A 54,208-nucleotide genomic window follows, 5' to 3' on the forward strand; every position below is an offset into this window, starting at 1 on the left:
TTCCAGACCATCGCAAAGTTGATTGCATGCGTTGATCTTCGTGAATACCAGTTCGTCACATGGAATGCTGCAACTACAGAGTGAACCGTAATAGAATATCGATCGTAAAGTGGGTGGAATGCGTTGATACTTCAGAAGAAACAATCATGAATGCATATCTTGGGAGTAACAAAGAGATAAGATGATGCTGACACTTCACCTACCGCGTCAGAAATGATAGTGACTCAGAGTAGGACTACCAATGTTGTTGGCGTTCGACCTCTATAAATAGAGCCTTGGAGCCTAAATTCAAGCATCTAAGTCTCTATTTTAGGAAGATTCTTGTGAACTCAGATGAGAGTGTGAGCAAGATATTTTTTTAGAGTTCTTCATTCCCATCCCTTTTCGAGTGACGACCGGAGCTTCGCTGGAGATAGAGCTCGAGAGAAACTACTCCACCACCCATCCATGACACCACAGGCAACCTTGACATACATCTGATGGAAGCAAAAGATTGCTTACATCAAGCCCTCCACCTCTCTTCTTATCTCTGTATTGTATTACATTTTGGCTTAAGACATTAATACATTTTGTAATTAATGCATCTCTTTAGTTCCTTCAACACCATCTTCATCATCTTCTTCTTCTTATTCATCTTTTACTTTCATTGAAATTAGTTAAGCGTTGATTACAAGAGTTATCGCGTACTCAATCATGCGGTATAGAGATATGACACATGTAGTAACCCACCGAGAAGTGTGCGTTGCACAAGTATAGTGAACCAATCCTCTTTGCTTAGTGTGAGGCCATCGCAATGCTTGTCTATGAGCTGGGTGGCTATAACCAACTGCCCAAGAGGGTAAGTAGTGGAACTCACTAAACAAAGTAACCAGTGTTCCTAGAGATAGGAATAATCTTATGCTCAACACAACCATGCGTTATGGAGATATAAGCATGTGGCTGACCACTGAGAGGTGTGCGATGCATTAGCGTGGTGAGCTAGGATTACCCTTGCAGTTAAGCTTAATGACGCGGTGAATTTATCCTCTCCATAATTCTATTTCTCCATGCATCTTAATATGCGTTAATAGTTACCGCATTTCTACCAATTCTCATAGCCAAACTTCCATTACTCAGTTTGTTTAGCTAGGAGTAGGAGTAGCACATAGTTAATTAACTTCTTTCTTTTTATTCTTATTCCCCGCCGCAAACGCATTACTTTACAAACATCATTTAGTTTTCAAGTCCCTGTTTTTTACCTTGGATCATCTCGAGAAACGTGCATTTTCGTTATACTTGTCGAAAGAGCAAGAAAACTTGTGACAGGAACATATGGTCATCACATACACAATTAATGCATATTGAGTGTTCTTCAGTTTAACGTATGACCACCAATGCATAAGAAATCAACGCACATCAATAGATTACACTTTCCTATCACCAAGTTTTTGGCGTCGTTGTTGGGGACTTGGCAGCTAATAAGTTTGTTTAAGTTTTGTATTTTCGCAGGCACCCCTTTTGATCTTAGGCATATTGTGGCTTGTGCGACCAAGTTACAAACGATATTTGAGTGAAAATGCTGCACCCGAATTCAATATTGACCCTGAGATCGAAAGGCTATCTGTCGCATGAGCTGGAAGCAATCTTAGATGCGTGGTAACCGCCATGCAGTAAATGAATGTTGGAAGCTCTGATGGTCGGGACAGCGAGTTCCCTGACCCAAGCAGGCAAATTCGAAGAGTCCTTGCGGTGACTTCACTCCAATTTTTTCAGGGACATCTTCTACTCTATCTTTACTTTGCTTTCCTAGTTAACTTTTTAGTTTATTTATTTGATTATTTCATTTTTGATTTGCGACTGCTTTTCTTGGATGTTGTGTTTTGTTCGCTCCTTTTTGGTGTGATAATAATTACCTCTCGGTGTGTTATTTCGAAAGAAGACTCCTCCCCATCATTCAACACATGACTATTTCCTCTGCATGAACTCTAAGTTATTAACGAAATCGATATTCTTCTCGCATCCTTCTTTTCTTGTTATCTTTCATGTGTTATCCTTTTGAAATTCTCTTTTGCCTACCTGCTTGCTTTTACGTTAATAAATTAACATCCATGATGATACTTATGTAAATTCACTACATCCATTAACTAAATGTCGCATGGCTCACCTCGCTTTAGTAGCTTCTTCAAAGTTTGACAGTCTTAAATTTTATTATGTGCAAACCTCTGCTCAAACCTCTTTTACTGCATTTCTGAAGAATTTGTCTTTAGCTTTTTGGCAAAGACCCTGCCACTCTCTAAATTAGGGGGTGGGAGTGGTCCGTATTGGGATTGGTGTCCTAATTCTCCCAGAGTCTCGTAGTTTGTAAATATTGTATACATTGTTATGAATGAAATAAAAGTTATTTTATTTGCATTTACTCATATCTAATAAACAGAGATCCATAGTTATCATATGTAAATTTAAGCATGTATATGAGATATACAAGTGGATCATGCCTTAAGTGATAACCTAAAAGGTCTGTAGTATAAAGATATAGGAGAGATACCTTATCCTGGTCACATTACGGATATGACCCACTTTGTAGAGGTTTACAAGTGTTATGAACTACTACAGATGGTCTGATCCTGATCATTCATGTGGAGACATGCAAACGGGGGTGTCTTATACAAAGAGTTTGTATAAGACCGGACCACGATATTATTTGTCTCTTTATATAACGTCATTGATACTTGAGACTCACATCTCACTTAAACGATCATAGTTGACATGACTTTAATTCTGAGTGTTTTGGGAACTTCTACCTTTGAGGGTAGTCCTTTAATTAGTATGGGTGAGAGTGGCCAGATTGCCAACTCAACAAGCCTACCTTTTTGGGGATTTGTCTGATTAGGGAGCTGAGAACTCAGTTACACAAGATGGAATTCACTCCTTTCCCGAAGTAGGGGTAAGTAGATAGATTGCTCTCTGAAGGGCTGATTCTGGGTCTTGAACATAGTGGCCACATCCTCTCTTTGGAAGAGAGGACTCAATCATAGTAGAACTATGACTTATGTTCATTAGAGAAATCAGTGGTACTTAAGGAGTTAGATGTAACTATAGGGGCAAAATGGTAAATTGGCTCAGTTATACTTATGAGCGATCTGTGAAGGCTTATTGCACAGTTGATTGGTTTATATGGACACAGAAATATATCTATAGTGAGGAGAGTGCAGCTATCGGTCTTTAGTGGAGTGGCCAGTAGTTAACGGATGGTGGATCTCATGACTAAAAAGTTTAGTCAATTATTCACGTACCGTTGAAGCTTCAAGCTACAGGTTCATAAGATCCCCTTGGTAACTCAATGGATTCAAGTTGAGAATCGGTTCCTCGAGTTAGTTTGAAGTGTTCAAATTAACAAGAGGAAATTCAATTATATATGATATAATTGGTGTGATATATGAGATACATCAAGTGGAGGATTAATGTAAATATGATTTACATTAAGTACCATAAAATAGAAAAAGAACTATGGTTTGTATGTTTCATGAGATGAAATATTAAAACTATAGGTTATAAATATAATATGATTAGTTGGTTATCATATTTATTTATAATAATATTATTTATTTGATAATTATCTTTTTTTCTCTATTAACCAATTGAGCTAGGAGGTTATTGGTGGTTTTATGGTAACCGTGAGATAAAAGGAAACATGTTTTCCTAATATTAGTAGTTACTTCTTTCGGAAAGTTTATCACGGGCAAGGTTATCAAGTGAAAATGTTTCACTAAGCGATAACTCACAGAGACTAAATGATTGTGGAGTTTGACCATACGATAGTTCATTCAGCTGATCATACCTAAACGATCGTGTGGCATTGTCTATATGAAAGGCTTCTATTTACTATACGATCGAGTATTCGTCTATACGATAGAAAGCTTCCTATTTTCCACTTGCTCGATCGTCTACACGATTGTTGTCCTCTAATCTCTTCCTCTAACCAAGTCCATACAGAGCTCAAAACTCCCAGATTCTCACACCAAAAATACCAAGGTAACCATTGTGGTGGTGTTCTCACTCAACTCAATTGGTTTCGAGGAGCTGAATGTCGTTTGTTAGGTTTATGATCATCGTGTTCATGCTAGTGATCATGTTGCACCGGTCATTGAGTTCAAGGGTTGTGTTACTGTGGACGCTTGTAGATTGATCGAGGGAGTTTGAAGAATGTTTTTTCAAAGGTATGCCTACTTTATCCCTTGACATTCTTGAAAACATGTTGTAATTTCATTTTGTGCATGACCTGTTAGTTTCCGTTTTGTGGCTGTAATTGTTAGTGTTCAATTTCGAATGGAATTTGGAACGATCCTTCCACTGCTCATAGAAATCCTTATGTCTGACTTCCTTCAGTTTGGGCAAATGCGTCCATTTTTAAACATTGCAATGATTATTGAAAGAAATCATAATACAAACTCCACTGTCAGCGCAAAGGGAAGACCCAAGCTGATATGAGTTAAAGTTGTGAAAGGTACCTACCCATAGTTGGATACTTCGAATGACACCCGTGCAGGTAAGCCAAAACAAAAGTAGGTGACCAGAATCAACTATGATAACAACTCCTCTATCTGACGCAAACTAAAATTAGCTAAGACAGGAGTTGAATTGAATATGGCATGCAACCAAAGTTGAACATCCGCATGACACCCGTGGGAGTAAGCCAAAATGAAGAGCGTGACCAGGTTGAACACTTCAATCTAATAATGAGTCGCAAAGCATGGAATCTTTTTGAATGGTTGCATTATAAAAAGCTAAAAGCAAAGTTGTCTGCGATGAGTAAAAATTTTTGAGCGAAGGCTTGCCAGAATTAAACTTAGAAAATATCTCTTAGAAGTAGCTAAGTTTGAGTAGAGTGTTGTTACCAAGGTTAGAGGTGCAAATGAATTATATTCTGAGAAGCTGGTCAACGTAAAGAAAAAGTTCGAGGGCAAGCATGATTCTAAATTTGGGGGTGTGAGAGCTTGTAGAAATACAATCTATTGTAGTCTTTTACTTAGAATTATGAGAGTTGATGAGTAGAATATGCGTTGATAATACTAAGGATTCATGTGGAAAAAAGAGCTTGCGTCAATTAACATTGAAACTCCATGCTAACCCTATATTGTTGGAACATACCGTCACGCAGCAGAAGGGACCAGGATCCATAAGCACTCTGATTCATTAATTTTGGCAGAAATGAAAGCATGTTATAGCAGAAATAAATGAGTTTCATAGCATACCTTTGTAGAACTTCTTCTAAGCTTGAATTCCAGCTGCAAATCTCCTCTGAATCTTGTTATAGATCACCCCAAGATCTTTCCTACTATCCTCTTGATGCTCTAGATTGAGTAGTGGGACTCAAAATAAGCTTGGATTAAGGGAAGTTGAAGAATGCTCATAGCAGCAACCCAAAAATGAAGAACACCCTTCTTCTCTCGAATTTTTCAGAAAAATTCTTTCGGTTGCATTGCCTCAATATCACTCCAATCTCTTCAATATATTGCAGACGATCATGCAAAAAGATTAGCTGCATGAGATGCAGCTCATGCTTGGAGTTAATGAAGCTTGAGAAATGGGTTGTTAGTGAGCTACTTGATGAAGACAATGGAAAATGCTTATTTTCCATTTTGTGTTTTTTCTTTCTTTTCCAATTTATCAAAATTGATTTCATAAATCAATTTTATAAAACTGAAAATAATATTAATTTTACAAAATTAATTTTCTTAATAAATTAATAAATAACTATTTAAACAATTTAAATAATTCTAATTAATTTAATATCAAATATTACATTAATTTTTACACAATTTCATCTTCAAATATTTAAATCATATTTAAATATTATTTCTCCAATTTCGTTTAATTCTAATTTAAACATTTCAAATTAGCTTATCACGTTACTCTAGAGCTAATCTATTCACGAACTAGTAGGGGGACCTGCGAACTTACAAATCATGGGCTCCAACGATCCGAGATTAATCGGCTAAACTCATTAGACCGAATTAACCCCCATTTGTTAACTAATGGGTGATTCCACTAAAGCCCATAGCTGAACTCCCCTCACTGTAGATATATTATGTCCACTCGATATAACCATGATTAGTAAGTTAACCCTTCACAGGTTGTTCGTAATAACGGCTGGGTTGAATCTCTATTTTACCCCCAAAATTACCTATTGTTTCTCAAGTCCCATTGATTCCCTAATGAACAATTGATTTGTGATCCAATCAACAAATCAAATAACTCTCTAGCCAATGAGAGGGTGAAGCCTCTTGTTCAAGACCCAGAATCAACACTTAAGGGGAATAACCTCTCTACTAACCCTAACTGGGTAGGAGTGAATTCTGTCTTGCACCCTATGTCCCCAACTATTCATCCGATCTTATCCCAAAATGGGAGGCTTGTTGAGTAGAGATGTTGGTCTACTCTCACCGTTTGCAGATCAAAGGATAATTCCGAATAAATAAGGGTTCATACTTAACTTAGGATTAAGGTCAAGTTACCTAGGTCATCACTTTAAAATAGTCAATCTTAAATAGTAAACAGCGTTATAAAGTAAAAGTGACTAAATTCGTGGTCCGTTCTTGTACAAAACTCATTTGTACAGGACGCCTCCACTCCTCATGTCATAACATGCACGAATCAGAATCACTTCGTATGTAGAACTTTACAACTCTTTGTAACAACTACAGAGTAGGCCGCATCCAATAGTGTTACCAGAATAAGGCACCCAACCTTATTCATATACTATAAATCATTTTGACTATTTACTCGAACCCGATTCACTTGTATGTCTCCACATAAAGTTCAAGTACTCATATAATAGTCAAGGGACTTAGATTGTTGAAAAAACAATATATTCAATAATAACTTATTGAATTTTCAGAATAAGTTCTATTGTTTATAAACCTCGAGTTTTAGGACATAAAGCCCAACATATATCATACATTATTTTGCGTCAAAATGTCTAATTTTGTAGCTATTGTAGGAATCGATCTGATGCGTTGATCCTAGACCATCGCAAAGTTGATCGCATGTGTTGATCTTCATGAAGACCAGTACGTCACATGGAATGTTGCAACTACAGAGTGATAACCGTGATAGAAGGTCGATCGCAAAGTAATTGGAATGCATTGATACTTCAGAAGAAACAATTATGAATGCACACCTTGGGAGTATCAAAGAGATAAGATGATGCTGACATTTCACCTACCGTGTCAGAAATGAAAGTGATTCAGAGCAGAACTACCAATGTTCTCAGTGTTCGAGCTCTATAAATAGAGCCTTGGAGCCTAAATTCAAGCATCCGAGTCTCTTCCTTAGGCAGATTCTTGTGATCACAGATGAGAATGGGAACAAGATATTCTTTGAGAGTTCTTCATTCCCTCAACCCTTTCCGAGTGACGACCAGAGCTTCGTCGGAGATAGAGCTCGAGAGAGACTACTCCATCACCCATTCATGGCACCACCGACAACGTTGACGTACATTTGATGGAAGCAAGAGATTACCTACATCTATCCCTCCACCTCTCTTCTTATCTTTGTATTGTATTACATTTTGACTTAAGACAATAATACATTTTGTAATCAATGCATCTCTTTAGTTCCTTCAACACCATCTTCATCATCTTCTTCTTATTCATCTTTTAATTTCATTGCAATTAGTTAACCGTTAATTGCTAGAGTTATCGTGTACTCAATCATGCGGTATAGAGATATGACGCATGTAGCAACCCACCGAGAGATGTGTGTTACGCAAGTATAGTAAACCAATCCTCTTTGCTTAGTGTGAGGCCATTGCAATGCTTGTCTATGAGCTGAGTGGCTATAAGTAACTGCCCAAGAAGGTAAGAGTGGGATTCACAAGCCAAAGTAACCAGTGTTTCTAGAGATAGGAATAATCTTATGCTCAACACAACCATGTGTTATAGAGATATAAGCATGTGGCTGGCCACCGAGAGGTGTGCGATACGTTAGTATGGCGAACTAGGATTACCCTTGCGACCAAGCTTAATGACGTGGTGAATTTATCCCCTCCACAATTCTATTTCTTCATGCGTCTTATTATGTGTTAACAGTTGCCGCATCTCTAACAATTCTCATAATCAAACTTCCATTGCTCAGTCTGTTTAGCTAGGAGTAGGAGTAGCACATAGTTAATTAACTTCTTTCTTTTTATTCTTATTCCTCGCCGCAAATGCATTACTTTACGAATATCATTTAGTTACAAGTCCCTGTGTTCGACCTCGAATCATCCCCAAAAACTTGCATTCTTGATATACTTGTCGAGAGAGCAAGAAAACTTGTGACAGAAACGTATGGTCATTGCATACACGATTAACGCATATTGAATATTCTTCAGTTTAACGTATGACCATCAATGCATATCAAGAGATTACATTTTTCTCTCACCAGTTTTCAAATTTTGGCTCATTTTTAACCATTGGTAAAAAGTAGGTAACAAAGAAAAAAATTTGGAGGTGGAAGCTTAATTTTCAAAAACAAAAACTCAAAAGTGGTAAGATATGTTTCAAAAAAAAAGAAAAAAAAGTAATGAAACTTCTTCCTAAATTTATCATTGAGGGGAAATGGTAAGAAAGCAAAAGATGTGAGAGAAGTTAGAGCCTATTTTTGAGCATTTATTGATGGTAATAAGGAGAAGAAGGGTCTAGGCTGGATTTATATCCTAATTATCACAAAATTATCAGTTAACACAATGCTAAATTCATCATTATATAGTTAATTCTAATACCATTTTTATTTGGAGGGATTGGCTGTATAAGAGACTTCTCACTTCACCCACATATATTTATACATATATTCACAAGAAAATAATCAATTTCTTACAAACATACAAATTTACTAGAGAATTTGCACCCATGGCATTCCAAATGCAATTGTTTAGGCTTTCAATCATATTCTCCATTTCAGGTACATTCTCTCTTTTTATGATAAAGTAGCTAGGAAAGTTTTGATTTGAATTAATTTTTAAATGCTTAGAAATAAATTGTAGAAAGTCAATTTTTTAAACAAACCTCTTAAATCTTATGTTATTATATTCTATCCGAACACTAATAAATATGATAGAGTTTTTTTCCATGTTAAGAGTGCGAACGAAGTCCCACATTGATTAAGGAAGAGAATGATCATGGGTATATAAACGTGGACAATTATCTTCATTGATATATGAGGTCTTGTGAGTTGTATCAAAAATAAAACTATTAAAATTTTATGTTCAATAGTGTAATTTAAGTCTCATTTGCTAATTATTTTAATTCGTCACATGATAAATTCTTCTTACTTCTTTTTTTATATATATTTTAATTCATTTTTTATTTATGTGATAAGAGTGAGATGTATAACGATGAATGCACATTTTGAAATGCATCCAAGCATTGCTCTCGTCATCTTTTGCAATTCATCCAAATACTTAATCTCAAGTTGTCTCGTCAAAATATGTCACGTGCCGTAATTTTTATTGGTGTGCAAGAAAAAAACTGTTTGATTTTATCATTTTCATTTAATCTTCACATTATATTTGTATTTCCAGGGGTTCACTCCGTCAATTTCGTCATTAAGAACAATTGTAAGATCCCAATCTGGCCCGGAGCTTTAACTGTTGCCGGCAATCGAATATCTACCACTGGCTTCAAATTACTCCCTGGATCAACCGCAACCGCAACGGTCAACATATCGTCGATGCCATGGTCCGGGAGGTTCTGGGCTCGAACACTTTGCTCCAGTGATGCAAATGGAAAGTTCACTTGTCAAACTGCAGACTGCGGCTCCGGCCAAGTCTCCTGCAACGGTGCCGGCGCAATTCCGCCAGCAAGCTTAGTGGAGTTCACAATAGCGGCGAACCACGGCCAAGATTTCTTCGATATCAGCCTTGTTGATGGCTACAATTTGCCGGTTACAGTAAGCCCCGTAGGGGGATCAAGTGGTTGCAAATCAGTAGTTTGTACAAGAAATGTGAACGTCGTTTGTCCACCGGAATTGGCCGTTAAAAGCCAACGTGGCGTAGTGATAGCATGCAAAAGTGCGTGTATGGCTTTTAATAAGCCGGAATATTGTTGCAGTGGAGACCATAATCAGTCGGAAACTTGCCTGCCGACGAATTATTCGAAGATATTCAAGAGCCAATGTCCTCAAGCTTCTAGTTATGTATATGATGATAAGACAAGTACATTTACTTGCTCAAGTGGAGCTAATTATGCTATCACATTTTGTCCTTGATGTTCATTCACTTAGTGGAAACTTTTACTTAATATGAATAAATTAAGTGGGTGTTTGGCCCCAAGTTGGGTTGGGTTGGGTGGGTAAAAAAAAACTCACCTACCATTTGGTTCATCAATTATTAAATAGGTTTATTACCTCGTTATTAGCGTTAACTCACATTTCTTATCTCGTTATTCGCATCAACTCTCTTTACTCTCTTCCTATAATAATTACCAACTCAATTCAACTCTGCGCACCAAACACCCCCTAAATGATTTATATGCATAGTTTACACAAACTTTTTTTTTATTATTTACTACTGCAAAACTTTTATTTTCTAATATTCTCGAGAGGTTTTAATGTCAATTGTAATGGGTTTTCATTCATGTGCCAATTATAATAAACCTCAATCGCAAAAAAGGTTGGATTTGGATTGCTTTGAATTTGTTTACGTACATAGCCAATTTACCATCGTAATTTGATTTCTATTGACGTTATTTACATTATTAATGGAATGGAACTGATGCAAGCATTATTACAATGCTCTCGAGATTTAGAAAAAAGTTACTAAATTGACCGAATGATCGTGTTTCAGTATTTTGAATCCCTTAATTAACCTTTTTTTTTTTTTTTGCATTATTTATTCTAGCATCTTTCCCTTATTATTCCTTGATTGAAGTTGTTCCTTTGTCAAGTGTTCAATATTTGGTAAGTCTAGCATTTCGATGTCTGAATATCTTTTCAATCGTTCATTCCTTTCCCTTCATTGTTATCTTCTTCTAGGTTGATTTAGTGATCATCACGTGAATGCTAATTTTGTTTAAGATAATGCTATTTTAATATTTATTGTAAAAAATAAGGTTGAGTTGAAAGAATTGACAAAAATAGGGTAGTGAAATTGTGGGTTGGGTCCACGAGTACTGAGTAAGCACATAAAACGTGTACCCGATTTACGATTTAAAGCTTAATCGTGGATGAAGTCCACAACTTCCCTTCACATCACATGACTAGCCGCTGACCTGATGCTGACTTGCCACCCGACGACGGCCACATGTATGACATGCTACGTTGACCAGAAAGTCGTAGACCCGCTCCACAACTTCCATACTAGTGTACTAGGTACAAGTTAGACTACTAGTTTGTCTATTATAATAGTTGTAAACATTTGATTAAATATGTCGTTGTGTCCCGGAGATTTAGTCATTCTAAACCTAGAAATGCTAAGGATAGTAATATTGATGTAGAACTTGATGAATAATATGTAAGGTAGTTAAGAACATGGAAATGAGTTGGTACCGTTAAATATGTTCACCCATATAGATTGGGATATTACTAACTCAATATGTATCAAACCAAACCGAATCGATTTTTCAAAAAAAAATTATATGTGAAACTGAACCACGCCGTTTCTACTGTTCGAACCGAACTAAAAAGAACTAGATATATACAATTCAATTCAATTTCAAAAGTGGTTTCAAGTTCCTTTTTTCCCCTCATTTTTAAACTCTTTTTGTTTTGTTTTGTTTTCTTTTTATTTCCTTCTTCGTTCCACTTCCTAAGATGATAGAATGAAAGGGAAGAAAAAAGGGGGAAATTGAAAAATCACATACAAATAAAAATAGAGAGAGAGAAAAAAACTATGGAAATATAGAGTGAGGTGGAGAAAAAACTGAGAGAAGAAGAGACAAAAAAAACTTACTTGCGGTAGTCAACAGCCACTAGGCGTCGGAGAAGGTGGAGCAGCAGGTGGAACTAGGAAGAGATGGAGGGAGAGAAGATCGAGAGAGATGGGGGGAGAAAAGATCGAGAAGAGATGGAAGGAGAGAATATCGATCGACATAGATGGAGAGATGGAAAAAGAGGAGATCGTGGATTCGTGTCTAAGATCGAGAGAGGAGGAGGTGGACTGAGATCTTCAAAGTTCAACTAAAGACCATAATATATATATATATATATATATATATATATATATATATATCTTGATGAAAAATAGAGTAAGGAAAGGAAAATAGCACACCAAGAATTTACGTGGAAAACCCTAATTAGGGAGAAAAACCACGGGATAAGGGAATTATAATTAGAAATGGATACAATGGAATACAGTAGACCAATAGCTTAAATAGATAACAGAGAAACCCTAGGGTGCAATGAAAAAGACAAAATTGCCTCTAGAGTGCAAAACCCTAATTTCAACACTCCCCCTCAAGTTGGGGCGTAGATGTCAATAAGTCTCAACTTGCTCACACAAGCGTCAAACAACTGTCTGGAAAGCCCCTTTGTTAAGACATCTGCAATTTGTTGATTGGAGGGAATATAAGGGACACAAATGTTGCCACTATCGAGTCTTTCCTTGATAAAGTGTCGGTCAATCTCCACATGCTTTGTTCTGTCATGTTGAACAGGGTTGTTTGCTATGCTTATGGTTGCTTTATTATCACAGTAAAGTTTCATTGGGCTGGTATGCTCTTGATCAAGGTCTTTCAAGACTTTTTTAAGCCAGATCTCTTCACAAATTCCCTGACTCATGGCCCTATATTCAGCCCCAGCTCTACTTCTGGCAACAACACCTTGTTTTTTGCTTCTCCATGTAACAAGATTACCCCACACAAAGATACAATATCCTGATGTTGATTTTCTGTCTACTACAAATCCTGCCCAATCAGCATCGGTGTAAGCTTCGATATATCGTTTTTCAGTTTTCCTTAACATTAAGCCTTTCCCTGAAGAAGTTTTCAGATATCTCAATGGTGGTTGGGGCTGGTGGTTGAGTCTTCGAGGGAGGCGGCTGGCTCGACGGAAACGGCCGGCGGTGGGTAGGGCGGCGGCGGCTGGTCTTCACGGAAGTGGGAAAGAAGGGTTTTGAAGTATTTATCAATGGCTTTTTGGATAACAGTGATTATATCTGGGTTATTGGTTTGGGATTCTCCTATTGGATTTTCCTCAATGGTGGCCAGGGTTTCGTCTCCATGCTCTGATACCATGATGAAAAATAGAGTAGGGAAAGGAAAATAGCACACCAAGAATTTACATGAAAAACCCTAATTAGGGAGAAAAACCACGGGATAAGGGAATTATTATTAGAAACTGATACAATGGAATCTAGTAGACCAACAACTTAAATAGAGAACAGGGAAACCCTAGGGTACAATGAAAAAGACAAATTGCCCCTAGAGCGCAAAACCCTAATTTTAACATATATTTATTTATTTATTTATTTATTAAAAATAGTTCGGTTCAGTTTCAGAAGCGGTTTTCGAAATTGAAATTGAGTTGAACCATATAATTCGGTTTTAGAATTACATCGAACCACATTCTTCAATTTTTTGAAATTCGGTTCGATTCACTTTGGTTTTGAAAATCAGTTTGTTTATGCACTATAGCTTCGCAGTGACAACCTTGATCGAATGTGTAGGTCCACTCCTAAATCTTTGAACAAGGGTCAACATTTGAAGAAAGAAGAAGATGTGTAGATAATTTTAGTTTAATACAAAAAGGAATGTTATTTGACACTAAAGAAGATCTACAACTGGCCTTAAAAAAGTACTGCATGACAGCACACTATCAAATTTCCGTAATAGAATCGAACCAAGATATTTGGTATATGAGAAATAGTAGAATGATGGTTGTGATTGGAGGTTACATGCTTGTCGGCGCAAAACTCATGGGATGTTTGAAATTAGTAAGCTTGAAGGGGAGCACTCATGTTTTAGGCGTTCGACCAAATAAATTGAAAGGCTCAAGATTGAGTATCCCGTGGTTAGTATCCCAAGTTACAGAGTTGTCCCTCGTTGTCAATGACATCAGCATACAAAGATATGCATGAGCATATATTATATAGCTTATTGGAGGATTTTTGTTCGCTGACAAGTTGAACACTTTGTGGTATACCTTATGTTTCTTCCACTGTTGGCCAATTTTGAGCATGCTGGTACGTACTCGTGCGGTGGTGCTTGTCTTGCATGACTTTATAGAGAACTATGCCAGGCTAGTAATGCATAGACTTTGGAAATAGTAGGGTCACTAATACTGCTACAATTATGGACTTATGATAGATTTAATATTGTAGCACCACAAGTTCAGTTACAGGCCCCAAATCATGATCCACTCAGGGCCAAGTATTATTTTAGTTATATATTGTTTCCATTATCATTTTATGTAATAAAATAAATAAATTATATATTTTTTTAATCACTACATCAAATTGATTTGAGAGGTAAGCACGACCAAGATTGGCACCAAATTTATGCAAAATATCTATTGTTCTGGCATACATGTCATGATCGTTGTGCACAAGAAGAAATAACAAATGGGTCAACTGTAGATGACTACTTTTCTTCGTACGGTTCAATCACGGGACGATTTATCAAACCTGTTCACTTACTATTACTGCATAGTAAGAGTTTTAATATCTTACATTTTTCAAATGTATGATATGAACATTATTTAGTATTATTTTTTTTCATCATAAATAATAATTTTGTCCAAAATGTACACCATTATTCAATACATCACAATTTACCAGTGACGGGGGTGATGACTTGGATTAAAAAAACATTGTGTATCGGGGTTAGTGCTGAGATGTTGCACCTTTTATAAGCCTCGTTACTCCTCACTCCTTCTAAAACATGGGTACCCCTTGAGGCCCAAACCCAAGGTCCAATATGGGAGTATGGGAAGGAGAGTTAATTCCTCAACTTAACCAACGTGGGATTCTCAAAAGATATTTTTCTTTTAAGAACTCAATTTTCACCAACAGTATTAATCAAGTGATAGGAATTTAGATTTTATTTTACTGTGGCATGTTGTTCATTGTACACTTAATTTCAAACGGTTTGGAATAAATATGGTTATTCAACGATGTATATTGTCAGCCATAAGTCAATACCAATTATCAATTTTGTTTCGATGTAGATATTTTTTTGTTCGTATTGTTACTTTGCTTAGATTTGATCTTCTCTTACTTCAACGAAATGCAAACAATACATGTTTACAGGTTTTGATATCTTTAATTGTTATCGATTCTTATATCGTTGATATGGATACCAAACATAGATATCGACATCGGGAACAATATGAAGTTTCATAAATTTGTCCCCCGATCGATTATTCAAAGATATTAGGTAAATGAGAATTTATAAGAACATCAAGATATGCAATGTCGGTAACTTATTATATGACAATTAGTTTTCCTTTTTTTTTTCCTTGTCAATCGTGATGTATCAATTAAATTTTCTCAAATAAGTAAATGAATTTAGACCATTTTGTTGCTGATTTTTAGCTATCTTTATTTAATTTTATTTAAAATCTTTTCAAAATCCCTAAAAAATACTGCTCCTCAAAATCTGACTTATGTAATTAGGAAGAAAAATAATTATGTAACTAGTTTTAACTAAGTAAAGAAAAATAGAGGGTGGCGAACTAATTGAAAATTACTACTATCTATTTGATTATGAGATTTATCTCTAATTTTATGAAATTAAAAGTTTATTATGAAAATTGATAAACTGAAAAATCTTTGATCTTATGAAAAAATGACATAAAAATTCTTAAATGCGTTCATATATATGGTCTACTTATTTTTTGTGCATGCATGTTCTACTCATAGATTCCACAAATGTGAAAGTAGGTTATAATTAAGTTTGTTGATCTTATGGAAAAAATAGTAGTTTGTCTACTTCAAAGTATATGGTTACATGCAAAAAAAAATATAAAATATATGTGAAGTTTTTAAGCTAACTATCTCAATCGAGTGTTAAAAATTTGAAAAATATGTATAATATTAAATGGTTAAAGAAAAAATTTAAAGCAAACAAAAACATGTAACAAAAAAGCTTCTTTATATTACAAAAAAACTGTATGAGATATATCTTATATAAATTAAATCAAATCAGAATCCCAAATACAAATTTCCTGACTTAACTCAATTCAACTAAACTCAACACTAAATACAAACTTTTTAACTCCATGAACAATTATCACTAACTCAACAATACGCGTCAAATGTTCCCTAAATCTTTCATTAGTTTTATTTTAAAATATAATTAAGTGTTATTTTTAAGATTATATAGAAGTGTAAATGTTTTAGAGAAGGGTTTATATGAAGCTAAAACTTATATTCTCATTTTGCAGGTTCATGGAGAGGCAATTACAATGAGAGTTTTTAGCAATTAGCATGTGAAGATGGGCATCTCACCTCTAATTAACCTTCAAGTTGAATGATAATATCATGTGTTTCATTTCCATTTTCCCTTTCTTACCCTAACTCATTAGTTTAGGTCAGGTAAATACGAAATATCTTATAAAAATTGTGAGATCTCTTAAATCCTAAACAAACTTCGTCAAATCGATTTGAAATTAGGAGCTGCTAGCTGTAGTATATTGGGTTTAATAACTACTGGTTTAGATGAACCAGAATCTTCACCTAATAATTCAAAATGAAGTGGCTAAATTTAGAAGGCAGTGCTTGATACCACAAAATGTGACCTTTCAATTAACCTCCAGCTGCCAGTTGGGTTTCAAAAGAACTAGTGTTACCGCCTGTCATCGGTCATTTCTGCTTCCTTTATAACCCAATTTCCCTCTCCTCCTTTTTCTCACCTTTGTCTTGCCTTGCCTTAAAGCGAATCTCTCTCTTCTCTGATCTTCTCCGTCGCCGTCTCCAGGTCAGTTTTTTAACTTGGGATCCTCAACATTATTAGCAATGTAACTATTCTCTAGGTTTACGTTTCATTTTTTATTAGGTTTAGAATTCGTTTTGGTTCTTGCATTTTTGTTGATTGAATCTTGTACGATATGGTCCACGTTTTTCAAATTATAGGAATAATTATTTCAAGTATGACTCAAATGGATAAATATTGAAAATGAACCTATAATCGATTCGAGTACTTCCGGGATTAAATTACAAAAAACACTCCTGATTTGAATCTATAAACCATGTTGTCTTATAAATTTTTTTTCCTAACCCTAATAAACCCCAAGTTTATTTCATGTATCTCTTTATATTTGTTTACAAATAAACACAATTTTTTTTGGAAAAGAATATAATAAATGGACAATAGACCTAAAATCCATCATTTTTTTCTTACATAGTAAAAAATAAAAAATAATTCAATTAAAAAATTGTCACAAATTTTTATGTTGACAAAATGGATGCAGCCAAGTTTTTTCTAATAAAATTTGGAGGGTTAACAGGAATCTTTTTAAAATTTAGGACTTATTTTTATAATTTAATCAGTACTTGTTTCCTATAATTTCTTTTTATGATCCCTTTTTTTCCAGTGTGAACTCGGAATGGAGCAGCCAATCAGTGACGCTAATGGTGGAGAAGGGATCAGAAGAAGATCCTGTGGTTGTGGGAAGGAAGATTTTCTTCCAGAGGAGTCGTTTCAAAGTTGGGAAAATTACACAAAAGCACTGAAGGCAACCCCGGTTCGTCTGCTCGACCGGCTCACAGCCCGGTCTGCCGACCACACCGAGCTCGTCGAGATGAAGGCTCGAAGCCAGCATCAGATGAAGAAGACCCTCACATGGTGGGACCTCATGTGGTTCGGTGTCGGCGCTGTCATTGGCGCCGGAATATTTGTCCTCACCGGTCTTGAGACTAAGAAACACGCCGGCCCCGCCGTCGTTTTGTCCTATGTTGTCTCTGGCATCTCCGCCATGCTTTCTGTCTTCTGCTACACTGAGTTTGCCGTTGAGATTCCGGCTGCCGGTACATGCTTTTCTTTATATATTAATAACTAAAATAATATCTTTTTTAAAAAAAAATTATGATGTGAGATTTTTTAATTATTTTAATAATGGTGAAAAATTAGTAAAAATTAATTAAATTATTCATTTGTGAGTATTTAGTAAAATAAATTAGGGTAAAGATATAAAATATTGAAACTAAACTCAATAGCTAGGGGCAAAAAAGATAATATCCCGTAAAACTAATGCTTGATTTTTTTTTCTACTTAGAGTAAGATTTTGGGATAAGAATTAAAGTGATTAATTTTTATTGCATTTACCCATCCGAGTATTGCTTATTAGTAGATAAAAGTACCAATTATCAACTTGATACTCAATGTTTACCTGAATTATAAGTTTTCTTCCTACTTTCTCATGATTTTGATTGGAAGAATAACTTTTCGGGGTTGTTTTTCAATGAAATCAATTATAAATGGTGGTCAAAATTGTAAAGTTTAGACTTTATTTGGTTTTTGAAAATGCCTCTTCTCACATTGTTTTTCACTTATAATAATGTTTTAACAACTACTATATCATTTTTTTCCTTTCAGGTGGATCATTTGCGTACCTAAGGGTAGAATTAGGAGACTTCGTGGCATTCATCGCTGCCGGCAACATCATTCTTGAATACATTATCGGTAGCGCAGCCGTAGCCCGTTCATGGACGTCATACTTTGCCACCCTCTGCAACCACCATCCAAATGATTTCCGTGTCCATGTACCGGCATTCCCTGACGACTACAACCAACTCGATCCCATCGCCATTGTCGTCATCCTCATCATCGGCACCTTTGCCATGGTGAGCACCAAAGGTTCCTCCCGCCTCAACTACGTTGCCTCGATTTTGCATGTTGTTGTCATCCTCTTCATCATCATTGCTGGGTTGACCAAAGCCAACTCGAAAAATTTTACTCCCTTTGCCCCCTACGGCCCTCGTGGCATCTTCGTAGCTTCTGCCGTCTTGTTCTTCGCATATGTTGGATTCGACGCAGTTTCGACATTGGCAGAAGAGACTAAGAATCCAGCTAAAGATATCCCGATTGGACTTGTTGGTTCCATGGTGCTAACCACATTTGCGTATTGCATTCTTGCTGTTACGCTATGCCTCATGCAGCCATACCAACAGATCGATGCAGATGCACCGTTTTCGATGGCTTTTGAGGCTGTTGGATGGGGTTGGGCTAAATATATTGTGGCTGCTGGTGCGATTAAAGGCATGACCACTGTGTTGTTGGTCAATTCGGTTGGCCAGGCTCGGTATCTCACACACATTGCTAGAACCCACATGGTCTCCCCATGGTTTGCCAAAGTCAATGAAAAAACTGGTATGATTATTGCTAACAATTTTATTTTAAAAAATATTTAGAGGACATCTGGGTTGCACTTTATCTGGCAAATAAATAATTGTCATGCGGCAATTTTTTAAATAAAATGATTTTTTTTTTTTAAATCAAAGGGGAGAACGAGATTAGGTACAAACTAGATTGCATCTAATCATTGCTCTCTTATTTATGTTTGGTTAAACTATATAGTTAAAATTGTTCAATACATGTTCATAAGTTAGTATTAAACCACTTATTGAAGTTTGCACATTTATTGAGTAACTTGATCTTCTTCTCTTTCTTCATTTTGCACATTTATTGAAAAATCCATCCAACTTTGCATACTAATTCCAACATATTAATTCTAGACTTCATAAATAAACTCAATGTTCCAAATACCCCTTATATATACGTCATGTTTGACAATGATGTTGAAATAGATAAAATCATTTTTATCATGTTTAAAATTACTTCCAAATATATCCTTAATCATTCAAAATTCTATTGATTTTTTAAGAAAATTTTGATTTACACTTCAACTAATGCTTGATTTTATACTTTAGAAATTTGACTTTCATAGAATTAAATTTACTTTTGGATGATTAAAAATATATTTTTCAATAATTTTAAACATGACAAAGAAAATTTAAAGTTTTCAAAATTACTCCCTAAATGTGCCTTCAGTGTTAGTTTGAATTTTAAAAAGTTTTCAACATATTTTTTAACTTTTCAAAATGATTTTCTAACACGTCGATTAGATACATTAGACACAATACTGAACGATACTGTGTTTAAATTCTCAAACAGGAACTCCAGTGAACGCAACAGCATCAATGCTAATTGCAACAGCAATAATTGCCTTCTTCACAACAATGGAGATCCTCTCAAACCTTCTCTCAATTGCCACCCTCTTCATCTTCATGCTAGTAGCCATAGGTCTCATCGTCCGACGCTACTACAACAGCAGCGAAACGACTACGTCAGACCGTAACAAGCTCATAATCTGCCTAGTTCTGATAATTGGATCTTCAATCGCAACCGCTGCATACTGGGGCACAAGCGACGGTTGGGTCGGCTTTGCGGTGACTATTCCCACATGGTTCCTCTCAACTCTAGCCCTATGGCTTGGCGTCCCACAGGCCAAGAAGCCACAAGTGTGGGGCGTGCCATTTGTCCCATGGCTGCCTTCCATATCCATTGCCATCAATTTTTTCCTTCTTGGGTCCATTGATAAAGCTTCATTTGAAAGGTTTGGGATATGGACTGGGATTCTCTTGATTTACTATTTCTTGTTTGGATTGCATGCATCTTATGACATTGCCATGGAGTCCAAGACCCAAGCAAGAGAAATTAATGGAAGTGTGTGAAATGGGAGAAGATTTGAATGGCTTATGGGAATTGGAATTGGGATAATACTGATCAAGAAGAAGAAATTGAAATTATTTCTACTTTGAAAAAAGGATCTCTTATTAATGGCTTAGTAGTGAGAAATTTTATATTCTTATTATTATTATGCAAAATGGTCAAGTTATGCATGTTAGTTTTTATTCTCTTTGTATATATTTTATTGTACTTGTGTAATGCAATCTGATTTTTATGTCTTCCAATTTTTTTCTTCTTATTTATTTATTTCTTTTACTTCGACACAACAATAAAAAGTGGAGCAACTTCAACTTTTGATATCTTGATTGAGAGGATATATACCTTAACTAGTTGAGTTATATTGACTTGGAGTCCTTCTTTAGTTATTTAAATTTTATAGCTCAAAACATATATTTGATCAAAATTTAAATCTCTCTTATCTTCCACATATGGGTTTTCCTAATATAATGTTATTTAGACATTTGTTAATTGTTAATCATTAATATATTGGTTCTTAAAAAAATAGAAACAAGAAAAGAGAGAGAACGAAAAATGAGCATATTATCAAACGAGCGCTAAGTAATCAATTTATATAAATAGAAGTTTAAGATGATAAGGGTATTTAAATTAATACAAAATAGTCCCTTGATTTCAACTAACCTTTCAACGTTGGATAAAAGTTATAATTGAAAATTGAAATCAAGATTTTCTATTTTTTTTTTTTTTAAAAAAAAAAAAAAAAAGTTAGGCAATATAAAATATCCCCTAGATTACATATTATATATCGCAATTTAGTAGAATAAAAGTTAGAATTGTATATCAAGAACATCTAATTTAAAAGGTTAGTATGAGTAATGAAAGCAAAAGGTATATAGCAGCTGCTTTGTGGTGTACTTGGCTGGAAAGAAATAGATGAACGTCTCGAGGCACTAACAAATCTCAATACCAACTATGGGATGATATAATTTTTTTTTAAAGGTATTGTAATTAAAGTGTGGGGTGGGAGAAACGAACCTTAGACTTCGAGGTCGATGGTACAAACGCTATATCAGTTGAGCTACGCTCTTGTTGGCATGGGATGATATAATTTCATTACTTGCACTTTGGAGCACACCAAATAGAACTTTTTTTGTTAATTGAATGGTTTTCCTTTATCTTTTCTTTCTCTTTTGGGTTGAGTTGATCTCTAACTCTCGATGTATATACTGGCCTTTTTCATTGTGAATGAATGCACTTTACCAGACTTGGAAAATGATGAAAGTGTTATAAATGTGTAAATCTAATTGAAATACACCTATTGATTCTTCTTGATTCTATATATTATTAAAAAAAATTGAAAGATATATAATATTGCAAACTCATATAACATAAAGGAGAGACAGTTTTAAAAACTCGATTAAAAATAATAAAACTCAGCAAACCCATGAAACCTTGCAACACAAGCTTCAACATTCCCCATAATCATGATTCCACACAACAATTGTGTTTTAGATTACATAAAGTTTGAAAGTTTTAATTTAGCGTTAATATTTCCAAGATTATATAGAGAAATTCAAAGCTTTTCATATTTGAAAAAAAGAATAGAAAACATTAGGATGAAGCTAATCCTTAAGGAGGGTTTAGCAATTAGCATGGGAAGATGGGGATCACCTCTAATTAACCCTCATGGTGAATGATAATATACACATATGTTTCGTATTTTTTTGGATAAAGAACAATTAAAGGGAGCCGAAAGATCAATATAGGTACACCAGGATATCTCAACTAGCTAAGTTGACACATCCATCAAACCCTCATGAAGTCTCAAACCAAATAGAAAAGATTCATTGCTACTAAAAAGAGTACACAAGAGAATCAATAATACAAACAAGTAGTAAAATGAGAGGCCAGGAGAAAGTCTTCCAATTTAAAACAATAGTAGATACATCATAATTACTGAAAAGAGCGGATAGATCATAAATACATCATGTGTTTCATTTCCATTTTCCCTTCCTTATTCCAAATTCATTTTTTCACCTTCATGTATAGTGTACAAGAAATGTTAATATCTTATAAAAATGGTGAAATTTCTTCATTTTTTTTTTCCGTTGGATGCTAAACAACCTTCATCAAACCGATTTAAAATTAGGAGCCAGCTGTGGTATATTGGGTTTAATAATTACTGCTTTTGAAGAATTAGAATCTTCACCTAATAATTCTGAATGAGTAGTTAAATTTAGAAAGCAGGGCTTAATACCATAGAATGTGACCTTTCAATTAACCTCCAGATGCCTGTTGGGTATCAGAAAAACAACTACTGTTACCGCCTGTTATCGGTCATTTCTTCTTCCTTTATAACCCAATTTCCCTCCTCTCTTTTTTTCTCTCGCCTTGCCTTTCTCTTCTCCACCTCGGTTCTTGCCGATTTTGGGTCAGTTTTTCAATGTGAGATCCTCAATATTATTAACAATATAACTATTCGGTCTAGCTTTACTTTTATTTTTCATTTTTTATTAAATTTAGATCTCGTTTCGGTTCCTATAACAATTTACATTTTAAATCATTTACCTTATCATTAGCATTATCCAAATGATTGAAATGAAACTTCAATAGATGGAAGTCGAAGTAAACCTAAAATTTAAATTAAATTATCAAAGATACTTTTTAGTTGATTTTAATTATATATCCAAATTATAAAATTAAAAAAAGAATGATTAAATGTAGTCTAAGCAGCATGACAATTACTTCGATGTAACTCATTTCCTTACCTGGTAGGAAAAACAATCGAATTTAAAATTATATAAATAAATAAATAGTATGTGGTTGATTTTGATTGGTATGTAGTCTAGTTCATACAAAAATGGATACAACTCACGTTATATCTAAGTTTTTAAATTTAAAATAGCATAACATTTTAGTCCTCCGAATTTGAAGTTTGTTTCAAAATTACTCTCCGAAAGCTTTCAAATTTATTTGATGTATCTATTTAGATTTGTTTTTATATGAACAGAAATCCTTTTTAAAGAATAATGAAATAAAATTTAGAGGGTTAAAAATGAAACTTTTTAAAATTTAATTAAGACTTATTTTTGTAATTAAACCAGGCTTGTTTGCTATAGTTTCTTCATTTGATGTCTTTTTTTTCAGTGTGAAGTCGGAATGGGGCAGCCGAGCAGTGATGTTAATGATGGTGGAGAAGGGATTAGAAGAAGATCCTGTGGCTGTGGGAAGGAAGATTTTCTTCAAGAGGAGTCCTTTCAGAGTTGGGGAAATTATACAAAAGCATTGAAGGCGACCCCGGTTCGTCTGCTCGACCGGCTCACGGCCCGGTCCGCCGACCACACCGAGCTCGTCGAGATGAAGGCTCGAAGCCAGCATCAGATGAAGAAGACCCTCACATGGTGAGACCTTATGCGGTTTGGCGTCGGTGCCGTCATTGGCGCCGAATATTCGTCCTCACCGGTCTTGAGACTAAGAAACACGCCGGCCCCGCCGTCGTTTTGTCTTATGTTGTCTCTGGCATCTCCGCCATGCTTTCCGTCTTCTGTACACTGAGTTTGCCGTTGAGATTCCGGCTGCCGGTCCGTGCTTTTCGTTATTATATTAATAACTAAAATAATATTTTTTTTAATTATGATGTTAGATTTTTTTAAATATTTTAATAATCGGCAAAAAAAAATTAGTGAAAATTAATTGGATTATTCATTGAAATTAATAAAGTGAGTATTTAGTAAAATAAGTTAGGGTAAAAATATAAATTATTTGAAAATAAACTCAATAGTTAGAGGCTAAAAGGTTACTATCCTGTAAAACTAATGCTTGATCTTGTTTTTCCTACTTGGATAAGATTTTAGGATAAGAATTAAAGTGAGAACTTTTATTGAATTCTCTCACCGCAGTATTGATTATTATTAGATAAAAATACTAATTATCATTTTAATGCTCAATGTTATCTGAATTATAATTTTTCTTCCTACTTTCTCATGATTTTGAGTGGAAGAATAACTTTTTTTTATTGTTTTTCAATGAAGTCAAATGAAATTAATTATAAATGGTGGTCAAAATTCTAAAGTTTAGACTTTATTTAGATTTTGAAAATGCCTCTTCTCACATCTTTTTCAATCTTTTCATTTTTATAGAAATATGTCAATTGGTCAAATTTCAAAATAAAATTTTTTTAGTTTTAATCTTTAGTTGTATTGCTTGAATTTTAGAAAAAAAATTTAAAGACGAAAAATTATTTAACAAAACGAAAGAAATGAGACATTGAGTCCTTCGGTTTATAGATCTATCAAAGAATGTAGCAACATATTCATAGATATTTCAATCATTGATTATATGAAACAATTATAATAATGTTTTAACAACTACTATATCATTTTTTTTCCTTTCAGGTGGATCATTTGCGTACCTAAGGGTAGAATTAAGAGACTTTGTGGCATTCGTCGCTGCCGGCAACATCATTCTTGAATACATTATCGGTAGCGCAGCCGTAGCCCGTTCATGGACGTCATACTTTGCCACCCTCTGCAACCACCATCCAAATGATTTTCGTGTCCATGTACCGGCTTTCCCTGATGACTACAACCAACTCGATCCCATCGCCATTATCGTCATCCTCGTCATCAGCACCTTCGCCATAGCGAGCACCAAAGGTTCCTTCCGCCTCAACTACGTTGCCTCGATTTTGCACGTTGTCATCCTCTTCATCATCATTGTTGGATTGACCAAAGCCAACCCGAAAAATTTCACTCCCATCGCCACCCTATGGCCTTAGCAGCATCTTCGTAGCTTCTGCCTGTCTTGTTCTTTGCATATGTCAGATTCGACGCAGTTTCGACATTGGCAGAAGAGACTAAGAATCCAGCTAAAGATATCCCGATTGGACTTGTTGGTTCCATGGTGCTAACCACATTTGCGTATTGCATTCTTGCTGTTACGCTATGCCTCATGCAGCCATACCAACAGATCGATGCAGATGCACCGTTTTCGATGGCTTTTGAGGCTGTTGGATGGGGTTGGGCTAAATATATTGTGGCTGCTGGTGCGATTAAAGGCATGACCACTGTGTTGTTGGTCAATTCGGTTGGCCAGGCTCAGTATCTCACACACATTGCTAGAACCCACATGGTCTCCCCATGGTTTGCCGAAGTCAATGAAAAAACTGGTATGATTATTGCTAACAATTTTATTTAAAAAAATATTTAGAGAACATCTGGGTTGCACTTCATCTTTCAACGGTCAAATAAAAAATTGTCGTGTGCTAATTTTTTAAAAAAAAATTATTTTTTTTTAAATCAAAGGGGAGAACGGGATTACATGCAAACTAGGCTACGCTGAATCATTGTTCTCTTATTTATGTTTGGTTAAACTATATAGTCGAAATTGTTCAATACATCTTCGTAAGTTAGTGTTAAACCACTTATTGAAATTTGCACATTTATTGAGTAACTCGATCTTCTTCTATTTCTTCATTTTACACTTTTATTGAAAAATCCATCTTACAACTCTGCATACTCTAAACACATACTTTCTAACTCCAACGTATTAACTCCAAACTTTATAAGTAAATTCAGTGTTCTAAATACCCCTTTATATATATATATCATGTTTGACAGTGATGTTGAAATAGCTAAAATTATTTTTTATCATGTTTAAAATTCTTCTAAACATATCCTTAATCATTCAAAATCATATTGATTTTTTAAGAAAAACTTATTTACACTTCAACTAATACTTGATTTTACACTTTACAAATTTGACTTTCATAGCATTAAATTTGTTTTTAGATGATTAAAAACATGTTTTTCAATAATATTAAACCTGACAAAGTAATTTTAAACTTTCCAAAATTACTCCTAAATGTGCCTTCAGCGTTAGTTTGAATTTTGAAAAGTTTTCAACATGTGTTTTAATCTTTCAAAATGATTCTCTAACCTGTCGATTAGATATATTAGACACAGCATTGAACGATCCTGCTTCAATATATATTGTTAAATCACCTTTTGTCTGACATTATACGTTGGTAACAAAAATTGAGTGTTTAATTCCTCAAACAGGAACTCCAGTGAACGCAACAGCATCAATGCTAATTGCAACAGCAATAATTGCCTTCTTCACAACAATGGAGATCCTCTCAAACCTTCTCTCAATCGCCACCCTCTTCATCTTCATGCTAGTAGCCATAGGTCTCATCATTCGACGCTACTATAGCAGCGGTGAGACGACGACGTCGGACCACAACAAGCTCATAATCTGCCTAGTTCTGATAATTGGGTCTTCAATCGCCACCGTCGCTTACTGGGGCACAAGCGACGGCTGGGTCGGCTTTGCAGTGACCATTCCCACATGGTTCCTCTCAACTCTAGCCCTATGGATCGGCGTCCCACTGGCCAAGAAGCCGAGTGTGGGGCGTGCCATTGGTCCCATGGCTGCCTACATTATCCATTGCCATTAACTTTTTCCTTCTTGGGTCCATTGATAAAGCTTCATTTGAAAGGTTTGGGATATGGACTGGCATTCTCTTGATTTACTATTTCTTGTTTGGCTTGCATGCTTCTTATGACACTGACATGGAATCCAAGCGCCAAGCAGGAGAAATTGATGGAAGTGTGTGAAATGGGAAAAGATTTGAATGACTTATGGGAATTGGAATTGGGATACTAATGATGAACAAGAAGAAATTGGAATTAATTCTAATTTAGAAAAGGGATCTCTTATTAATTGTTTAGTAGTAGGAAATTTTATATTCTTATTATTAATACGTTTATTGTTGTTGTGCAAAATGTTCTTATATACCTTAACTAGTTGAGTTATATATTGACGATAGAGTCCTTCTATGGTTATTTAAACTTTATAGCTAAAAATATATTTGATCAAAATTCAAATCTCTCCGTTTCACATATGTGTTGGCCTAAAATAATGTTATTTAGACATTTGTTAATCATTAATAGTTATCAAACATGTTTATGTGTTCTTGATTCTTAAAAAATGAAAGCAAGAAAGAAGAAAAAACGGATAATGAAAATATTATCAAAGGAGTCTTAGTAATCAAGTTATATAAATAAAAGTTTAAGATAATAAGGGGACATAAAGCAAAAATGGCCTCCTACTACAGTACTTTTCTCTCTCACCTCTCCCCTCACATCTACCATCGACCCTTCAGCTTCTGAGTCTTTTCCACCAACCAACATTAACCCTCCCTGCCATTTACCCTCTTTGCCATTTCTCCTGCTTCACCCCCTGTTTTTACTCCCCTTCTGTCTTTATTTTCTACGTCTTATACATTGCCTCTCATTTCATCTCCTGTCCTTTCTTTCTAACCACCTGTTTTTTTACATATGGCTTACCTTTTACACTTACCAGGAGCCTGCTATGGGTAAAAAAAGGAATTTGTTCCATCTCTGAAGAAGCACTCGCGAGGGCAAAAACTGTTATTGATCGCAGTGGGGCCATACAAATCTTTTTCGATAACGATCCTAAAAGGATTTGAATTCCCTGAAGTGGAAGTAATCGAATGGCAACTGTTTCTAATTTTCGTTTTATTGAACTTGAATATACATAGTAACAGAAACATGGATAAACAAGGAGAACTAAGCACGCTTTTCTACTCTAAATTTAGAGAGGAAAAAAGGAAACGCAAAACTAATCCATGAAGAACCGTCTTCTAGCTTCCTCTCCCGTTCACAGCACCAACTCAATCTTCTCCTCACGAACTAATCAACCACATACACAGCAGCAAGATCGGAATCCAAACACCACCACAATGTCTTCCTCATTATTCTCCAAGGTGAGAATCAACCGGAAGTGTATGGGCTTCTGCGGCTTAATTTTGATGAAGGGGGAGTTTAGATATTGAGAGAATTTGGCAGAAGGAGAAGAAGATGATGAGAGGATTTTTCACAGAACAAACTTATGTGTGAAAAATGATTTCATCCAACTCATCTCCCACGCATATGAGAGATCAGGGAAATAACTTCCCACTAAATCAAATTAACTTCCCTAAAGAGTTATTGTTTTTAAATTCAAAATTCAAAAACAATTATAATTTAATTATATTAATAAACTAATATTATTAAACTATATATTATATCTCATATAATATATAACTTATAGTTTATTATATCACACATAATATAACTTATAGTTTTTTTTATGAATCATATTCATATAATTAATATTTGAATCATTTTCAAATATTTATTTCACTCATTAAAACTTTATATTATAATGTATCATATGCATTATAATAATTGTATTCTATTATAATAATTGTATCCTATACAATTAATTCTCTTTATAAATTTGAACAACCAAATCAATCCAAAATTAATTTGATTCTCATTAATCCTTATTGAGCTAACAATGGGACCTTATGGATCTATAGATTGAAGCTCCAATGATACTTGATTAATTAACTAAACTCTTTAATTAAATTAATTAACCTTCATTAACTATCGGTCACTCCATTAAAGACCGATAACTGCACTCTTCGCACTAAATATATATATTTATGTGTCCATTGGATAAAACAAATCAATAGTGTGTTGACCCTTCAAATTGCTCGTAAGTACAGTTGGGTCAAAATTACTATTTTACCCCTATAGTTACATCTAACTTTTTAAGTACCATTGATCCCTCTAGTAAACATATAGTCATAGTCCAACTATAACTTAACCCCTCTCGGGCCAGGAGAGGGTATGGCACTACCTTGTTGAGAACCCAGAATTAGCTCTTAAGGGAGTAATTTATTTACTTACCCTAACAATTGGGAAGAAGCGAATTTCTTCTTGTGTGGTTGTGTTTTCAACTTCCCACTTGGACGAATCCCTCAAATGGTAGGCATATTGAGTCAGCGAATTTGGCCACTCTCATCCATGCAGATCAAAGACCGTCTTCATAGACAGGAGTTCACAGCTCACTCAGGATTAAGGTCAAATCACCTATGGTCATCCTAGTTAAATGTAAGCCTCTTTTAGCAATGGTGTCACTAGAAGAAATTCGGGCTTTAATGTCGGTTAGAAAAAGTGAAATTGGATGTATAATATCGGTTTAAAAAAATGGATCTTTAATGTCGGTTTTAAACTAACATTGAAGATAGGCTTTAATGTTGGTTTAAAACCGACATTAAAGGTGTAATGTTTTTTTCCTTATTTTATTAAATAATATATCCCTAATATCGCACTCCTTCTCAATTCCTTTACGCCCAAACCCTATCTCTGTCGCGTCGTTACTCATTCTTCCGCTTTCTTCGCTCGTCGTCGATCGTTCTTCAGCTTTCTTCGCTCGCCAACGATCGTTCTTCAACTTTCTTCGCTCGTCGTCGATCCCCTTCACGTCGTCGCTCGCCCGTGTCCGTCGATCTCCTTCTCTTCCATGAGAGGTGAGTATTTAAACCTCTGATCATTTGCAACTCCTTTCATGTTTGAGTAGTGTTGGAATTTTGAGCAGTGTTATCTACAACCTCTGATCATTTGCAACTTCTTCCATGTTTGAGCAGTGTTGAAATTTTGAGTAGTGTTATTTGCAACCTCTGAGCAGTGTTGGAAATTGAGCAGTGTTTAAGTTCTTTTTTCCTTTCCATATGCATTCTTTCACAAAACCATTTACAGGATTATTCTGAATAATCTTTGATTTCAAATGATAAAAGAAGCAAGTGAAAATTTTGACACAATGTAAACTATATACATGTTTGTAAGCAAATTTTTTTTTTGAATTCATCGTTTAGCTTGTAAAATGAATTTATTATATTGATGACATTTTGTTCATTTGATTTTGGTTGCTACATTTTTTCAAGGATAGAACTAAAGGGGAAGGGAAAATTTTATTAGGAGTGTTAATTACTCAACAGATGATGTATATTTTACTTTTTCTTATATAAATTCGCAATTTCTATAGATTATGTTAATGACATTAATTTGACTTCTCAATTGTTGTTTGTGATAATACCTGACTGAATAAAACCCAATAGTTTTAGTAGAGAGAGTGTGAGAATGTTGGATGGTTAGGGTTGATAATTAAAGTCATTTTTAGCTTGCCCACTTGAGGAAATGACATCTCCCAAACTTATAGATTAAGCCCTCTGATCAAACTAGTAGGATAATTTTGATTCCTTTTGCTAAATGATGGATAACTCTGATGATATTGAGGCTTGAATTCAGCAGACTCTAAATCTTTGTTTAGTTTTTGTGAGTCATTATCAAGTGTGAGCTTCTAGAGATTGAAAGGGCCAAACAAGTAAGAAAGATGAAAGTTTCTTTTTCTTTTTCCTTTTCATAAAACATGGAAAATGAGATGATGTATTATGCAGCAGTTATCAATGTAGCTTCTAATTGGTATACCTCTTTTATTTTGCTTAATAGATGTGTGAACTAATTGGATATTGGTTTCACTATCTCATTTTCTCTATGATTAATTCGCTTGAAATTAAAGAGTGCAAACTTTAGATTATTACTGAAGTATTTTAGTCTTTGAGTTTGCTTGTTTAACTGCATATTTAGAATTAAACATTTGTTGCTTTTAGTTAGATATTACTTGTATTTTCTGAACACAACTTCTTACTTTATTATTCAGAATAACCCTGGAGTTTTGTTTTTTTGGCTTTTCTTTTCATTGATAGGAACTGAGTCATTGATATTGACTCATACAAAATCTAAGGACACGGTTTATTATGATATTTGTTTGGATTGATATTTGTTTTGATTCAATACTTGATTTTGAGTGAAGTTTTTCATTTGTTAGATTCAAGTTTGACGTGTAAGACTAAATTTTGATTCTTGGGGATTTGGAAGGAAGATAGGAATATTACATTGGATGTGTTTTAAGAAGGTTGACAAGTGGAGAAGGTGCACCCAACACAAAAAGGACTTCATAACAACATTAATAATAAGGACAAGGTAATATTTATAAGATGTTTATCTTAAAAGTCTAGTTGTTCTAAATTTGTTGATGTTGCATATTTTACGATCATAATTTTATGCTTTTAAATTTTTCCTTGTTATTATTATTATTATTATTATTATTATTATTATTATTATTATTATTATTATTATTATTATTTGTAGATTAAGTTGCATATTTTACGATCATGGATAAGTCATGGATGAAAATGAATAGAATGTCAGCTGAGTATGGTTTAAGGGTCGAGGTGTTTATTAAAAATGGTCTACAACATTCAAATATACCGAATGTCATGAGTTGTCCATGTTTGAAGTGTGTTAATGCTAAGACTCTAGATGTGAACAAAATAAGAAAACACTTATTTTTTAATGCTATAGATCAAAGTTATCAGACATGGATTTTTCATGGTGAATCATTACCGATTAAGAGAAACAATGAAAATGTGTCTACTAGTGAAAGAGACGAAGTTGATGAGGATGATGTTGATGTTGATGACACAATTGGAATGTTTGAGGCTGCATACAATAACTATTTTAGTGGAAAATCCGATAATTTTGAAGAATTATTAAATGATGCGAAGAAACCATTTACTATGTTATAAAAAGAGATTATTCATTTGTTGGTTTGGTCTTATACAAACTTTTTGTATAGGTATACTCTTACTCACATGTCTCCATATGAATGAGCGGGGCCAGATCATTAGTAACACTTTACAACGATTGTAACAATTACAAAGCGGGTCGTATCCATAGTGTTGCTAGGATAAGGTACCTAACATTATCTATCTACTACAGACCGTTCAGGTTATTACTTAAACATGATCCACTTGTATGTCTCCATATACATGTTTAAGTTACATCCAATAACCTTGGATCTTAGTTTAATGGTTTTGGGTTAATGCAACTAAATGTCAAATAAAATAACACTTAATTTATTAAAAAAATAATATGTTTGTACAAGTACAATTTACAAACTACATGTTGGGTTGTATGTCCTAAAACTCGTAGTTTGTAAAGTTAAACATTTTCTATTATCAATAAAGATGTTATTTAAATATTTCTTATTGAATTTGTAAATTACACTTGTAAAGACTAAATCCAATAAACTAAGATCCATGGCTATTATATGAATACTTGAACTTTATGTGGAGACATAAAAGTGGATCAGGTTCTAGTAAATAGTCAAAATGATCTATAGTATACGAATAAGGTTGAGTGCCTTATTTTAGTAACACTATCGGATGCGGCTCACTCTGTAGTTGTTACAATTTGTTGTAAGATGCTACGAACGAAGTGATCTTGATTCGTTCATGTACAGACATGAGGAGTGGGGGCGTCCTATGCAATGAGTTTATGTATGATCGGACCAAGAAATAAGTCACTCTTACTTTATAACATTTTTTACTGTTTAAGACTGACTATTTCTCTTAGATGACCTAGGTAACTCGATCTTAATCTTGAGCTAACTATGAACTTCTATTTATTCAGGATTATCCTTTGATCTGCATAGGTGAGAGTAGTCCAACATCACTGCTTAATAAGCCTTCCATTTTGGGATAAGATTGGATAGACAGCTGGGGACATAGTTCTGTAAGATGGAAATCACGCCTACCCGATTTAGGGATAGAAGGAAGGTTGTTCTCTTAAGTGTTGAATCCAAATCTTGAACAAGGGACCCCACCCTCTCATTGGCCCGAGAGGAATCCGATTTAGTGATTGGATCACGAACTAATTGTTCGTTAGAGTATCAGTGGAACTTAAGGAGTAAGACGTAATTTCAGGGGTAAAACAACATTTGACCCAGTCGTTATTACAAACAACCTGTGAAAAGTTGACTTACTAATTATGGTTAAATCAAGTAGACACAAATATATCTATAGTGAGAAGAGTGCAACTATCGAGCTATAGTGATGTGACTCAATAATTAATGAATATTGATTAACTTGGTCTAAAGAATTTTAGCCAATTAATCTTAAATCGTTGGACTCATAATCTGTAGGTCCATAAGGTCCCTCTACTAGCTCATAAAACATGAACACCTTGAATTAGTAAATTGAATGAATTTGGAATGATATCAATTTGAAATCTTCAAATTGAATTTAGGGTTTGAATTTGAATAGTACAAATTCAAATTAGGGTTTGTATAATTATATTTGATATAATTAATTAACATTTAATTTATCGAAATCAAACAAAATTCGAGAGTCTATAATATTTTAATATTGATTTAAATATTAATTATATGAAAAGGATTCATATTTAAATAAGGTGTTTGATTAATTTAATATTTGATATTAAATTATTATTTAATTAATTAAAATTAAATTAATTTTCAAATTTAATTCAATTTGAGAAATTGAATTCTGAAATTTTAATTTAAATTAATTTTGGATTAATTGAAATTAATTTTCAATTTGTATTTGAAAATTGGAATTTTTCACTTAGTGGAAAAATCCAATGTTTCACCAACTAAGCAGGTGGAACTCTACAATTCACACATCTATCCCACTCAATCTTCAAGTTAGAGGTGTCTTTGACTGAATTCAATGATGCCTACATGAATAAGAAGAATAAAAACTTTTCAATTTTTCTGATAGATGTGCTAAAGTGGCTGGAAAATTGTTTCTGCTAAAAAAAAAAATTCTCTTCACCTGAAAACCCATTCTATTCCCTTCACAAAATTCACTTCAATCTTGAGTTCCACTACTCAAATTCAAGGTTGAAAATAGTAGAGAATATCTTTTGGTGGTCCACGACTTTTGGAGAAGTTTGCAGCTCAAATACGTGTTTGAAGAGGATCTTCAAAGGTATGTATTGAAACCTTCTTAATTACTTATTAACATGCTGATTTTAATATTAAAATTAAGGAATTAGAATGCTTAATGATCTTGTTTTCTTCTGTTGCTTGTTTTTTTATTCCAACAATTGGTATCGGTGCATTATTTAAGCATTCAATTCGAGTTAATTTTGGCTTGGTGGGTGTTTTTCATAAGTTGTATGAAAATGGTGAACTGATATGGTTTTTCTCAGCTTTTGCATTGTTTTCTCTTCAATTATGTTGTAATTTTTATAATTTGCTCTTGATTGATGGGCCTTAATGTATGATTAAGTGTCTGTAATTCAATTAGAGTCATTAGAGTTGCAATTATGTTGTAATTGAAGAAAGAAATGAAGAAGGTCAAGCAGCAGAAACTATTTTTTCAACCACTGCCCAATACTCGATGCACGATGCCATATTCGATGGTACTCGATGGAATTTTTTGTGAAATAATCGATGCATGATGCCATACTCGATGATACTCGATTACTCGAATACTCGATGCATGATGCCTTACTTGATGGTTGATGGCTCATACTCGATAGTATTTAGTGAAATACTCGATGCTTGATGGTACTCGATGTCATACTTGATGCACGATGGCATACTTGATGCTCATACTCGATGGTATTTAGTGAAATACTTGATGCTCGATGATATACGATGGTATACTCGATGCACGATGGCATACTCGATGCTTGAGGGCATGCTCGATGCTCGATGGTACTCGATGGTTTTTTGCTTGAGAATGTCAAAACTAATCCATATCAGTTTATGTTTAATTATTTATGCATATGATGTATGTTATAATTAAATAAATCTTGGATGTGCATATAGTATGTCATGTAGATTTAAAATCCCACCATAGGAAGCATGTTACATGCATTAAAAGTAGGTTATAAGATATTATAATACATAATATACATGCTTAGGGTTTCAATTGTTTTAATATAAGTGTTATATTAAATCATGCAGTATCTAATATATGTTATGGATGCAAAAGCATATCCAAGGATTTATAAGTTGTTATAAAATTGGATTAGACATTAAAATTCATAACAAAGATAAGTTGTATACTTAAGTAGGTTAACCATCTGTTTTAATAGTTAAAATAGGTCGACATCTTGTAAAATACGGTTACAAACTCAACCGGTATATAATCCTGTCTAAGGCTAGAGGTACTTAAGTTGATGGTCTATGAAACACCTTCTACCTGGGGATTATGGCCAAATAATTTAGCGTTGTTAACCAACTTTATGAAGCAATACATGAGCGATGTGAGGTCTTAAAACTAGTTTATCACCTAGACATCGTAGGTTAAATCCAAATATAAATGTTATACTTGGATAAACACCTAGACTTAGGTTGTTTAATTAGCTAGAACAAACTTGAGTAAAAGAATACCCAAACATATAGAACACTTCAGTGGGAGATTAACAATACATTCGATATATCATTTTTAGCTCTCACGTCCTCAAGAGTTCACACTATGAGATCATGTTCTGCTTCATGTCGATTTTACCTCGACTGCTCCATTTGAAAAGTGTTTGCATGGGTCAATAACAAGGTGAATGGGGGAAGTAGTTCATAGAAAATGGGTGAAGGAAATGTGTCAACATATACTACAGTCTCCTCCATTAGTTTGAACCGTAAGATTCCTATGTCCTGATGTCGTTTTTAGGCGACACTAGCGAGTCATTAACCGCATTGATCCCTTTGGAGGGTTGTAACATAGGATTTGGAACAACCCAAGCTTCAGAAATGAATAGGGTCTTATAGTTCCATCTTGAACATTGTCTTCCAATTTGGGCATATTCATACCGTTCTTTAACATCTGAAAAATGGTAGGTCACACTTACAGAGTTACTAAGTGTTAGTAAGTTCTTGACCGAAAATGGTAGCTAAATGTCTGTCGAAATATAAGTTATTCTGGAGATAGTATTTAGTTAAATGGAAACCTTTTGATTCTAAGGGTTGTTCATAGCTTGGGATGGTTTTGAATATAATTTGAATTTCCTGGACATTAAATTGATATGTCAATTCTGCACCTATAGTAGTATGGATGTTTGATGAAGCGGAATTAATTACAGTTGTTGATCACGTTTAAGGCAATTGTTGATCATGAATGTGATATTCACATAAGTAGATTTTCGGTTTTTAACCTATCGTGATAATTTTTTTGCGCTTTTTAATGAGACTACAATGCCATAAGCATGAATATTCTCCCACGCTAATGTCTAATTAGGTCATCGTGATGCCATCACAAAAATGCATGTGAACGCGATGACATTTAATTTTTTTCTCGCAGACTTATTTTGAGTCTTAGGTTCCCAAGAGTCGGCTGGAAGTTAATTTGTCTCCAGAAAACTAATCATTTTGCAACAAGGTTCATTGAATGGAAGGATCTCTATCCTTTAATGGGAAGATCAAGTGTCCTTTATTATTTTCCTATATTAATCGAATCGTCATCATGTCGTGCAACTCATCAGACTTAGCAACTATGATTTGTAGAAATGAGTTAGGACAATGATCCGTGTAATTGCAAGCCCAATTTCGAAAATGAAAATTTCTGTGAGTATTGAGACCCGACACCGAAATACTGGAAAGATCTTCCGACCACCAGCAACTTCTCTGACAAAGACCCAAGTGAGCAGATGAGTTAGACCGAGATTGAGTCAGATTCATTTGATGTAGACTGTGAGATTAAGGCGAGAAAGATGGCGGTTGATGCTGATGAAGTGAAACTTCCTTCGACTTATCTGGCACTGAGATGACCCCGTCTAGTTCAAAGTCTAAGAAGACATCTTCAAAGTTAGACCTCGATTATAATCCATCGATGACCCCAACCACTAAAATGGAGGAGATGAATGGTAATATCTTGAAGTATGGTTCGAGATTAGAAGCATCGATTAACTGCATGTACAATTCGTCTGCAGTTGTTGGTCCTTCCATTAGGCAGAAGAGGAAGGCTTGAATCCCATGCATCTTCATCCTCTAGTCCAACTCTGACTCTGAATCTGACCAATAGGCTATGATCTCTGACTCCACACTGACTCTGACTCTGACCAACGATGACTCTGATGACTCTTCTTCGAACTCCGATTAACTTCGACTCCGTTTATGACTCCGAAGAAAAAATGTTTTTTTGAAATTAAATATTGTATTCTACCTTTTTCCTTTTAGTATTTTTATGTAATGTCCTTTTTGTTCCTTTTTTGTATGTATTTTTTTTATTAGTTATTTCTATGTTTTTTTTGTATTTTTTAATTAACTAAATATTCCAACAAAATGAAATATCTTGGTTTCCAAAAGATTATCATTACTCTATTTTTTTTTTCAAATAAACTATTATATTTGATCAAGTAACGTAGAACTAAGGTTGAAATATATATATATATATAGAGAGAGAGAGTGTGTGTGTGTTGACATTCAACATGCAGAAGCAATTAAAATCTTAAGCACTCTAACTACATTAATTTTATATTACAAGCATGCAAGGTCAAGATACAAACATAGGGTTTTTGAGTTTTTACCTTTAAAGAATCCTCCAATCCAGCAACTCCTTAGCTCGAAATTGATTACCAACTTATTGTAGACTATCACAAGATCTTCCCTACTATTCTCTTAGCCCTTAGATTGGATGGTGGAATCCAAAATGAGATTGATTGGAAGGAATTTTTTAGGAATTTTGTGTTTTCAGCATCAAATTTGAGAGAACCGATTTTTCTCAAAAAATTCAGTTGCAAATCAATTGCATGTTCTATCTCTCTCATATAAATGAATTTGTTTTTAAACAATTTCAATATGAAATCTGATTACGCTAGATGTTGACACCAATATACCAAAAGTTTAATGGAATTAAAGGTGGAAACTGGAAAGTGAAGTGGAAGAAGTGGGAAAACCCCACTTTCTTCTAATTTCAATCTTAATTGAATTTTGAATAAAAAATTCAATTTTAATTTGAAATCAAATTCCAAATTTTAGAAACTCGTTTTATAAAATATTAATTCAATAATTAATATTTTAAAAAATTAATTCTAATAATTTATATATAATTAATTCTAATAAATTAAAAATTAAATTAAATTAATAAATTAATTTAATATAAATATTATATCACACCAATTCCAAACATAAATCCCTATTCATGTAATTAATATTTAAATCATATTTAAATATTTTTCAACTTTCCAATCTTATTTGATTTAATAATTAAACGTATAATTATATCATATATAATTAATAATTCCCTCAACTCGAATTTGAACATTTCAAATTTTCTCATCACATTATTCTAAGGTTTAGTCCGTTTACGAAGTAATGGGGGACCTAATAGACCTACAGATCTTGAGCTCCAGCAATCAGAGATTAATTGGCTAAACTCTTTTAACCGTATTAATCAACATTCTTTAACTACCGGGTCACTCCACTAAAGCCTAGTAGTTGAACTCTTCACTGTAGATATATTTTTGTCCACTTGATTTGACCGTGATCAATAAGTCAATCCTTCACAAGTTGTTCGTATTAGCAGTTGGATCAAAATTACCATTTTACCCCTATAATACATCTTGCTCCTTAAGTCTCCACTTATCCATTAATGAACAATTGCTTTATAGTCCTACCAATAAATCGAGTTCCTCTCAATCATAGAGAGGGTGGGGCCCCTTATTCAAGACTAGTGACTAGGAGTCAATAGAACAACCTATCTGCTAACCCTGAAATGGGTAGGATTGAATTCTATCTTGCAAGACTATGTCCCCAGCTATCTACCCGGTCTTACCCCTAAAATGGGAGGCTTATTGAGCGGCAATGTTGAGTCACTCTCACCCATGTAGATTAAAGAATAATCCCGAATAAACAGGAGTTCGTAGTTAGTTTAGGATTGAAATCGAGTTACCTTAGGTCATCGAATTGAAATAGTTAGTTTTAACAGTAAATGACGTTATAAAGAAAAGTGACTATTTTATGCTCCGGTCTTATGCAAACATCTTTTGTATAGGATGCTCCCACTCGTATGTCTCTACATGAATGATTTTGGGATCACTTCGTTTGTATCAAATACAAATGGGTCACATCCTAATGTCCTTAGGATAAGGTACCCAACCTTATCCTTATACTTATAGATCGTTTTGGCTATATACTCAAATTTGATCCACTTTTATGTCTTTACATAAAGTTCAAGTATTCATGTTATAGTCAGGGGTTCGTTAGTTTATTAGATTTAGGCTATTACAAGTACAATTTACATGTTCAATAACAACTTTATTGAATAAACCTCAATAACATCTTTATAGACTATGTTTAATGTTTACAAACTACAAGTTTTAGGACATACAACCCAGTAATATATATATATATATATTACAAGATATATTGACTGTTTATTTGGTGTACATATCACCATATAAAATCCTTCGCCCATAACTGAACTGCGTACTGAAGTTTGAAAAGCGGCGTGTTCGTTTTTGTCAACCTTTTTAAAACTGTCGACCTCACATGCCAAATTGTCAACTAACATACGTATATCCATGTCTACCGTCAACAGAACACATTCATTAGACAGCACTACCACCGTCAAATTTTTGTTGACAATAACATCATCATGAGCCATAAGTTCTTCACTGGTGTTTAACGTCTCCGCCATCTCCTTCACGATCTTACCATCTACCTTATCAACCGTGTCATCAGTATGATCGAAAGGTTGGATATTTGGTTTTAAATTCACAATCTTATCTCGACTATAAGCAGTCAATACCTCCTCACATCCTTCAATCCCATCATGTAATTCATAATTAAACACATTAAATGGCTGGCATTCATCCTCATGGATAGACTGATGTTCAGGATCATCACTTATGTTCGCAGCAGCAATGTCAGTAGATTTGTACAAATTAAATTGTACATCAAATTATCTCTTCAATGATATTGTGTTAACAAACCACAAGTATCGTCAACCGTGAAAATATGGATTCTTAAAGTTACAAACCACATTCTACCTTATGGATTTCCCGAATCAATAATATTGTATTTGCTAAATCAAGCTTTATCGGATCTAACTCACTGTCTAACCTTGCAACCTAGTCTTTGACCAATATTAACTTCCTTACGACTTCATTGCAATCCCGTAATGAAGTATATCTGCTATAATCCATTGAGTTTGATGTATTATGACAAAAATCACCGTCAACACCCATGTCATTTAGCAATTGTTGGATTCTTTCATTTATAGGAATCCATTCCCTTTATGGTCCTCAAAGGTAACATCCATAAATCTACCTGGGTTCTCATTTAAAAAGTCATGGGCGTCGTAATCAGTTGATAACCTGTGAAAAAGTAAATCAGCAGCTACATTATGCACAGGTCTTTCTTGTACAGGCGCTTCCCGAAAAGTCTACTCCGATTCGAACTCATGTAATGTAATCACAATGTCCAGCTACGAAAACAAAGAAAAAGAAAACAAATAAGACAAACAAAATTTAGTTCATCTAAGTCTAAATATAGATGCCTCAAAACCAAATAACTATATAACACACAAAACTCAACATTACCCCAGGTGACTTCAATATCTCTTTGATCAGTTTCCTCATCGAGATTGGCCGAGTGGACATCCACTTAAGCATTCAAGCTATTGCCTCAGAGCTCAATCGCTTAGCAGCTGGTCCAGCCAATATCGGGACGGTCTCATACAACCACATTTGCGCCAACATTCATAATCACTTACAAGCAGGTGTGAAATCAGTTAGACTATACTTTATACCCCTTCTTCCTGGCACACATCTTCTTATAATATTCAAATTTCTCTACTAACGCACTTTGTAGACTTTTCAATGTTCTATCAAATAATAGCCCGCCCCAATTTAGTTTATTGTAATGGTTGAGGTCTTCAACCACCGTAAATAAAGAAGTATCAAACTTCGTGTTCACATGACCCTTCCCAACTATCGCGACCTCAAAATAATACATAAGAGTAACCTTAACAACATCCTCATTGTTTTCAAAGTCCAACTTCTCGTATTCTGCTTCCATATATGTAGAACGCATGTCTCTATTTTTTAAAGTATTTGTCCTGTAGAACACTGGTGCTTTGATTCAATGGAATGTAGTCAACAGCATCCGAGCATGGCCATAGTCCTATAGTTAGTAGGAAATTCTCCTTGCAAAATGTGACAGCCTTGCCACCTATAAACAAACTCATAACATCCGGCCAATCATAAACAACCTTGATAGCACTAAAAAAGAGCTATTATTCCTTGCTTAATTCGGGCTTGTTATGAGATTTTATATGTTTATTATCCTATTTTGTAGGTATCGAGCAATCAAGAGGTAGAATCGAGTATTTGGAGCTGAACGAGATTAATTTGGAGTAAATTGGAGCCGATTTGAGCATTTGAGCTTCAAATGAGCAAAAAGACCAAAATGCCCCTACTTCAGTGTCGCAATGCTCACCCCTTGCCTTGGTCCAATGCTTGTTTAACGCCAGAAGATAGAACGTTGGTGTGTAGGGCAGCGTTGCAATGTTGCCAATAGCGTTGCAACACTTCAACTGGAGTAGGGTTTTTCATGTTGTTCGCGCACGTGTCTTCTTTGGCCCAAACATAGGGTAGCGTTGTAACACTGCGATTTACTCTATAAATATGTCTCTTCGCCTTTAGGTCAAGGTGTGCTGAATTTTGGGGCTAAATTGATGGAGGTTGAGGTTGATCTTCATTCTTCTTTTCCCTTCAAATTTTAGTATCTTTAGGTTATTTTTTCTTTTTATTTTGGGCTGTAATCAATGGATCAGATGTTTATCTCGGATTTGTCTATGAATTAAGAGGTAATTTCTATCTAATTTCTTTGAGCAAGAGCCCTATATTTAATTTCTTGAGAATTCTTTGATTAAATTTGATGTTCTTTGATTCTATGTTTTCTTTGAATTTTGGTGTAATTAGATTTGCAATTGTGTGTTGGACTGACGACTCTATCATAATTGCATGTCTGCGCTAATTAATTTCGAGCTCGTGCATTTTCTTATGTTCGTCTATGCTTGAATTTACCCTGGTAGCAAAAGATTAAATGTAAATGCTTAGATTTATAGGCTGACCTTAAATCTCGGTAATGCATGTTTAATCTAGATTTGAAGAATAATTTGGTTAATTGAATATGGCTTTTCCTGACATTTAATCAACGCGATTGAATCCACATTCTTAATGCATATGATTTTAATTCTATATGATCGTTGAGAATCCAATAGAATTAAGAGCATATAGTTTAATTAGGGTATGGTCTTTCTGACCTTGATTAATAATTAGGACGCTTGAATGATATTGATTTAATTGATTGCTGGCCTTTGTAGAGATTAATTAAGTCGAATTGATTTAGTAGTCATGCATGCATAAAATAGAATGTCTGTTTAATTATTGATTTCTATGATAGAAATTGCATAGGAAACTCTCTTGCTCTTGAAATTAGACAGACCATTGTCCTAGATTACATTTACCCTTTTTATTTCAATTTCACGCATTTATATCTTCAACACCAAAACCCTCTATTTACCGTTCTAGTTAGGAAATTGGCTAAATGAAACAAATCACACTTCCCTGTGGATTGTGGACTTACCACTGTTGCTATGGTTTAGTAGTGATAGGAGTAGTTCGGTATTTACAAATTTTCTTTTGACCTCCTTTCCAAGAAACGACGCCTAAAAAGGCCTTTTTCAAAATGGCATCGTTGTCGAGGATGTCATTGACATTTCGTTAGTTAAACTTCTAGTTAGAGCATTCTCTTACTTTTGATTTTTTTTCCTTTTTGTGTCAATATTCTAAGCATGGATAGATATCATCAATAAGGATGGGGACAATCAACTGGAGCATCTTGACCTAGTGACGAAGTTTGTGACCTTCCAAGTCAACTTGCTGAGATAACTCCTTTGGTTAGTCAATTGGTTACAAGTAAACAACAGCAGGTGCAAACATGTAGGATTGATCACCCTCGGCCAGATTGTCCAAACCTACAGTGGAGCCCTGTGCCACGAGATTACACCATGGGAGGGTACCTAGCTATATAGGATGACGATTTCCATTGACCTAGAAGGGATGAGTCCTATGGCTATGAAAACCTAGGATGGGACCAGTGCGACTATGATCTACACCGTGCCACATCTGACATGTCAATGCAAGCTCATACAACCGACTCAGGTATGTCATGGGAAAATGTGATTAGACAACTTGCTATTAACAATCTTGTTTTTTAAATATTGTCAAAATTGTTGGGAGAAGTTGAGGTTTAAAAAGAAGGAAGAAACTGGAAGGGAGGCAATGAATTCTGAATATTAGAAGTGAGGAAGAGGAGCTCTCGAGAGTAGAAGTTCGAAAGACGTTGTCGTGGAGAAGCTATCACAGTGTGCTGCTTATCGTCTATTTCTATTAGGCGATCGTATAGCAATCGGTAGGCGACCGTATAGTAACTGGTAAGCAATCGTGTAATAGTTTATAAGTGATCGTATAGAAGTTTGTGAGCGATCACGGACGATTTAGTAAGCGATCGTTTAGTAATACTGAGCGATCGTGTAGAACTTGTAAACGATCGTTTAGCGTTGGTAAGCGATCGAGTAACAATTGTAAGCGACCGATTAGTCTCGTTTGATTCTTATCGTTTAATAAAGAAGTTGTTCATCGTTTAATTGCTTTTCTGGAAGACTGTTCCAACCTGTTACGTTAACAAAGAATTTTAAGAATCAGTTTCCTAACAGAATGGCCCACAAAAAATGAATGTTTGCATACAACTAGCCAATAGGTCATACATTCAACCTCTAGGCATTATAGAGGATGTTTTATTGAGAGTTGGAGAATTAATCTTTTGTGTTGATTTTTACATATTAAAAATGGATGAACCATGCTCTACTTCTTCCTCTAATATTTTACTTGGTAGATCCTTCATGAAAACTACAAAAACTAGAACTGATGTAGATAAAAATCTTTATCAGTAGAATTTGACGGAGAGGTAAGGTCCTTTAACATATATGATGCCATGCAATTTTCAGAGGAGTATTATTCTCATTGCTCCATAGGCACATATGAAATTAATCACATTGTTGATTCCATGTTGTACAAAAATTCTAATTCTTTGGTAGCTCATTCCATTCATTATTGTTTTGATTTGATTACTCATAATTCTTCTCATGCATCTCTTCACTTTTGGGATCATGATAATTCAAATAAAAAGTCTATTTCTAATTCTTCACTTCATTTTTGTGAAAAGAATGAATCTTCTTCAAAAAAAATGATAATCTAGGAAGCACAGATACTTCTAATTGTGCAGAGAATCAATATCAGATATGGATACGATGTGAATACGTCCAGACACGTGGTAGATACGTGTCTGATACGTGATTTGGAATATCTGATTTTTTTTTTTAATTTTCAGATACGTGAAGAGGATACGTGGGTCATTTTTTTTTTCAAATTTAAGCCCAACCCACAACCCATTTTATTTTAGTTCATGTTTAGGAATGATTTTAAAATCATCAAAAATCACTTTTTTTATTTTTCAAATCACTCAAAAACACACTTTTAATGACTCGAAATTAATTTAGTTTTCAATTTTACACTTTTCAATGCAATTTTCATATCATCAAAATTAGTTTTGAAGAATTAAACATGCTTCACGATGATTTTGAAAATGACAAAAGTGATTTCAACTATTTTAAAATCACTTCCAAACATAAAAGTCTACTTAAACTGAGCCATCCAAAACAAAAAAACATAAAAAAAATTTTTTAAAAAAAACTGAAACATAATTAAATCATCATTCTTCCCTTCTCTCTCACTATTTAAATTATGATTCACACCCCCTTCATCCTCAAGTTCATTTTTCAATCTTCATCTTCTACTTCTTTCCTACCGTCTACTCTAGTCGTTCACAGTCACTCAACATTACTGTATTTTTTTTTTAAAGTTTTCACTCTCTTCTTGAATCTATTTTAATCTAACTTAAAATAAGTATTATAGCAATTAATTAGACATTATATATATATATATATAACGTATCTGTATCTTACTTTTTTAGAAATTAATGTATTGTCGTATCGTATCGTATCTGTATCTATGTATGTGCTTCTTAGATGATAATGATAATTCTTTCAATAACAAATTTTGCCAAAATGTAAATACTTTAAAAGTATATTCAAATTTTCAAAACAAAATTTGCATAAATGAAAAGTCTTCAACTGATAATTCAAATTCAAAATTTATTTGTAATACTAAAAACAAAACAAAACTTCTAATCTTTGCTCCGTGTTCAATGTGCAGGTAAAAGGGATTGAGCCTAAAGCTCTCCCATCTCCAAAGAAGAGCAAGAACCTGAGAAGTTGTTTCAAAAACCCCAAGTAGCAAAAACCTAAAAAAAGGGAAAATTTTGATGTTCCCTGAAACGGGAAAAATCTTCAAGGTGAATAGAGATAGACTCAAAATTTACAATGAAGGGCATGTAAACCAAGTCCAATTGGACTTGTGTTTGACTAATTCCTCATATGTATGACACTCCTCTTCACCAACATCGATCAAATGACGCTAAAAATTTAAAGATAGGACAAGTTTTCTTCTTTCCTTTTCCATTTTTCTTTTCTCTTTAACAACAAAAACTAGGGAAGTTCTTCCATACATCCCTTCTTTTTTTTGTTTCTAGAATTCATTTGTTTATTCCAAACATTGAGGACAATGTTCCATCTTTAAGTTGAGGGTGGGAAACATTACATGTTTTTTGTATTTTTTTTTAGTATTCTATGATTAGCCTTAAAAATGAGCCTCATTGAAAATTTTTGCTTTATAATGACTATATAGAATCATAAATGCATATCTGGAACCCTTGAGCATCTAAGCTCAAGTTAATAGATTGTTGATTAGACTAATTACATAGATTTTATGATTCTGTTCTGACATATCTGAATAAATTTGAGGATCTGATTCATTTTGATAGCGTAATTTTGACTCTTTAAAAAACATAACTACTAAATTCTTTATGCTCCAAAAGACCATTTTTCCCTGAATGCAATAAATTCATGATTGAATAAATGCATGTTTGGACATTCAAGAATCTCATTCACTTTGTTCTATGCATCATTTGTTTTATACAATCTCTCGATTCTTATCGATGAAACTTTGATGACACACTCTTTCTAGTAAGGATACAAATAAAATTTTAGGCTTTTTAAAATTTTCTAACAAAATTTTGAAACTCATTTTTCAAAAGAAACTTTCTTTTCCTTTTAATTATAAAAAAAAAATGAATACTTAGCTTTTTAGATGTATTTAGAATCTTAAAACTCTTAGAAACATCATATCTACTTAATTTTCTTTATTGCGCCGATAGGACAACCTTTAGTCTAAGAATAATCATCTTGTTAGAGTAGCAAGTCTAGACAAAAAGAAATAAAAAAGGCCTAGTGTATAAAAAAAAATGCTAGCATAAAAAAAATAATAAATAAAATTTGCAAAATTAACATAACATTCACTAACACGTGTGTGTGTGCATGGATAAAGGTGAAAAGAGCTACCTCTATCGTGTCTAGTCAAGGCCCGCGAGAAAAGAGCGATAGATTTCCATCGATGTGAGTGTGAAAGCTATCCTTATAGGTAAAAGAAATGCCAATTACATTTTGTGTGCACGAGTTTAAAAAGATACTCTTGTATTAGAATTGCCTTTCACTAGTGCAAGTTAAGGTATATCCTAGACTAATAATGGGGCTAGTGTAGGGCGAAGAGGAATTGAAAGTTGGATATCTTATTTCTATTAGTTTAGTCCTTTAAATAACTAAAACTAGGTAGTCTTTTCTTTTATGATTTTGCAAGAAAAAGACTTCTTCTTTTCAATATAAGCTTTAACCTTTTGTTAGTAAAACTTTAAAATTCTAAATGCTTGTTTATATCCTTACTTCCTTGATTGTTGAGAAAAGAGATGAGAATCAATTCATTGTATAAGACAATTGAATGTATTGACCATTTGAATGTGAGGATGAAAATGTGCCAACTTGTATAATTAATTTTGAATAAATGAATGAAACTTTAAATAAACAATAAACAATCCACTTTTGCTTGAATGAGTGCTACTTCTAATTTTGACTTGTTTGGGATGACCAAGAGCTAAGTTGGGGGTATTTTGATAGGTCTTGTAAAGAACTATCTTATTAGTGCTAATTCCCTTTATTATTCTTCAATTATTTGCTTAAAATGTCTATTTTGGTAGGTAAATTTCAATCCCGACTCAAATGAAGTTATTTCGAAGGATTTGGAGCTAATTTGAGCCAGACACCAAAGAATCGCTTAAGAAAAAGATCCATGACAAATTACCACTTTGCCCCTCAAAAGGAACAAGTCAACAAACTTCAACAATGCTTGCAGCGTCACAACGTTCCACGCAACACTGAGCATGACGCTAGCTCGAAGCTTGAAGACGGAATGCACCCATTTACTGCAAAATAGGGAAGAGTCGCAACGCTTCGGAGATTGATGTAATCGTCCACGCGTGCGCGTGCGCCTTGTGCAATCGAGCATCAGTGCATCATCAAGATGCTAGCCCAATGCTGCTTGGATTTTTTACGATTTAGAGTTGCAATGCTAGCCTTGGCGTCAAGATGCTACACCTGCAGATATAAATTCAATTGTTTCGTTTTCAGTAGGGAGAACGAGGAGAAAATTCGTTTTTTTTTTAGTTAATAGAGAGCTTAGAATGAAATTAGAGAGCGAATTGCCCAACTTTGTGTTTTTATGAGAGATTTCTTGCAACTTTTACAATTCCCTAGTGAATTGCTTCATGGAATTCATCATACTTTTAAGAACTTCTTCAAGACTTCTTATCTCTATGGTTAGGTAATTCTTTTTCCTGGGAATTCTTAACTCTAGGTTGAATTCTTGAGTTCTTTTTGTATATTTTCTTGAATTGTCTTCATTCTTGAATGTTCTTGGGCTGAATTTGAATAGAAAACTAATGGAGGATAATTGACACTCTGATTCCATTAAGTTCTTGTATGTAATTCTTGCTTGGTACTATTGCATAATGGTGAGATAGGTTACAAAATTAAGTTTTCTTGTGTTAATTAAGACTTTTTCCGAATTTAACTTATAAAATTCTTAATTAAAACATTCATTCAATCATTTTTTAAACTTACTCTAATGTGTTTCTTGAATGTCATAATCATGATAACCCATGTCTTTAAAGAAATCTAAAAAAAGAACATGATAAATGCATATGGAAGTGTTTTTTACTTAGATTATGGTCAATTGATGTGATTCATGTTAATTAGCTACAAGAGTCTTTAAGGGTCTTTCCTTATTGGATTGTGGGATGTTGAGTTTTCAAGTAATTGTTCAAGAACAATGATAGGATTAAACCTAGCTACAAGAATTCCCAAAAATATTTTTCTATCAATTCTCTTCTAACAAAATAGTAAGTTTGTGTTACAATTTGGCCTCATCTTCATTTTAGTTAGCTTTTAGCCTCTTTACAATCAACCACTCCTCCGCCCCTTCCCTTCTCCAATTACTATCTTTTTGAATTTGAAGGTTATTTTTTGCCAATTAATAGAGGCTCCTTACCTGGTTGAGAGAGTTCGTAAGGTGGAGTCAGGTCAGAGTAGTGAATATTCTGTATCCGCGAAGATGGTCTTCTTTATTAGGGACACTTGTGCATGCCAGCGGACGGTGCTTAAGAATGAACTATTGTCGAAATCTCACAGATCCTTGTTTTCAATACATCCTAGCAGTACCAAGATGTACCAGGACTTAAAGCGTTACTACTGGTAGAATGACATGAAAAGAGAGATAGTTAAGTTTGTTAGTAAGTACTTGGCGTGCCAGTAGGTGAAAGCCCCGAGAGACAGAAGCCAGCAGGCTTGTTGCAGCCCTTGAGCATACCAGAATGGAAATGGGAGAACGTGTCTATGGATTTCATTATCGGATTGCCCCAAACAGCAAAATCCTTTATCGGGATTTAGGTTGTAGTAGACAAACTCATTAAATCAGCACATATCATACCAGGGAAGTCTATTTTCTCAGTAAACAAGTGGGTGCAAATATACATGAAAGAGGTGGTGAGATTGCACAGAGTACCTGTGTCCATTGTGTCAGACAGAGACCCTCATTTCACATTTAACTTATGAAATAGCCTTCAAACAGCATTGGGAACTAGGTTGAATTTTAGTACAGCTTTTCATCCGTAGACTGACGGATAGATAGAGCGTTTGAACCAGATATTGGAAGGTATGTTGCATGTCTGTGCGATAGAATTCTCATGAAGTTGGAATTAGTTGATATTATGTTTTTGTGAACATGTTTTCTTAAGAGGGATCCAGAAAGAGCTAATCCGGGAGTCATGATAGGACATGGCACCTAAGCTCAGAGCAAGGACGCCAGTTAGAGGAGGGGTTCGAGACCCCCAAGTTCAGCATCCACAAGTCCAGAATCCTCCCCCATTAGGGGTGCAGGAAGAGGGAGCGGTGGAAGTCAGACTGTCCCGACAGCTTCAAATCCATCTATGGCTCAAGTTGATGAGAAAGCAATAGAAGAAATAATTGAGGAAGCTATGGCTTCCTCTATAATGGATAGACTGCAAGTTTTGATCTGTAATGCAATAAGAGGACAGACCTCCCAAGACCAGACTCGGTAGGAACAAGTACCACCAGTTCAGCTGCAACAGACCCAACTGCAAAGTCAAAACATGCAGGATCTGACCCATGAGGCTAAACACTTGAGGGATTTCAGGAAATTTGAGATATGGTTGTCCTCGATTAAGACAATCTTCCATTATATGAGGTGCTCGAAGGAACACAAGCTCCGATGTGCAGTTTTTATACTGACTAGCAATGCAGAGATTTGGTGGCGTTCAGCAGAGAAGATGATCAATACCAGTGGAGGACTTGCGACATGGGAGCAGTTTAAGGAGCATTTTTACGAGAAATATTTCTCAACCAATGCTCGATACAACAAGCAAGTTGATTCTTGAATTTGAAGTAAGAGGTTATGTCAATAGAGGAATATGAGCAGGAATTTGATAAGTTATCCCACTTTGTCCTTGAACTAGTAGCCACCGAGGCATCAAGGACAGAGAGGTTCGTCTAGGGTCCAAGGAGTAGATTGCAAGGCATGATGCATGCTCTTAACCTTAAGACTTACGTCACGGCACTACGGGCTACCATGAGAATTAACGTTAACTCCCAGGAGGGAGAAGAATATAGAAAGTTGTTCGAAATTGGGACCTCTGCAGGTCAAAAAAGGAAGGCCGAGCGAAGGGCTCCTGAGCCTCAACAAAGGAATCAGAATGTAATTAATGCTCCACGTCAGTGGGGATAGCAGAGCTCTCAAGCTGTAACTGTCAAGGAAGGTAACATCTTGTGGTAGACGTCATTGGGGACGTTGTCTGGCTAATTCTTGAGTTTGTCTTCAGTATGGTCAGAAGGGGCACATGTTAGAAAAATGCCCAAGGAGAAACGTGTCTGAAATTAGAGGCCAGTCTGCAAGCTCGTTTTAGGGAGGCCCGAGCCATCAATAGCAGCAGGGTAGAGTGTTTTTCATTACTCGCGTGAGGTCGAGAAGTCAGGCATAGTTGTGACAGGTACGCTTCCCATCTTAGGGCACCATGCTTTAGTTTGTTTGACTCTGGATCTTCACACTCATTTATATCCTCAGCATTTGTAAAGCATGGCATGTTAGGGTCAGAACCTTTGCTTTATGCTCTATCAGGAGAAATCATGTTAGCTACTAAAAAGATAAAGGTATGCCAATAGAGATAGCAAATCATGCATTAGATGTGACCTTAATAATTCTGAACATGCGTGATTTTGATGTGATACTGGGCATGGATTGGTTAGTTGCTACTCATGCCAGCATAGATTGCTCTCGTAAGGAGGTCATCTTTAACCCTTCTACGGAAGCCAGTTTTTAGTTTAAATAGGTTGGGACTGTGGTCCTGCCCAAAGTGATTTCAGCACTGAAGGCCAATAGATTGTTTAACCAAGGTGCCTAAGACATCTTGGCCAGTGTAGTTAACACTGGAGAGGCTGAAGTCACTTTGACTTCGGAGCCAGTGGTAAAAGATTTCCCAGATGTTTTCCCAGAAGATTTCCCCGGATTGTTACTACAGCAAGAGATAGATTTTGTTATCGAGTTGGAGCCAGTCATAACTCCTATCTCGAAAGCTCCGTACAGAATGACACCAGCAGAATTGAGAGAGCTTAAGGTCCAGTTGCAAGAATTGTTAGATAAGGTTTTCATACGCCCCAACATGTCACCATGGGGTGCACCCGTGCTTTTTGTGAAAAAGAATGATGGGTCATTGCACCTCTGCATCAACTACAGAAAGCTAAATAAAGTGACCATAAAGAATAAGTACCCACTTCCCAGGATTGATGATTTGTTCGACCAGTTGCAGGGAGCTACAGTGTTTTCCAAAATTGATCTCCGATCAGGTTACCATCAGCTGAGAATAAAGAACTGTGATATACCCAAGACGGACTTTCATTCGGGGTATGGGCATTATAAGTTTATCGTAATGTCGTTTGGTTTGACAAATACTCTAACCATGTTTATGGACCTGATGAATAGAATATTCAAGGAATTCTTTGACACCTTTGTAATAGTTTTCATTGATGATATTTTGGTTTATTCCAAGACAAAGGCAGAGCATGAGGAGCATTTACGAAAAGTTTTGGAGACGTTGTGGGCCAATAAGTTGTATTCCAAGTTTTCTAAATGTGAGTTTTTGTTGAGGCATGTGTCCTTTCTAAGACATGGGGTGTCGAAGGAAGAAGTCTCCATGATCCTACAAAAATTGAGGCAGTTACAAGTTGGTCTCGTCCAACCATAGTCAATGAGGTACGCAGTTTCCCGGGGTTAATAGGCTACTACTGGTGGTTTGTGAAGGATTTTTCTCGCATAACCTCCCCCTTGACTCAATTGACCCAAAAATGAACTTCTTTTGTTTGGAGTGCTTGTGAGAACCTTGATAGTTCTAAAAAAGAGCTATTATTCCTTGCTTAATTTGAGTTTGTTATGGGATTTTATGTGTTTATTGCCCTACTTTGTAGGTACCGAGCAATCAAGAGGTAGAACCGAGTATTTGGAGCTGAACGAGGTTAATTTGAAGCAAATTTGAGCATCCAGACATCAAAAAAGCAAAAAGACCAAAATTCCCCTGCTTCAGCATCGCAACACTCAACCCTTGCCTTGGTCTAACGCTTGCTTGACACCAGAAGACAAAATGTTGGTGTGTAGGCCAGCGTTGCAACGCTGTCAACAGCGTTACAATGCTCCGACTGGAGTAACGCTTCTCATGTCGTCCGCACACGCATCTTCTTTGGCCCAAACACAGGGCAACGTTGCAATGCTGCGATTTTTCCTATAAATATGTCTTTTCGCCTTTAGGTCAAGGTATGCTGAATTTTGGGGCCAAATTGATGGAGGTCGAGGTTGATCTTCATTCTTCTTCTTTTCCCTTCAAATTTTAGTATCTTTAGGTTATTTTTTCTTTTTATTTTGGGTTGTAATCAATGGATCGGATGTTTAGTATCTTTAGGTTATTTTTTTCTTTTTAATCAACACAATTGAATCCTCATTCTTAATGCATATGATTTTAAATTCTATATGATTACTGAGAACCCAATAGAATTAAGAGCATATAGTTTATTAGGGTATGGTCCTTCTGACCTGAATTAATAATTAGGACACTTGATTGATATTGATTTAATTTATTGTCGGCCTGTGTAGAAATTAATCAAGTCGAATCGATTTAGTAGTCGTGCATGCATAGAATAGAATGTTTGTTTAATTATTAATTTCCATGATAGAAATTGTATAGGAAACTCTCTCTTGCGCTTGAAATTAGATAGACCCCTATCCTAGATTACGTTTACCCTTTTATTTTAATTACACGCATTTATCTCTTCTACATCAAAACCCTCCATTTACCGCTCTAGTTAGGAAATTGTCTTAACGAAACAAATCACGCTTCCTTGCGGATCAACTTGAACTTACTATTGTTACTATGTTTTAGTAGTGATATAAGTAGTTCGATATTTACAAATTTTCTTTTCACCTTTAGGCTTTTGGGATTAAACGACGCTCCAAAAATCTACAGTCAAACCTCTCTTCTAAGAATGTAATGCGCAAGCTAATTGTGAACAACAAATCCAGATCTATGAAATGACCAAATATAGTTCGCCTAAACATGTCCAACTGTGTTACAGAAAGCTTCTTCTTCACAACCTCATTCGCTTGCCTAAGGTGAGACAGGTTTGTAATTTGTGCATATAAATCATCTTCTAGACTGTATTTCAAAATCGGTACCATGTATTACCTACATTTCATCGAAAAACATAGATCGTACACGAGCAACTAATAGATTACTGAATGGGATCGACTATCTACATGTGTCCTAATTCTATAAACAGATGGATGTGCATCCCAATTTAAGTTGACTTTTTTTTAGAATGGGAGAAAAACGCAACTTAACTACTTGGATGTATGAGATGGTTAACACAATTGAAAGACGCAGGTGAAAGAAGACGACTTCTTACAAATATCTGTCTTTACAATAGTTGAAATCCACGAAAAATGTTGAATCGATCTTCTCTAAATTTCTTAAAATTGCATTTCTGCTTAAAATTGGGGTAGGTTTTTGCAGGTTTGATCGGGCTGGATTGGGCGTCCCTATCGCGTTGAAAGGTAAGGGGTTACCGATCATTACTTGAATGTATCTTATTATATGGGGTTCAAAATCCTATGTCATGATATCTTTTTGAATTCAGGTTAGGGCTTTGTAGGTTTCATCGGGCTAAGGGAATCCCTATCGCGATCAGAAGAAGCTTCAGACTTCAACAAAGAACAAATGTAAACATCGGGTTGCATTACATAATTAGACCAATG

The 54,208-nt window shown here is 34.8% G+C and overlaps 2 protein-coding genes and 1 pseudogene across 2 annotated transcripts; all 3 read left to right on the forward strand.

Annotated features, from left to right (window-relative positions):
- The first annotated feature begins 8,870 nt into the window (after positions 1-8,870).
- Positions 8,871-10,227, forward strand: LOC120079012 (thaumatin-like protein 1b). Its single transcript, XM_039033181.1, has 2 exons — positions 8,871-8,922; positions 9,542-10,227. Exons 1-2 carry the CDS (start codon positions 8,871-8,873, stop codon positions 10,225-10,227), a joined length of 738 nt encoding a protein of 245 aa, XP_038889109.1.
- Positions 10,228-17,629: 7,402 nt separating this feature from the next.
- Positions 17,630-20,781, forward strand: LOC120080524 (cationic amino acid transporter 1-like). Its single transcript, XM_039035209.2, has 3 exons — positions 17,630-17,920; positions 18,489-19,262; positions 20,067-20,781. Exons 1-3 carry the CDS (start codon positions 17,695-17,697, stop codon positions 20,624-20,626), a joined length of 1,560 nt encoding a protein of 519 aa, XP_038891137.2. The 5' UTR covers positions 17,630-17,694; the 3' UTR covers positions 20,627-20,781.
- Positions 20,782-23,942: 3,161 nt separating this feature from the next.
- On the forward strand, positions 23,943-27,217 carry LOC120080525 (cationic amino acid transporter 1-like; annotated as a pseudogene).
- Positions 27,218-54,208: the final 26,991 nt, after the last annotated feature.

This window comes from Benincasa hispida, chromosome 6 (assembly GCF_027475165.1).
Source record: "Benincasa hispida cultivar pf3 chromosome 6, pf3_genome.v1.1, whole genome shotgun sequence".
Classification (NCBI taxonomy): Eukaryota; Viridiplantae; Streptophyta; class Magnoliopsida; order Cucurbitales; family Cucurbitaceae; genus Benincasa; species Benincasa hispida.

Excerpts from the sequence above, each read along its gene's own strand:
- LOC120079012 (XM_039033181.1), top strand. The coding sequence starts at position 8,871 with ATGGCATTCCAAATGCAATTGTTTAGGCTTTCAATCATATTCTCCATT. Across the intron at positions 8,923-9,541 it reads AATCATATTCTCCATTTCAG|GGGTTCACTCCGTCAATTTC; the intron begins GTACATTCTCTC and ends TTGTATTTCCAG.
- LOC120080524 (XM_039035209.2), top strand. The coding sequence starts at position 17,695 with ATGAAGGCTCGAAGCCAGCATCAGATGAAGAAGACCCTCACATGGTGG. Across the intron at positions 17,921-18,488 it reads CGTTGAGATTCCGGCTGCCG|GTGGATCATTTGCGTACCTA; the intron begins GTACATGCTTTT and ends TTTTCCTTTCAG. Across the intron at positions 19,263-20,066 it reads CAAAGTCAATGAAAAAACTG|GAACTCCAGTGAACGCAACA; the intron begins GTATGATTATTG and ends ATTCTCAAACAG.